This window comes from Corapipo altera, unplaced genomic scaffold (assembly GCF_003945725.1).
Source record: "Corapipo altera isolate COAL_440 unplaced genomic scaffold, ASM394572v1 64, whole genome shotgun sequence".
NCBI classification, from domain to species: Eukaryota; Metazoa; Chordata; class Aves; order Passeriformes; family Pipridae; genus Corapipo; species Corapipo altera.
In genome coordinates, this window is record NW_020884893.1 from 11183510 (window position 1) to 11253092 (window position 69583).

General features: G+C 51.4%; 3 protein-coding genes across 7 annotated transcripts in view; 2 read left to right on the forward strand and 1 right to left on the reverse strand.

The window, feature by feature from the left end:
• Positions 1-12086: 12086 nt before the first annotated feature.
• PKIG (cAMP-dependent protein kinase inhibitor gamma) lies at positions 12087-27686 on the forward strand. Of its 2 annotated transcripts, none has more exons than XM_027646026.1 (4): positions 12087-12316; positions 17707-17774; positions 26372-26547; positions 26730-27686. In XM_027646026.1, the coding sequence occupies exons 3-4, from the start codon at positions 26397-26399 to the stop codon at positions 26807-26809; spliced, it is 231 nt and encodes a 76-aa protein (XP_027501827.1). In that variant the 5' UTR covers positions 12087-12316; positions 17707-17774; positions 26372-26396; the 3' UTR covers positions 26810-27686. The 2 variants fall into 2 exon arrangements, with proteins under 2 accessions (XP_027501827.1, XP_027501828.1); XM_027646027.1 differs by having other exon boundaries at positions 12087-12313.
• A 1747-nt stretch (positions 27687-29433) lies between these two features.
• On the reverse strand, positions 29434-48242 carry ADA (adenosine deaminase). Of its 2 annotated transcripts, XM_027646023.1 has the most exons (11): positions 48164-48242; positions 41454-41515; positions 38186-38308; positions 37914-38057; positions 37008-37123; positions 34676-34800; positions 33016-33087; positions 32648-32749; positions 31874-31941; positions 31357-31486; positions 29434-31156 (listed from the first exon to the last, which is right to left on the reverse strand). In XM_027646023.1, the coding sequence occupies exons 1-11, from the start codon at positions 48197-48199 to the stop codon at positions 31055-31057; spliced, it is 1080 nt and encodes a 359-aa protein (XP_027501824.1). In that variant the 5' UTR covers positions 48200-48242; the 3' UTR covers positions 29434-31054. The 2 variants fall into 2 exon arrangements, with proteins under 2 accessions (XP_027501824.1, XP_027501825.1); XM_027646024.1 differs by lacking the exons at positions 41454-41515; positions 48164-48242 and adding an exon at positions 40010-40575.
• Positions 48243-67708: 19466 nt separating this feature from the next.
• Positions 67709-69583, forward strand: part of CCN5 (cellular communication network factor 5) — a 5460-nt gene continuing 3585 nt past the window's right edge. For all 3 annotated transcript variants that reach the window (XR_003528154.1, XM_027646035.1, XM_027646036.1), the window contains exon 1: positions 67709-67877. Coding sequence is in view for 2 of the 3 variants with exons in the window: in XM_027646035.1 (XP_027501836.1) it covers positions 67818-67877 (60 nt within the window). In the remaining variant the exon portion in view is untranslated. The remainder of the gene's footprint in view (positions 67878-69583) is intronic.

Consider the following 69583-nt stretch of genomic DNA (forward strand, 5'->3'; position numbering starts at 1 on the left):
CCATGCAGAGGCCAAGGTGAGCTGTCTGCTGCCATTCCCTGGGGACACACAGGGGAGCAGAGCCAACAGTGTGGCTCTTCTCTGCTGGCTTCACACTCACAACCCCCTGCAATTTGAGACCAAGAAAAACCAACCCAGTCCATGCTCTGGAGTCTTCAAATACCCAATCTGCTTTTCTCCGCAGTCCTTTGCTCACGATTTTCTAATTCTCTTCTTCCCTTGACTTCGTGCTCTGTGACTGCATTAGCACCTGCCTCTGCACTTCTTAGGCTCTCTATTTTCCTCTCATGTCATGGATACGTGAGTCATCCTATTTGTGATCTGCTGAGCTGAGTGAGAGTCACAGTAGAGTTGTGTGCTTCAAGGCCATTAGTAACGCGGCTAAAACTTGCATAATATATTCTTCTGTGTCTAAATCCCTGAGAGACTGAGTAACTGTTTTCTTTTTCACCCCAAGTGACTATGCAACTGGATGAGTCACTGCTGTTATGATAGAGGAATTGTAGTCTTGTGTCTTTCCAGTTTTGTTTGGCCAGAAATTTATTTTATAGGACACCTTACTTCAATCTCCTCTAAGTCTTTATATGTCACCAGAGACCTTTTCACTGACTTCAGTTCACTTAAGATCATGTGCTCTGGTCTGGAAACTGCATTAGTTTAGGTTATTGGTGAAACAGATGGAGAGAAATGTTCACCTTTATTCAACACCCTGGAATGATATTACTGAGCTCTTTCATTATTTATGGAAGCACTAGCGAAACTTAAACGTACTGAAAAGTGTTTAAATAACAGTAAATAAAAGCTTATTAAAAAACCAACAACAAAACATAAACAGAGATAAATTGCAGGGAATATTTTGTACAAAAGATCTGCAGTGACATCTGTGAATGAACCATGGGAAGAACTAGCAACAGATGGCTGGTGAAAAGGAGGAGGGAGTGAACCTTTCGTGATAGGTGAACGTGGTGGCCCTGCAAGAAGCATGGGCTGCTCAGCCAGGGCTCTCTGGGGAGCAGGATCTGCCCTGGAGGGGTCTGGCACTGTTGGAGCAGCCTTAGTCCTGCACCAGCGTGAGCTGGTAATAACTGTTCCAGGAGGAGCCTTGGAGCCAGAGGCATTGCTGGAGCTGGCACCTTCCCCCATCCTGGCAGGGCAGAGCCCCTGCTCAGCCTGGCACAACTGAGCTCAGCTCAGGTCTGGTGCTGGAGCACCTCAGGCTCTCCAGGGCATCAAGGACTCTGCTTTTAAGTAGCCACTTCAAGAGAGGGCAGCCCCAAAGCAGGCCAGTCTTCCACTCGAGCATTGTCCAAGCACACTTAAAATGTTGCTGAGTTTATTGTTTCAGATGGTGTCGTGCCTTTTCCTTGCCTGATATATTATTTTTTTATCAAATCAGGATTTATTTCCCCTGTCTCTGTGACCCCATCTCTCCCCTGAGAGCCTGCACTGAAATCCAGCTGGCCAGCCTTCGTGTATCAGGGATGGCTGCAGCACAACAGCTTCGAGTGAAAGAACAGTGGGAGGAAAAGTCAGGAATTTGTGGATTTAATCCTGCCTTGAGCAGTGACGAGTTGTGTGGCTTTAGGTGAGCCACAGGACTACGTGAGTCAATAAGTAATGTGAGAAAATGAGCATATCCCAGGGTCATGGCAGACTCTGTTCATTCATCTTTCAATGCAGCTTAAAATCTGATGAGTGCCTGATCCATTTTTTTTTTCTTGAACTAAAAAGAGCAATACAGAGTCATACTGGGCATGATAATTTCTTTTAGCTGGAGATTTTTTTCCCCCTCCTTTTCCATTGTCCCCCACACTGGTGCTGCTGCTTTCCAAGATGCTCTGAAGCTAGTGAAACAGTCCTTTCTCATAAATCTTTTAAATCATGTAAATCCTCCCAGTGTTCCAGCTGACATTTCAGATGTTGCATTTTTGCATTTGTGCCAGCAAGCTCTTAGCATGTTGCAGTTGCTTATGTTGTTGAATTTTTTTAAAGAAGGCAAAACAGTTCCTTCCTCTTGTGTCTCCAGCAGAGACTGTTCCTCCTTGAGAAAGGAGTTCACATGATCATATGGATGCGTCAGATAAATCCCTTCCCACGTTTGATATTTGCTAAGTTGAATGATTGTTATTCCAAAGCCAATAGCTGGGATGGTTGTGTGATTTAACATCTCTGGAGCAATTTTTTCTTCTGTTCACAAGCTTTAAAGAAATAAAGTCTAAAAATGAAATCCTTCAGCTCAGAGTCAGTAACCAAACACTCTCAGCCACGTTATCTTCACAAATATTTCTCCCTGTTTGTTTGTTTAAAGCCGGCCAAGAGTTCCAGAAATACTTTTAAGATAACAAAAATGGGCATCCAGCTCCAAAAGGAACTCTGTATTTAGAAACTCTGAAATACTACTGGGGGGTGACTGTGCTGTTAACTCTTTTCTGATTGCTCTGAACCTCCATGGCATTGGAGAATGAGTCATGACATTCTTCTTTATCTAAATGTTTTTCCCATCCTGGATGATTGAGAAGAAAAAGTACCCTGGGGAAGTCTAATAATACAATACCATCCTAGTCACATCTCTGGGTTGAACAGGGCTGTTGCCTGAGGGAGTGCAAATCAAGCAGTTTGCAGAAGGCAGAGCAGGGCAGGAGCTGACAAGGCTCAGTGTTCACGGTGTCCACGTGCACTGGGGGCAGAAACAGCCACGAGCTGAATCCTGGAAGGGAAGGAAGGGGAAGAACTGAGGGCTGAGTGTTGGTTTATCAGGGGATCTCACAACCAGCTTCCTGCCATGGAACACACTTGAGAACAGTTGAACCTTTACTAGAAATGCACACAGTCATTTTAAAATGCACGTTAAGTGTGTCGTGTTACTGCAGAACTGAGCGTGTCCAGAGGAAACAAAAGCAGGTCACTGGGCTAAGCCTGACGTACTCAGGTGTTTCAGTGGCAGAAGCAGAGTCATTTCCCCCGAGTATAAATAACAGTTCAGTCCTGAATTTGCTGGCTTTTTGAGGTAATGGCAGAAGTTTCTTCAGACTTTCTACAGGGTAGCTTACAATTTTTAGTTGAAAGGTGTGTTGGTATAACTGCGTGTTAGTTAGTGTAACTGTATAAAGTATATTTGTATACATATATGCATAATGTATACACACACAGTATTTGTTTTGAGGAGCTTGTACAGAACCCGTCGCCTTGACAGGCCCACAGTGCAGCAGTTCTTGTGGATATTTTCTTTTCAAAGCTGTTTGTTCCAAACATGTATTTAGTATCCTTACAGTCCTCAGACAATTTCATGCAAGATCCATCAAAGCAAAGCCTCTGTGTGTGTCAGAAAATTCCACCACACTAACAGTGGTTTCTGGGCTGAGAAATAGTCCCTGCAGGAACCCACTCTCCCTCTAGGCAGTGAAGGTGGACCCATGGGGTGGATTACTCTCTGATACCTGATCTGCCACCATTCCCTTGGTCCTGGCCTCTATTTACTGTCACGGGAGCTTTGATGTCTTATTTTTAGATGAGCTTTTTGTGGTTTTAAATTTAAAGTCTGACTGTAGACAGGTATTCATTTCAGTGAAAAAAATAATGTGTGCAAAACTTGACACATGCTGGTCAGCAAGGAATGTGCTGGGCAGGGGTAATCTCGACTCAATTACCTGCCTAGAGGGGTTGAAATGTAGTTATTGTTTTATGGTTAGGCCCCAGCTGATGGTAAGATGTTGCTTAACTGAAGAGCCATTATTTACTGCTAATAAAACTGATACCATGACACATTCCTTATGGTGTAGATGTGCTATCATATCTTGGCAACCGTAGCAGAAGAAATTATTCTGCCTGGCTTGCAGTCTTTTCTTTATTGTAAAAGGAAAAATAATGAGGCTGTAATTACCCAGTTTGGAACTAAATGAACCCAACTGAAAGTGCTGAATGATTCGAGATGACTCCTAACTGCTTCCCTAACGTGGCTTGTTTGGATACCAGCACTGACAGTGTCAGCTCCTGCCTCTTGCTGGGCTGGACCCACAGCCAGCAGGCACAGCTCAGTTCTTTGGACTGTGATGGTGTCCCAGTTTGAAATGCCATCGATCAAATAGTGGTAAAATGCCATAAACCTTGCCAAAATGACCTGTTTACACGAGGAATTCAGCATGCAGCAAATTAGGATGAAATTCATAGCACATAAAGCCCTTTATATTGATTCTTGGGGTAAGGAACCCCATAACAAAGTAGTTTACTCCAAAATACTAATTACTGTGCGGGTGGGATCACACACTTCTTCCTCCAACATCCAACATTTCAGCATCAAATCTATGAGGTTTCTCTAATTTTGCATCTTAACTTTATCTAATAAACAAGTAGGTTCAATGAGTCTTCTTTTTTTTTTCTTTGTACAAACAAGGATGGGAAAAGCAGGTCTGGTACGCCATTAATTCTAGTTCTCAGACTCACACAATTTCTTGTTAACCAGTAACACAACAGCTAGCAGACTAACTTCCCAAATTGGTGTAGATACTGAAAAGCTGACGACCTTCTGCCTTCAGAACAGAAGTGGTGTGTTTGGTGGACCTCTTAGAGAGATGAGGATGAACTTCCCCTGCAATGAACAGGCATAAAGGAATCCTTCCAGGTGCCCAGCTGGCTACATTCTCGTTCAACTCATCCTTGAAGACTGCTGAGATTTAATTGTATTATTAATGATATGTTATAGTCCCTGGATAAATAATAACTGAAAGGACCTCTTAGTCACAATAAAGAGGATTCTCCCTCCCGGTTGCTCAGTTGGAGCCCTGGTTTGTGCAGGAAAGCAGGCAGTGCTGCTGCAGAGCACACACCTCCTGTCCGACCTGCGAGATCTCCTGCTGGTTGCCATAGTGATGGAGAGCTGAGGCCATTTTGGGGAGCAATTCTGCACTGCCAATGCCTGTTGGGTACCACATCCCCTTGCTCAGCCCCTCAGCCAGGTCCCAGCAACTACACCAGCATGAGGAGGGCAGCTGGCAGTGCCTGACTGTGGAGTGGGACATGTCTGGGACCCAGCGCGCTGTAGGTGTGTTGAACACACCTGTGCAGCACATTGAATGAGCTTCAAATAGAAAAATACATCTGTCCATATAAAAATAATGGCACAACTGTCCCACCAGTGGCTGGCTGCACATCCAGCAGGTCACATCACTGCAGTCATCCCTGTGTGCAGGGAGGAGTTGTTGGGCAGCACAGCAATTCGGGCAAAGGGTATTTTGGGTGGCGAGTGGCATTTACTGCTCACTCAGTATTAGAGGGCAAGGAACCCAGACCCAAATGCAGACTTTTAGATAAAATAGGACTGAAACTTTCTGGCCCAGGACAGGCTGGATGGTGGCTTTTATTAAAGGGTTTTCTGCAAGACCTGCTTGTAAGTCATCTAACTCGGGATTGCACGGAGCTAAGGTTTTAATGGACAGCTCAAGGAAGCTGATGTCTATTTAAATGCCATTGCTAAGTTATTCTAGTGATGGATAATCTGGATAAAGATACTTGATGCTTTATCAGGCAGTTTCACAAAGCTAAAAACAGTTGCTTGAGATATAAAAGGAAATTATTTAATCCACCAAAGTAAGTGGCAACTGCGATCTGTATGAAAACTTTAAACACTGTGTCTAAAAAGCTGTGATTCTGCATAAAGGTGAAAATTTTACTCCTGTCCAAGAAACCTCAGCCCAGCTTTGGGAGAAGCAAGAATCTGAAACAGAAACAGTGAACTAAGGGAGTAAAATCCTTTCAAAACTGGAAATGCTAGAATAACCACGAGAGAATATCCATGATGCAAAAAGCAGTAAATAAAATACTTATCCAGAGCAGCAGGGAGTGAGATTGACCATTATTAGGTGAGGAAGATCTACTGGCACAGCCCTACAAGAGCATCAGGCCATCCATCTGCAGTAACAGTGCAGACAAGGTTAATGTTCTGGGCTGGGTGAAAATCTGTCTCTGTAACAGCCATTTAGCCTTCTGTTCTTCCACCAGCCACCTGCCAAGAGGAGCTGATAGTACCTCTTCTCCTTTAATTTTGTCTGTCTTGGCTATTTAAAGGACTAAGCTTTCTGAAGCTGGGATTACACCTTAGTGTCTACTGCCACAGTAGGGCTGGAGCACGGGGTGTCAGTCTGAGACACTGGTGTGACACCACCACTTGAGTACTGATGGCTTTGCCTCCTGGCAGATCCCATGCCCCACGGCATCCCACATTCCTCCCAGGAGCCAGCACCCTACTCTGCCCACAGCTGGTAAGGAACAGCAGGGCTCTGTCAGCCCCTGTGTCCACCCTGGGGTGGCAGAGCCCTCCTCTGGGCCACCCAATATGCAGGGTGACCCTGTCACCTTTGCTTACACCCTCCTGTGTCAGCCACTGCACACCTGGGCAACACCTCAGACCCAGGGCATGTTCCCAGTATGGTGCTGGGAGCAGAGGGCTGCGTACAGTGCCCAGGGAAATGCTCCCAGGTCACCAGGCAAACCCTGTTTTTATTTCATGTACACTGTCAGCACAAACAGAATATTTTGTTCCCTGACCAGAACACAGAGCTCTTCCCATGGAGCACCCTGAACTCTGCTGCTCTCAGACCAAATCACAGGAATGATGCATCCCCCCCAGTCTCCACGGCCTCAGGAAGAGCTACAATAGATAAATGGCACCATGTCTAAGAGCAACATAGAAACAGCCTTGCTGGGCTCCTCCTCAATGTTGCAGTGGTCAGCTGCTTCAGGAGAAGGCATCTAATTACATGTGCTCCCTTCATGAACCCACATGGAAAACAAGGAAACATGCCAGGAGGTTAGGCTGAATTTTTTCCTGACTATAGGTAGAGAGTGAGTGTATATGGTGAAGCCTGAAGACTGCAGTCCTTTGGTTCACAACAGAGGATTAATAAGCTGAGTTTGATCACTCAGCATTCCAGAGCAGGAGTCCCATGTTCAGACTCCATGGAATAAAATCACGTGAAAGCCCATTTAGCTGAGAGCACAAGTTAGAATCAAAATATTTACATGGCTGCTGCACATTGGCAACGGGAATCCTTGTCTGGTTGCCAAACACTGGTGAACAATCAGAACTGTTTGCTGGGTGGCTCTGGCACTGACAAGGATGACTGTTTTCTTCTCAGTTGTCAGCATACCCCTTTGCTCTCCAAAAGGCAGAAGCACAACTGCCAACCCAGCCTGCTACTTGTTCTCTTCCAGCTATACTCTCTAGCAGAATCAGAGGGACAAAGGGAAGAAGTACCTGTTTGTGGACCTCAGGGCATCTCCTTCTTCCCTGCCAGCAGCACCTGAGCAGTCAGCCATGATCAGCTTAAGCAATACCTCTCCTGCTGCACCTTCTCATCCCGACAATCATTTGTATATCTGTATATCTGACCCTTCCTAGCAAGCAGAATGAACCTATTTAATGAATACTTGCATATTCTTCCCCCCTCTGAACACACCTATAAGCCAACAGAGATGTAATTCACGCTGCATCCCAGACAAGAAAGCTTTTACCAGCAGGATGATTTTCTGGTGAAGCATGTGCTGGATGCATGACCGTTGTGAGCTTACACTGGAGAAGCTTCTGGAGTCCTTTAGACAAACAGATCCCTGACCAAGCAGGATTTACACGTGTTTTGTCGTCTTTGTGCCGCAAGCAGCTGCCGTGCTCGCTCCTGTCAGCAGCAGGTAAAGTTCTTCTTATACAGAGTGTGTGAGGGAGCTTGGAATGGGCTGTGGGACCCCTGGGGTAAATCATGGCATAGGGCAGTGCTGTCACTGCCTGGTGACTCTGGCTTGACATCAGAGCTGAGTTTGAGACCTGCTTGTATTCGTGGCAGCTGCAGAGATAACTGTCAAGTGACTTGTTTTGCAAGAGCCTTTGGACAGAAGGAATTTAGCAGAAATGAAGGATCAGAGGGTAGGGTGCATGTCCACGATGGGCTTCCAGCAAAGGCTTTGAAGTGGGCTTTGGGGACTATTAAAGAAAAAGTTAATTTATTTCCCAAACTGAATACGTTCCCTAGGGAAAAAACAAAAGTTTGGGCTGAGAATGCAACCTGTCTAGTTGGGACAAACCTTTTGGAGGTGTTTGGCCCAGAGAGAGAGGAGATAAGGTCTGTGGGGAGAAGCGGCCGGGAAGGGGGAAGGGATGAGTGAAATTGCCCAGAAGCAAAGCAGAGCCACCCTCTTTGCAATGAAAAGCTTTATCATCTCTGCACAGATTAGTGGAGCTAAAAATAGCTGCAGCTCAAAGTAAACAGTTTTTTGAGTGTGCTCTGCCCTGCTGGAATGCCAGCCCCACATTGAGACACCATGCCAGCAGCCACGACCATGTCCCTGCTGCCCCAGTGCCCAGAGGGGCTCCCCACAGCCAGGCTGGACTCCTCGACCCTTCCTGCTAATAGGGGTGACCCCAGAGGGTCACTAACGAGTTTGGCCTCATTATAAGCTTTTTTTGTGCGTTTCACTTGTTGAACCTTTCTGGATGAGCAACTTCCATAAAAACAAAATGGGTCTGAAGGCTGGGTAATTCATTCACACGTCCTGACACCCACTCTTTAAATCAACAGCAAACTGTGTCCTTCCCTTGACAGCAAAAAGAGTGGCTTGTCACTAAAGCTGCTTTTACCTGTCTGTTTCCTTTCTCACGAATCTCCGAGTGAAGCTGTTATTTCATGGCTGAAGACATCCACACTTGCCTTAGGGAGCCCAGCACATCACCGAAATATGTCCTATGTTTTTTTTTTAATCAAAAGTTGTTTATTTAAAGCATTTCTTTTATGGGAGGAAGTCAGATTTTTTTTCCAGTGCGTATCTTGTGCCATTCCACGTTTCCTTGCAATCTTGATGACATCAAGTGACACAGAGACCTCAATGCCTGGGAAATGCAGCGGGAAGCTGCTCTTACGTGAGGAGGCTGCACGCTGCATCAGTGCTGCTCTAACCCTGGCAGCAGGGGCTGCTGAGGGAAGCGACGCTCAGGCTGCAAAAACACTCGGGTCAGAGGCAGGTCAGATCCTTCTGAAGTGACAGCTTGGGCTCCAGAGCTTCCCAGAGGGTCCTTTGTGCTGGTGGATTTCTTGCCAGAGCAGGCAGCATGCAGTCCAGCACGGCAGAGCTGCTCCAGGGCTGGGTTTCTTTACATTAGCACCCTCGGGGATACTCTCACCTCATTTTGACACTTGCCCTACGAGGTTGCTCTGTCTTTATCCCTCCTCCAGCTAAAGGTTGGCAGTCACCCCACAGGACAGCTCCTTGCTCTTCCCTGAGCCGTGCTCTCCCACCCCATGCTGCACCAGAGCAGTGAAGGTGGCACCCACAGCATGGGCTGCTGGGTGCTGTAGGACCATCCCTTCCCTGAGGAATTGTTCTCTGCATCCCACTTGGTGCTGCAGGACTAAAAAGTTCACAATGTACTGCAGGCCAACTGCATGGTCACCAGCAGCAGAGCCAACCTCGGGTTGTCCAGAGCAGCAATGGCATCACCACCAGTCCTATACTACACAGGATAGCACAGTATGAGGCAGATGGATGCAACAGGCAGCAAAAACCTCATCAAAGAGGTAAAGTAGAAGCCACTAATGGCTGATTGTGGCTGCAGCTGAGTCAGTCAGCTCAAGGCTGTGACACCATCCATCACACAGAGCGTGCCATGCCCGGCAGCTCTAACATCTGCTCCTGACAGTGAGATAGGAGCCACATCTATCCACAGCCCACACCTCCGGGTGAATGTCTTTTGGTGGACAAAGCAATAGGACAAGAGATGGTGAACATGAGAACCAGTTAGAAATTTGGGTGTATTTCTGGAGTAAAATGCTGAGTTCCGTTTAAGAACGGGAAGAGTGAACACATTGAAAGCCACATATTTTTATCCTAATGCCTTAAAATTTCAAGCAAACTCAGGATTCTCCCCACTCACACCCCTTGTGGAAAAAAAAAAAATTAAATATACAACCTGTAGAAAATCCTAAGCTGCATTTTTCTACTTAAGAAGAGTTTTGATGGGAAGTGTTTGACCAGCTCTTGTAGGGGATGGTATTCAATGAGAAAGTCACTGTAAGGACACATGAGTATGTGCAGAAAAGGATGGACTCTTTGGTGGATGCTTTGAGGGGCTTGTTTCCAGAACCACACACAGGATTGGGAGGTTTGAGCAACACAAGACTATTACTTTAGGAGTACATATTCTGAGCTCTTGGCTTTCCAAAGGGCTTGGTTGCTGCCACTGTTCTATGCTGCCTGTGCTGCAAGGGTGCTGGCCACAGGCTGCCAAGGAAAAGCCTGGGTAGCCGGTGTAGAGTTTGTATCCTTACCAGACTTGGCCTCCAAACCCTGCAGTCCAAGCTGTAAAACCTTCTGGACTGCTTTCAAATGTAAGCTGGAGTAAAGGGAAAACTGCAGCCTTGGCCAGGCCAGCACAGCAGCCTCCTGAGGCTGTGCAGTCCCTTGGCACAGAGCAGCAGAGCCCTCCTCCCTTCCTGGCATCTCATGAAGACGGGCGGGGCATTGTGGTGAATCCCTTACTGCTACTTTCGAGCGAGTAGCACAACATGTGACTCAAAACCACTGGAGAGAGATGAGTTCTGCCAGGTGATACATCTCAGGAAATCAAATGGGCTTTCTGGGACTGGTTTTGAACTAAAACTGATTCGAACCAGGAGGTTACACGAGGTCAGTTTGGGGATGCTCTGAGCACGGGTATGTTTTGCTCTGTTGAGCTCCATTCCCCTTCCTCCGTGCATCAGTATTGTCATCAGGGTGTTTCCTGCACTGCTTGTTGCTGCTGTTGGTGTTTTTATCTCTTCCTGTGAGCAATGGAAGGGCTGTGGGTATTTTCCAGCGTGGTTTTGGGCATGCACAAACAGACTCTGGCTGGAGGTGGTGATGGCAGCAGAGGTGGAGAAGGTCCAGCTGCACAGCTGGTGCTGGGGCGAGAGGAAAGGCTGGTGCTCCTCACCTGGCATTGTGTGGCTCTGTCATGGCAGAGCTGCAGGATGGCAGAGCTGCCTCTTCTGTGCCTGTCTGGTGCTCAGAGAGACGGCAGGTTGGGAAAGCCAAGTGCTCCTGGCTCACACTGCTCACTTTGCATACAACCCAAAACAAAAGCTCGCCCAGCTCGAGTGGGGACGAGAACCATTCCTTGGCAAACCCCCTTTGTGATCCCCAGTTGAGTTGTGTCACTTCTCCCCCTCACAAGGACACTGAGTGTCCTTACAGCAGGGATGGAGCACATCTTTCACTCTCTCAGCAAAGCAATTAGCACTAATGAGCTGTTCCAGTCTGGCAGGGCTGGGCAGGAGCGCTGGCCCAGGGAACGACTGCAGCCACCTTGATTGCTTGGCTTCTGTCACTCCATGGGGGCTCCAAGGCTGATGTGACACAGGGAGGTGATGCCAACCAGAGGGATGTTCCTGGCTCCCCATGGTGCCAAGAACAGCCAAAATTTCCTCTTCTTCTGAAGTGGCCCCAAGCTCTTTGAGAGCTCACAGGCTGTGCTTCACACAGCAGGGTGGATACAAAGGTACCTGCTCAATATGTGGTACTACCTTGCTCATAACCCCTTCCCCTCTTAAATCCAGGTGCTGTCACCAGCTCTGGACTTCACACCCAAATAAGGCTGGCACCCAGGGGCACATGAGCTGAAGCAGTCTTGGATTTTACCCCGTGGGAGCCAGTGGAGCAAAAAGCCTTCCAAAACCACACAAAGCTGTATTTTTCATGGGAGGCATTTACCCGCTGCTACACTTGCTAGGATAGCTCAGGCTGCACAGGGTGTGATGGCATCTTCGGCCAGGCCCTGCTGGAGAGGATAAACGGCGGGATCCATCTGGGACATGCATCCAAACAATGTGCCGGAGAGACCCGGGGGCAACAGCAGGCAGGCACGAGGGAGCGCCCGGCAGCAAAAGCCACAGCGCTGAGCACCGAAGGGAGGATGCTCGGGCACACGCAGCTGCCGGGGGATGGGGTTACAAGCCGAAGCTAAACAAAGATCCCTGTGAAAAGGAAACGGATCCCTCCCGCCGACTGTAAGGTAGGAGCCGAGCGGGAGCTGCTTGACATCATCGGGCAGAGCATTGGATTACAGCGGGCAGGGACTGACTCGAGGAGAGCAGAACACGCCCCTTGGCCCCACAAGTGCAACTTCATTTAGCAGCTCCCAGCAGAAGGAAACCGCGAGTCTGAAACCGGTCGCGGCTCCCCCGGGGCCGGCTTGGCTGCTCTCCAGGGCAGGGACGGCAGGAGGGTGTTATCCAGCCGGGAGCCCTTCCCGGGCGGCGGGAGCGCGGAGCTCGGGATCCGAGGAGCAGCGGGAGCGGCTGTAAGTGGGGCTGGGCGAGGGGCTGGCGAGGTGGGTGGCCGGGACACCTGCCCGGGGTGCAGCGAGGGGGCCGCGCTCCTGCCACGGCCGCGCCGCGGAGCGGGGCTTTGTGGAGGGAGGGAACGCTTAACTTTTTACCCAGCCAGCTGCGAACACCGAGGGGTTTGCTGCCCGGCAAACCGTGGGCTAAAAAAAACCCAGCTGCATCCCGGGTTTTTTTCCTCTGCTGTCGGGAGAAGCCGCGTGCAGGCTGATGGCAGGAGGCGGCTGCTGCTTCGCCTGGAAAATAACGCGGATCGGCGCGAAGGGGTAGCGGGGAGAGCAGGCTCGGTGGTTGGAAATCACAAAGGACCAGTGGATCAGTGACGCCCGTGGGGATTTCTGGCCTCATTTCTAACATGCGTCCGTTTATTCTGAGCGATTCGCCGGAGGGAATCCCTTAGAGCGTCGGGGTGGCTCTGCGCTCGCACGGGCAGGGATGCCGGGCGGTGGGACAGGCTGTGGGACGGGCACCCGGCGTGCCGTCTGTGCGGGGCCGTGGTGGGAATCCATCCTTCGGGCTGTCAGGAGCCGTAGGAGCTGCCCGGGGCTCCCCTCCGAGCTGCGGGCACGGGCGACAGCTTTGCAGAAGCGGGCTCGGAGACTCCCTGGCATCCAGCTTTCCAAGCAAATGTTTTAAAAGGCGAAGACTCGGGATAAAAAAAGAAGTGCTGTGTGGTGGTATTCTCAGGAGGCTTTGCAAATTCCTCCACCTCGGAGCTGTGTGCGTTTCTCTCCTCTCTCTGGATTCCCCTAAGCAGCTGGTAGCGAGCCGCGGTGGGGGGGCTTTCACATGCATGTAATGCCTTGGCCCCAAAAGCGTCTTTGGGAAATTTCCCTTTGCTTGGAAGGGGTAAATGGTTCTGCAGAACAAGAGCCAAGTATAGCTGTGAACCCAGAGGCAATGCCCTGGGTGGATGGGCTGGTGACTCAAAGCAGGACACGCTGGGGTCAGTGAGCAAGAGGCAGCTGCAGCAGTGAGAGGGTGAGGGGAGACTTAGGAAGTGGGGATGGCTTGGCCAAGTGGCAGAGCCCCTCGGATGGTGGCAGCCCCTCAAGCTCTGGGCTGCTTTCTCGGCGTGCCTGGCTTGGTTACTGGGGGACAGTGCTTGGCTTTGGAGACTCGTGGCTGGAAAGAGCCACCATGCTAATGTGTGGGCACCCAGCTGAGAAATTGTCACTTCCCAGCTCTCGTGAGGGATGGTGTTGGGGAAAAAAGGATGTATGAAGAGATCCTCTGTGGCTGGGTTCATTTACAGTGCAGATATAGGTCAAATGGCCATTTACAGCGTGGATATACCAATAGTGCTTAATATACCTCAGGCACAGAACAGAGCATTGAGTCCTCCAGGCAGTTCCACATGCCATCAGTTTTGGGGACACTTTCCAGATAGTGCAAACTCATATGCCTCAGAGAACTGGAGACCATTAACTACAGTGCTTGGGCTTCCAGCATGGGCAGCTTGGTCATGAAGAGATGAAACCCAGGAATGTTCATAGCTGTGCATCTTCTGTACCCAGGTGGACAGTTCTGAGGACGTGTACAGGCACAGGGTGAGCTAGAACACAGAGTTTTGCTTTCTTCCTTTATCTTCTTGTTCCGAAGTAAATCTACTTTCGAGCCCACTCAGAGGAATACCCGCAGGCACACAACCCTGCCACCCAAAATAACTATGGAAAACATTTTCTAAGTTGCTGACATTTCCTGATCTCCCACATTTCAGAGCCAGTTCCTGCAGCATACTGCTGTGCATTAATGCCTCCAGCCTGTCTGGGCACCCAAACACCAGCATCATTACTATTCTGCAGATCACAGATGATTTTCCTGGGCTCACACAGGTCTGGGGCAGAATCGGGAGTGAATCTACAAGTCCATAAAGAACAGCAGAAGCTTCAGCCCAGCTTTTTGTTTGCCTCTCTGTGTCAACCTGTTCTGGTCTCTCCCATCTTCACATTCCATTTGTTTCTCCACACTCCTAGGGGTTTCCTTAATGTCACCAAAGCTCTTTGCATGGGCTGATCCAGAAAACAAATTTTCCGTCACAGCACCTGTTTTGGAGAGGGGAGAAAAGCCCAGTGTTTCTAGTTGTCTTTAGCTCATGACTAGAAAAAGCCAAGTCATAAGGGATGTTGCTCCCCAGGCTTGCCAGCACCAGCCCGTGAGAAGGGAGGGTTCAGGTGTTCCATGGGCTTTGTCCCAAGTTCCTCTTGATGGCAGTTAAGGAGGTGGAGACACCACTCCAGGTCTTGGCTGGTACCTGTAGCACGAGCAGGAAGAGCAGTTGGACTATGAACTGCCTGGGCCCCATTTCAAAAGTCTCACTGCCCTCGAGCCTGGAGGTTTATGTACTTTACTCCACTCATTTCTGGTTTCCACAGTGAGTTCCCAAGCACTCTCCAGTGCAGCCAGGGTGTTCTTTGCACAGCTCCTGCACAGCAGCTCTCATGCAGGCACGTTGCTGGTCACAAGCTGCTGCCTCGGGAAGTCCCCGGCGGGCACCGAAATGCCATTTCTGTTGATACTTGCAGTGATGTAAGAATCCAAACATATCCCCACCAGAGCGTCATCAACTTTACTGGAATTACTGTTTCCACAAAGTGTAATTAATCTGTGGTGCTCATTGCCATGAGATATCAGTGGAGCAAAGAGCTCTGAAGGCATTTTAATGGGTACCAGGTAGTTATCTGGGTAACAAAACAATCCTGGGTGTGATTAAGAGGATATTGCATTTTAAGGATTATAACACCTCCTGGTTCAGAGTCATTACTGACTTATGAAAAACATTCCATTACAATTAGAGGTTTTCTTGTACCAAGGATGCCAGCTGCTGCTGCAGACAGGACACTAAACAAGGCAGTCTGGCTGCTCTGGGAGGACCAGGCTCCTGTTCTGATCAGCCATGTATGCAGCCTGTTGTTTACCCAGCAACCAAGAGACACGAGAATAACCTTCTCTCCTCTGCCATCACCTTACTTGAAACCAGAAAGGATTTCCTCTGTGGATCAAAGCAGCACCGTAACAGCTGTTGTGTGGAATAATGCTGAATTCAGCCAAAAAACATTCTGGGGCATGGTTTGGGTTTTGGTTTTTTTTTTGGAACACACATTCATTTTGAAGCAATGCTGAGAGGACCAAGGTTGTTTCATGTGTTTGTTCCTTTTGGATAACAGCTGGTCAACATGGAGAAAATCTAAACCTCAAACGTGCATCATCTGCATTGGATAGAACAAGAGGAAATGGCCTCAAGTTGCTCTAGGGGAGGTTTAGGTCAGATATTAGGAAAAATTTCTTAACTGGCAGGGTTGTCAAACACTTTACCAGTCTGCTCAGGAAAGTGGTGGAGTCAGTATCCCTGGAGATGTTAAAGAGACATGTGGATGTGGCACTTGCAGACATGGCAGGGTTAGATTGGTGGTTGGACTTCATGACCTTAAAGATCTTTTCCACTCTAAATTATTCTATAATTCTGTACTGGTGCCCTTGTAATTCATTCCTGATGGGTATGGATATAACTATCCAATGAACATTTCCACTGGGGTCCCAAAATAATCCTGTGTACCTTGATGGGCTATAGGACTAGATTAGGAAATGTGGTGCTCCTTAACAAGTCACTTCAGCCCATCCTTAGTTACACTGCATGGATTAACACACCTCACCACCATTAAATCTCCAAACTCCCCGTGTGGGATGTTTCCTGGCCTTTCCAGCTCTGCCCATTGCCCAGGGAGCAGCAGGAGCAGGTGAGCCAGAAGAGGACAAGCCTTTGTGGATGGAGCAAGGGGCTCAAAAAACTTGCAGACTCCAGATGCCCAAGTAGGGGCTGTGGGCAAAATCCAAAATCAGCTTTTTTTTTGAGAGAGAAAATGGGGAGTTCCCACCGTGTCCCATCTGGAACAAAGCTGCTCAGTGGTAACTTGTACTTCAGAGCATCGTTGCTCCAGTTTGCTTTAAGCTTCCCTTGGCAGAGGGCCAGGTATATTGAGATATTTTGCAACACTCCTGAATTGCTGGAGGTTTAACTGTTTGGGCTGTGTAACACACGAACCAGAGCGGGGCAGGAAGGCAAAGGAGGAAAATAAAGACTTGTGGGTTTCCAAAGCTGGCTTTCTTCCTTTTCCTGCTTTTGTTTGCCTGCTTGGTGCCCCAAAAGGGCGATACATATTCCCAGAGTTGTGGGAATGCTGTTTCTTTTCCGGTCCAGTGTTTCCAGTAAGCACTTTGCTATAAATGAGGTAAACACCAACAAAAGTGTATTGTTAAATCCCTGTGTCTTTGTTTAGCTGCTGTCATGATCATAATTAGCATTTTCCACTTCTGTAAGCCTGTCATCTGCAGATCTGAAAGTGCTTTAAGTTATTTGAAGCATCTAACAGGGGGAGGGAGTATTAATAACTCCATATAACAGATGGGCAAACTGACACACAGAAGCAGCAAGTGCCCTGTCCTTGAAGCAGGACCAGAGCCAGCAAGTAGTCAGCTCCAACTACAAAGTTTTGAAAGTGGGTCAGAAAAACAAAGAAAAAGGCTGTGGATCTGTCCCAGTTTGGAAAAGGATGAGAAATAGTTCCAGTCACAGTGGTGCTCAACCCGGATGGCCCAGACAGATGAATTGCTAGATGAGCTACTGCTTATATGGTTAAATGGTTCATCTCTTGATTCCTGTTCTGCTAATATTTGTCCCTGGGACAAAGGGAAAAAACCAGTCCATAATGTTCCAAAAACCTCAGAAGGCTGAAACAGCTGCTAAAATAAGCAAGTGTCTTGTTGGCTGGGCTCTGCAGGTCAAGGGATTGCAAGGCACCCACAGATGTTGAGGCCACAGAGGAAATGTCTTTGAGCAGTGCTTGGGGACAGCAGGAGGAGGCTCAGCTGTGCACAAACAGCAGAGACACAAGGAGCTGGACACAGACCCAGTGAGGCACCAGAACTATCAGATCAAACTTCCCCTTTCACCTTGGAGAAGCCAGTATGGAAGTTTCACTTCTTTAAATGGCAGCAGAGCTGCAAACCAATATCCACTTATACCCTGAGGCAGCTGCTGGGTCACCACTGTGCAGGTCAGGAGACATGAGTTGCCTCAGTTCTCCCCAGCACCTGTGGGAGGGCAGCGGAAGGGGAAGCAAAACCAAAGAGCCCTTCTCTGTGCAGCCCCAGCTGGTCTTTCCTTACACGTCAACCCCTTGGTTGGCATCTCCCTGCTCGCCAAGCCAGGCTCCACCTGAGCCTACCAACCCCCACCACCCCTCTGCCATCCTGGTCACAGACAGTGGAAAGAGCAGCTGAGCTTTGTGCTTCCCAGAATAAGAAGAGATAATGTTGTCTTAATTTTTTTTTTTCTTTTCTTCCCCAGAAGCTGTTGTCCTGCTCTGCATGAAGCTTGTTTGAAGTCATGTCCAGAAGGAAAGTCAACTGAATCAGGTAGGCATTCACACTCTGGACTGATAAAGTTTCTATTCACAGGGAGATATTATAAACAAAAATGGGTTTTTTCCTTCCTGTATCATAGAGTCACTTGACCTCCCTCTATATTCTGAATTACTAGATGCTAGAAGGCTGCTAAGAGGAAAGAAACATCAACAATTCTGCTGTAATGACTTCCCTGCTGTATTATTTACGCTTCACAGCCGTGTCCTTGTACCAAGCCGTGTTCCAGCACTGACTCCAAGGCAGGCCCCAGTGCCAATCCTGTGCACAGCCTCTCCCTGCCAGCAGTGGGGACATGGTGAGCAAACGCTGCTCCCAGGCTGCCCCCGCATGCCGTGCAGGGGAATGTTGTTTTCCTGTAAGTAACCATGTAAGGGAGTTTTGCCTTGCATTGTAGAGTCAGTCCAGCGAGATCCAGGGAATCCCCAAAGCTTAACCTTTTGTGGCTCCTGCGTAAACAGCAGATCCTTTCTGTGGTTTGACTTCTGTACCCCTCCGTGCTCAGATCATGTCACTGCCTTCTTTGCTCCTGCACTGAGCTGCCAGGGCTGTATTGTTTGAGATCTGCACTACAGGATCTCAGGACTCTTTGGTGCAGAGACACCCCGTGTCCTCCACCAAGGCTGCATTTCAGTGGACCATAAAACAGTTGACAATTCATTTCATTAGGAGATTTCCCTTTCCTGAGACTGTAAGTGGCAATGATCACTGAGCATCCCCAGTGTAATGTTACAGGCACATTTCGAGCACCACTGCAGCTCATATCCCTGGGGACTTGCACAGAGAGATCTACCCTGCCTGCAGGAAGGATCAGAAGCTGCTGTCACCTGACACAGCTCTACAGAAATTCTCCATCCATCACAGAAATCTTCCGTGAAGATTTCTACAGAGCTTTCCCTGCCCTGGTAGGAGTCCCAGCAAGATAGAACAGCCAAAGGGGCTCCTGATTCCAGAGGTTTGCAGGAGCCATGGAGTCACCTGAAAGGGCTTAGCTCAGCCACCCCAAACTGCCAGCCTGTTCTGAACTCTGACACTTCCCTTTCCTGCTGCATGTCAAGTACCAACAGCACCATCCCAGCCAGCCAACCCTTCTCACAGCCCCCAAAGACAGATCCTCCCCCGCCCTCACCTTGCCAGGCAAGCACTGCCCCTACCCTGGCATGGGGGGGTCTGCTAGTAGCTTTGTTCCCTGCAGGGGAGCAGACAGACAGGCAGCCAGCTCCAGGGAGCAGAGCTAAGCCTGGTTTTGCTAATCAGCCTCATTCTACACTGACACTCTTTAAGAGGTGCCCCAGTTATTTTTAGGCACCACTGGGAGCTGCCAGGGCTCTCTCACCTCAGGAGGCTTCACAGGTTTTCACTCAGCCTTTTACACTGCACTGAGTCAGGAGGACTCTTTGGATGCTGGATGCAAATTCCTGTGGGACTGTGCAAGTCTCAGCCAAGGCAGGTGGCTCTCAGCTTCACACTCCCTGTGCTAAGCAGAGCCCCCTCAACCAAAACCTGCGCAGTTACAGCCCTCACAACACCTCTGCCAAGCTGTGCTCCCCTTCCCAGCCACGCCAGCACTGCTTTCACACAGCAGCAGAGCTCAACTCCTCAGATCACAAAGAAGAACTGGACTAAATAGCTCTTTTTCCTGCTAGGCATAAAAATAAGGATTCATCCTTGCTTACCTCTGTCCTGTAGAGAGGTCTTCCTCAACCCAGAAGCAGAGCTACAGCATCAAGGCTTGCTATGGCTTCACCTTCCTCTTATATGTGACAAGGGCAGCTGTGCTAGAAAATAGCCCCAGCTGCATCTTCTCTGTGCTTATTTGACTTCTCCTTGCCCAGGGAAGCCTGCAAAGTGTTGGGGGGGGATGTGCTGAGGTTGAACATCCCTGGGCCAGGAATTCAAGTGGTTTTAGAAGGTGATGTTGACTCAGAGGTCAGTGCCCTGGGGACTTTTCTTCCTGAACGATCTGGAGGAAGGCAGGAAACCCAAGTCTGAAGGGGATCCCCATTGCAAAGGAATTCACCCCGTGGCCCAGGCATGATAAGGTGTCTGAACATCACAAGCAAGGAGAATACATGGAACACGGAACACAGCCTGCCACAGCAGCTGTGGGGCTTCTGCAGCTGGAGGGTTTAAAGTCCCTGATCTGTGGGTTGTCTGCTTTGCAAGTTCAGGCATTAGCAGATCTTCCACACAGTCACTGTTTTTGCTCGTGTAAAAATATGTTCACATCTAAAAGCAGCAAAAAAAAAATCTGAGAAAATAAAAGTAATGGAGAAGGGACTCATAGCTTTGAAAGGGCCCCTGCAGGGGACAGAGGGACCTGTCAGTGCTCATGGCAGTTCTGGGTAAACATGAGGGATCTGATTCTCTGCTCATTGCTCTGCAGAAGTCAGAGCAGTGTGTGAGCCTGGCTTGAGGGGGTGAAAAACAGGCAGAAAAAAAGTTGCCAGTCTGCCACGTTCTGAGGTTTACCAGGGCTGAATGTGCCTCATCCCCTCTGCCACTCATCCCTCAGAGGGACACGTGTCCTTTGGAGGTGGGGAAGAAACAGAGTGCTCCCTGATTTGTGAACATCTTGAAGCTGGGGGATGTGGAAAACAAGCTCGACCTGGGAACAAAACAAAAATACAACTGCTGTCACGGCAACTGTCTCCAGATGCACAAAGAGACCAATTATTTTCATTAATCAACTTATTGAGAAGCTGCAGAAGAGGCTTAAGCTGCAGCAAGGCTTGGTGCTTAGGGGAAGGGAGGAGCAGAGGGCTCCATCAGACCCCGGTTGCCAAGGCAAACCGTGATTCTTCCCATGGTGGAGGATTTTTGGAGCAGATGCTCAGCATTCATGTCCCATGGGGACTGGCAGAGGGGTGCTGCCTGCTCCAGGCTGGCAGCACTGTGTGGCCAGAGCTGGGCACTCGGCTGTCCCTGTAGCAGAGGGATGAGCGGATGGAGGACGGGCGGCTCTGTCCTGACATCACCCACACATCCATCCTGGCGGCTGAGCAATGCCCTCCCGCCTCCCCCAGCCTTCCCCTCTCCCCTGGGGACCATGGCAGCGCACACAGGGACTCACCCTACCCCTATGCCAAGGGTCAGCTGTGATTTTGAAATCTGTCTGGAGTGTTTCTTACATCAGCAGGAAGCCGGGCAGTGGCTGTGAGGGTGTGGGGCAGCAGGAGGTGCCTTGGGACAGTGGGGACACTGCACTGGGGGGGCTGGGGACGTGTCTTTCGGAGGTGGGGCGGGAGAGAGTTTGGAGAGCTTGGTAGAGCTAAATGCAAGGTTTGTGAAGTCACAGAGGAGTTAGTCTAAGCCTAATCTTAAACCTGGGGCTAAGCAATTAGTTATCAGTTCTACAGTGATCTTTATACTGTAAAACCAAAAGCAAAAGAAGGGATCTGTTTGTGGACATTGAGCCTCAGCTGTATCCCCTCTCCTCCTATAGGAATTACAATTTTCCACCAAGTCTTAGGGAATGCTAGAAGCTCTGTTCCTGCAAAACCATTGCAGTGGCTGGAGCAGCTGGGATATCTGCCCTGGCTGAATTTATTGTACTTAGTGTAAGAGCCAGAGGGTACAGAGTTATTACAAGAAATACCACAGCAAAAGCCTTCCAAAATACCAGTGTGCCATGCCCAGTTTGACATCTCTTCATCACTAAAGTGTGGTGAGGCTTTTCCACACTGTTCTTTACTGGGAAGAAGCTGCTCAGCACATGAGGTGGACACACCCTTCCATCGTAGGACATGAGGCTGCTGCCTTGCTCCTGCCTGTTTCTCACCCAGCCAGGAAACTTGGGGCTCAGCAGTTTGGAGCACATCAATTGTGGCCAGTAAGACCCACTCCCACCACATTTTGGAGAACACAGACCCAGCAGATGTGTCTGGTACACACCCTGTCACCAGCCTTACCAACACTTGATGCTTGTGCAGCCACTGCCAGACTGGGCTCCCAAAAGCAGCATCTTCATCCTAAGCTGCATCTTCAGCTCAGCTTCTGGCCATGAATCTAAGCTCTAGTGAGGGGTCAGGAGACATAATGAGGCCTTTAGCACGATCACAGGTCTAAAAATACCCCAATAACACCATTACAGAGCCCTTCTTTGATGTACAGCCCCTCACGCATGTTCCCAGACAAGATCCCAGTGGAAAATCTGCTGAAATTCCAGCTGGAGCTTGTCAGACAGTTGGTGGAAACCCCCTGACCTCAAGTGCTGGCTTCAGCCCTGCGTGATATTTTTTTCTCCTCGCTGGATCCAACTCTCCCAGCAGGAAACCTCACAGCAAACCCACAGGGAGCACAGAAATCCCGGTGCTCCCGTCTCTGTGCTCTACCAGGCCCCCCTCTTCAGTAAACCATCTCACTCTGTAAATATTTTAAAAGCCCAGCAGGGCTGTTGAGTATGTTTTGCTGTTGTTATGGATCCGGCCCCAGCAGGGGAGGTCTAATAATAGTCCCTGTACCCTGGAATGGAAGGGCAAGGGGCACTGCACAATGCACCACTCCATGCCTTGGTCCCTGCAGGTTGGCAAGGAAGGGCAGAGAAGTGGGATGTGATGCATGAGTAGATGGGGTCACATCCCCAGTCCCCAGCAGAAATTTGGAATTTCACCCTGGAACCATAGGTTTAATTTGGCTTCATGGCCAGGAGAGTGTTGTGTCCCCTGGTGTGACACTGTGCGGGTGGGAGAGCGTGTCCTGTGGGATGAGGGAGCCAACTCCAACCAAAACCTCCAGCTCTGTGTCCCAACTGCAGTGGACAGCGAGGGGCCACAGCTGGGCTGCAGCACCCAGAGCTGGGGCTGTGCTGGGCTCCTGCCAGCAGAGAGGAGGCACAGAGCAGCCCATCCTGCAGATAGCCACCATCCAGAAACAGCCCTTTCCAGCCATAAAAAGTTTAACCCAGACAAGGGAGAGATGCCATGTTGTGTGAAGGGTCTCCTTGAAAGTGGAGTCAGTGCTGAGTGTGACTGCAGCATCCATCCAATCCCGGGGATCAGCCCTGGCCACTGGCTCGGGTCACAGGGCTTGTGTTGGCCCTGCAGACACAGGGCCCTGTGCTCAGGGTAACCTGCCAGGAGTTTCCAGGTCATTTCTCTGCCACTCTTACGTTATTTGCAGTAACTGTTTGCTGTAGTCCTGGGATCTGTGCTGCGAAGCAGGCAAGAGGGATTTAAATGCAGGCTTGTCAGTGGGACTGAATAGGACATGGAACTGACCCAAAAGAAATGTCCCAGTTTGTTCTACCAAAAGGCAGAAGAAACATTTAACCCTTCAATTTCTCAGCATCCACATCCTAAATGGATGTCCCAGAACGAGTAGAGCTGGTTTAGTAGCAGCCCCCAGAGCAGAGCCAGCTGCTCTGTCAGCTGCTGGGAGACTTCCCTGGAAAATGCTGGTGAGCCCAGTTGCAGTCTGACAGCAAAACTGCCCTGGAAGTTAAGTCCATGCCAACGAAGCCAAGACTGTTAGAGCTCCACATTTTTTAGTCCTCACAAGACACTACAAAAAACTTAAGACGAGGCCAAACGGCAGGTTTGGCAGAACCAGGTTGCTTTGGGTGGATGGGAGCAGAGGTGGCTCTTGGGACACCCTTAATGTCAGTGGCAGCTTGTGAGGGGCTTCCTCACTTGTGACCAGCTGCTCTGGGACAGGCAGCAGCATGTCCCAGTGGCAGAGGGGACACAGCCTCCCTCCAAGCAGCACAGGAAAGCTTTTGAGGAATATACAGTGGGCAGCAGGTCCCAGCTTCCCTGCCCCATCCCTGTGGGCTGGCACGCTGTGCTGAGGGCACAGGGACTGTTTCTGTTACCATCAGCAGCAGGGAGGAAAGGGAGGGCAGGAAAGTGCCCTTGGGGACAGGCTGAATCACCTCTTTGAAGTGCCCTGGAAACCTTTGTGCACTGTATGTGTGTGCCATGGGATTATTCCCACAATGCCTGGCAAGAGCAGGCCCATCATCCCATCAGCCCACAGGAGTATGAAAAACCAAAGGTAGGTGATGCACCCCCCTTTGGACCCCCTGCCACCCCTAAGTGACTGTCCATGGTATCACAGTTTCAGGTTGAATTACCTGGGCAAGAGGGAAGGTGGTTCCTTTGTTGTCCCTGGCGGATGCTACAAGCTCTTACTGAGTAAAACCCGGTGGAACTGTTTTGCACATGCCTGGAAATGTGGAAGTGCTTGTTGAAAAATCAGGTTTTTCTATCAAAAATCGACTGCTTCCATCACCCTCTCAGTCCAACAGCTTCCTGGAGAAAAAGGCTGCAGTCTCTCTGCTAGTGTGGAGGGCTCTGCCTGCAAGGCTTTTGAGAGCCGCCCACCTTGAAAATCCCAAAGGAATTGCACAATTTGGAAAGCTTTGTTCGTAAATCCGCCCGTCTCCAGCTCCTTGCATGGAGAGCCGAAGGCAGGAACCCTCCCAGCCATGGAAATAAATAAATCACACGCGCCATCTCCCGGCCGCCCGGACCTGCACTCTTGGTGCCTTCTATTTTTAGTCAGGATCCCATCCTGTTCCCATGTGATGGGGCACTTTGTGGCTTGGCACAGCACTACCACTACTGTTGGCAGCTACATCAAGGAACACTGGGAAAATGCTGCATCCCAGGGGCTGGCTCCTGTCCCCACTTTGGGCACTCCATCCTAGAAACCAGGTGGTCCAGCCCTCAGTACAAGGGCAGGAGGACTCTGGAGCATCTCAGCTCTGGACTGGCCTCATGGATCACTCCTGGAGAAGTGGCCTTGTGTGGATCACTCCTGGAGAAGCCTCCCAAGTCCGTGTGACATCTCTGGCAGCTGCAGAAGGTCAGCAGCCTCTGAGCTCTGATGAGCTGTAAGGACTTGTCTGGGAATGATGGATGCTCAGCCTGTCCTGGGGAAAAGGCTCGTTGAGCTCATCCAGCCTGTTGCATCCAAAGCGTGTGCCTTGTCCCAGGGACAGAAGGAGGGGAGGTGAGGAAAAACAGCTGGGATATCTTGCTGGGACAAAGGATGCAGCTTTTCCCAGTGCTCATTTAATAGGGGCTAGATGGATGCCAAGCCCTTGGAGGAGATGGATGTTCGCAAGAATTTGCTGGATTTGGGGAAGCAGGATCTCCTGGGAGGTCTGGGTAGGCTGAGCCCCACATCCCACCAGTGAGCCGGTGCCAGCACTCCCTGATCTGACATCAGCACCGAGAGAGGAGTCCCTGGGGCTACCAAGACATACTGGTTTTCTGCAGGTTTGTGGCTACTGCACCCTGCTCAGCTCAGGAATGGGGGGAATTTAACCTCTTTCATCCCATCTGCTGCATCTCCTTCCTAGTGCCGTAACATTGGGTATTAGGCAGAGGAATGCAATTCCTGTCCAGTCTGGTGGTCTGCCAGCAGAATTCCCTGGTAGGAAAATCAATATTAAGCAGGATTTGTACAGGAAGCTGAGCAAACTTCTCTGGGTCATTAACCCCGAGGCACAAAAGGGAGTGAATGTGCATTAAACGTGCATGACTTTGTTTTCACTGCACATGTTTCTAATCCAGACCTGCTCCCAGCACTGACACCATCAGTGGAGCTAGAGGCGTATTTTACAGTGAGCAGAATCACAGATAAGACAACAATCTCTAACTTCCACACAGAAAAACAAACTAAGTGCCAAACGGAGTCTACAGGAGCAGGAACCGAGAGCTATGGGTTTCCCGTGACGAGGCAGCGCGTGCTCGCCAGCTCTGTGCCCAGGAGACAGGACACCCCGAGCTGCTGCAGCCCCTGCACTCCGTGTGCTGTGCAAACGCTGGCAAGGGAAACCCTGGGCTGAAGGGAAAAACCAGCAATTTAAGGATTCATCAGGCTGAGCTCGGAGCTGGCTCACAGCGGAGCTCGCGTGTGACAAGTGGCCGCTCCGAGCCTTTCTTTGTGCTGTGCCCTTGGCACGGGCACAAATCTGGAGTGAAGGGATCCAAGTGTCTCACAGAAGGGCTGTTTTTCACGTGTTAAAGTGCTTATCTCACAGCAGTCCAGGCCAACACTTCTTCAGTGACATCCCACAACCAGCGGAGGCCAGTACTGCTCCAAAGCCTCATACCTATAAAATACTCCTGTGTTCCTCCAGCTGTTCCCAGGGGTTCCGTCATTTCCCATTACAAATTCAGGTTGGGTCAGCACCCCTTCCCCCCTGCAGTGAGCCAAACTTGGCTTCTGTTCAAAGCTCCTGTAGCATTTTGAGGAGGAAGGAGGTCTCTCTCTGTAATGCTTTTTTTGAAGGGAAAAGCTGCTGCAGGCGACCTTGTGCGCCTAAAGGAGAAGGTTGGAAACTCCAAAGGAGAGAAAAACGCCTTGTCTGCCTCGGTTTGCAGTGGGAAGGTAGAACAAGGGCCAGTAAGGCAGCTGGGATGGATCCTTGGCACACTGGGCCACCCAGCACGGTGGGTCTCCCCACACGAGGGGGTTGATATCTGAGATCTCGGTGGCTGCTGAGAGAGGAACCAGAGCAGAGTTACAGGGGCTGTTTTTTCGTGCTGTAATTTAACCCCACGGAGCAGCCTCACCTGGAGGGAGCCGTGACTCGAGCCTTGCCGAGCATCCTCGTCCTCACAGCTGTGTTTTCTCCACAGTGTTTTGCAGGCGAATAGAGATGCAATGGAGGTAGAGTCCAGCACCTACACCGACTTCATCTCCTGCGACCGGGCGGGCCGGAGGAACGCTGTCCACGACATCCAGCGAGATGCCACCACCATCAGCATGCGCAAGCTGACCGAGGAGCTCGGCGACCTCGCCGTGCAGGGAGCAGGTGAGCTGCCACAGACACCGGCGAGCCCAGCTCCTGGCACAGGCTGGGAAGTGCTTGGCCACAGCAGGGGAGCAGTGGGTCTGCAGGTGGCAATGAGAATGAAGTCAGCTGTAGGAGTTACTGGTGGCTTGTGTCCTCAGCAGGGTGTAACTTTGCTTTCTTCCCAATCCTCCCTTTCGCAGAAAGCCAAAGAGATGCCTCCTCTTCTGACAACGACCCTGGAGCAAGACCAAAGGGGCAAGAAAGCAGCCCCTCCCCATGAGAGCGAACAGGGGGTGGGATGGGCAGGAGGAAGGCCTTGCTGTGAACATCAGACAAGAATTTGCAATTGAATCTGCGGACAAAAGCCAACCTGGAACAGCAAGTTGTCCGTCAGATGCCTCTGCTGCAACCATGTTTCTGTAGAGAGCCACAAGATGCTGTGCAAGGACTGGCACCTCCAAAAGACTTCTGCCCCCATCCCTAATGATTTAGAGCAACACTGCCGTGGTTGTAGTGACATGAGCCATTCTCAAGATGCCTTAGCTGCGATTTTCCCTTAGGGGGAAAACAGTTTCAGTAATAATAGACACATCAGACTCTCCTGTCCAAGGTACCTTCCTCCTTTGCAAATTTAGACTATTATTTATTCTGTTTCCATAGATTAGAAGTTCAGTTAATTGGTTTTTCTAAGCCTCACCTTCCATCTGCATCTTAGATCTGACCTGGCCTCTGGACTGTCCACGTGGCCCCTCGTCAGGGTGGGCAGTGGGGAGGGGACCTGACCAGTCCCACTGCCCTCATGTCCACACCACTCACCTGTGCTGCTGCTGCTTAGCATCAGGAAAGGACCAAAGCACAGCTCTGTGGGGATGAGCCCCACCTGGAGACCCAGCAGCACCAGCCACAGGCACCTTTTCGTTTGGGTGTCAGCATTTTAAGATGTTGTTAAGGGGAGGGGAGAAACAATTCGCTGGTTTGACTGTTGAAATTCAGGCTTAACTTTGCAAGCTGTTAGCTGAGATGATCTCTGGTAGGATCTCACACCATTCTCTCTTTTAGGAGACATGTTTTGTGTTAAAGATGGTTTGATAAAACTCTATAAGCTGTTGGAATAAATAACACAACCTTCAAGTACTGAAGGTGTTTTTTTCTGCCTCGATGTTTCTTCTTCCTCTGTTTTGCCTTGATCTGTGGGATGGATTTACCAGCTTCCCCTAACAGGGAGACACAGAGCTGTGCTACAAGAGAGTCCCCTCAGTTTGGGTCTATGAAACCCCCACGGTTTGCAGCCCCCAGGGGGAGGCAGATACAGTTGGGCACAGAACATTCTAGAAACAGGTTTCCCAGGTTTCCCACCAGGCAGTGCTTTTCCCATGGGCATTTCATCCACCTGTGGAGCAGTGCTCCCCTCCACGTTACTGCCCCAGAAGTCAAGCTCAAGGCTGGCTTGGGACTTGGCACACTGGCCCAGACACCAGCAGAACTGGTGCCAGTAGGAAGAGGCATCTTCCCTCTGCAGCACAGAACTAGGGGGACATTGCTGGCATTTCACCCAGCCCAGGCTGATCTCGATGGAGCAGCCTGGCTGGGACCAACAGCCCAACAGGCACAAGGCAGAGCTGCCCAGGGAAACACTGAGCTGGTGACACAAGGACAAGCATCACCCTGACAGCCCAGGGAAGAACTGAATGTTATGAGTTTGAGGTTTATCAGGGAAAACAAGGCCATAAATAAGGAGAGAAGCAGATGCCAGACAGAGGAAGAATTGTCTGTGGGCCTCTGAGAAGCAGTGGCTGTGGGGCCAGCACAGAGATGTCCATGGCTCCAGCCCCTACAGGAAACAAGGATTTGGCAACCAAGTGGTGGCTGCAGCCGCTGCTTTGGCACAGGGCTCCCTGCAGAGCCCAGCCAGGACAGCAGCCAAGAGCCTGCTCCCATTTCCCATGCCCAGGGGCAAACCAGCAGGTAGCTCCTGGGCTTGGCTGACTCCATAGTTGTGTCTTTAAGCCCCATTTCCAGCTCTCCTCACCAAGGAGCAGAGCAGTATTTTTGGCTCACGCTGGCACACACACACAGGCGGCGTGGAGGGACCGTGCACCACACAAGACCTCCAGCAGTCAAATGGGAGCTAATCTTAGCTCTCCTCAGTCAGAAAATATCTGTTCCAGAATTATATTTAGGCAGAGGAGTAGGGACCTGTGGGCCAACTACTCTCAGGGGACAGGAGACAGGCATCGGGTTCCCCTTGCAAGTGGCAGCCAGGTCAGCTGCTGTCGCCGACTGTGCTGGAAGACCAAGGGCACTGCCTTAATCCAGCCACATCCCCACCTGCAAAGCTGCTGAGCACATGGATGCTCCAAGCCCTCCATTTCAGCTGAACACATGGCATGCCAGACCTCCTGAAACTCTAACCAAGCACTGAATGATCCATAGTCTTTTGGCAAACACTCCCCTTTGTCCCCCGATGGTGCAGCCCAGGCTGTCCCTTGTCTGGCTCTGAGCATCAGCCACCAGTGCAAAACCCAGGAGACAGGGGAAAAAACCTGTGAACTACTTCTGATACACACCAGAAAAAGTGAGAGCACTCAGTGATGGCGCTGCTGCTTCTGGCAGGGGTTGCACATCCCTTTGATTAGCAAAGGGAAAAGGACATGGGAGGTTGGAACAACCTGCATCCATAAATCCAACTTGGCTGGCTGGCAAGGGAGCAGGCTTCCTTCTGGCTGTCAAGGTGCTCCAACTTGGCAACAGGAGAAGGCAGGAATCAGGCTGCCAAAGCCCCCCTCACACCTACCAGTGGTGGACCCTTGTGGTCTAGCAGGGGTACCAGGGCACGTGTTGAAGAGCAGGGGCCACAGTTCCTAACAGTCACCCTTGAACAGAAAGGCAAAAGGATTTACCTTTAATATAAATCTGTTATTTTATTAAAGAGGATTAACAATCAACTGTCCAGAATCCAAACAAGAAACTCTTCTTCAGAAATAATTTTTGGAGAGAAATTACCCAAAAAAGGCCCGTTTCTTACCGCAGTCATGTTCCTAAAAGGGATGCTTTACTTTTTGCTTTATAAAAGTAAGAAAATCACTCTCTCTTATTCATCTATCTATGTATATATATGCACCACATACTTCAGAGATGAGTATTTTACTCAGAAGACCAATATGGAAGCCCAGAAAGAATGGAAATATTCCCAGCACACTGTTCCTGCTGGATGAGGCTGGACTGGTCCGTGGTCTGTCCGTGGTAATGGTGACCACGGCCCCTTGTCAAAGGCAACTTTTTGGTACAGTATCTTTGGAGTAAGCATCCTGGCAGACACCTGGGATGCTAAAGTACACCACACACTCACATCAGAAAATAATGGTCTCTTCTCTGGATACACAGCTGTTTTGCTTATTGAGTAAAAACACTATTATGCACCAAAATCACTTAGGAATTTTTGGTGAATTTTTCTGTATGAATTCTCCACCAAACCAAAGATCTGACTTGGAGCCAGTGTTGTAGTTGAGTGAGAGAAGCAATCAGGTGGGACCCAAGTCAACACTGAGCCCTAGTTAATTTACTTTTTCAGCCTTAGCAGTGCCTAATGATTATGTCAAATCAGGAAGGGGGCAGAACTCTTAAACCAGCCAATCGACCATGGCTTCTCCAAGCCCTAAATGAAGATAGAGGAAGATCAAACTGCAGTTCACAGGAATTCTCCAGGATGAGTACAAAACTGGGAAAAGTCCCAGAAGGCAGATTTTGGCCCAAAGTGGTAAAATTATGTTCCAACTTCCTATGCATGTGCAAGCATGGTCATGGCCAGCTGTGAGCACTGCTGTCACCTGCAGTGACATTGGGAGGCCTAATACAGCTCTTGTCCAAGAAAGGATGCAAAAAAAAAATGTATTTTGTTTGAAATGCCCTTCAGACCTGTGTGTAGGTAGGGGCACCAGCTTCCAGCTTGTTCTTGTTCCAGTCTTGTTAGTACAAGACTAACCCTGTGTAAACAGAGCTGTGACCAAACCCTCCTACCCACAGGGACAGGAATAAAGCCTCTGTGTCTGAAACACCTGCTCACTCCCTGCCAGCACTAACACACCTCTTCCCTGCAAGGGTGAAGATTAACCCAGGCCAGTCAGAGTTAAAGGTGGTTATTTCAGCACTGCAGACAAGGGCCAGGCAGGTCAGTGGGACAGGACAGGAAAAACAGGGAAAGACTGGGGGGAAAAAAAGCAGGGGAGGTTTTTCTGTTTGCATTTGCAGTACAGAAACACTGACAGATGGAGAAGAGAGTCAGGCCAGCAGGCAGATCCAGCCTGCTTGCACAGCAGCGGGATAGGAAGCTGGATATCCATCTGGGAGAGGGTTTCTGGGGTAGAGGTGGGTGAATGTGACAGTCTGATTCTGATGAGCATTGTAAGGGTTAACACAGGGCTGCCAGGAATAGAGACCGACCCTGGGCACCTCCTCCCCAGCTCCCACGGGCACAGAGGAGTCAGCACACGAAGGGCTCTGCTCCATGCTGGCTCACAGGGACGGGTCACGATGTGTTGGGGACCATCCCATAGGCTTCATGCAGCTTGCTGAGCAGCTCCTGCTTTTCCTTCTCAGGTAAGAAGCTGGACTGGGCCGAGTTGATGTTCTGGGGAAGAAGAGGGGGAACACAAGGGAGACATTAAAACACGTCAGACATGAAGAGCACCCTCTCAGCCTCCTGCTTACAAGGCCAGGGCAGCACTTTCTGATTTCCATTAAAAATTCTTCAGCTCATAAAGAAAAACCAGCAGGTTGTTCCGGGCTGCACCAGGACAGCATCAGAGCACCCAGCCAGGGCTGACTCACAACTCTCTTGAACTCCTCTTCAGTGAAGCCCATGAGTTCCTTGACTATGCCATAATCCTTGTCAATGGTGGAGTTAAAGATGAGGGGGTCATCCGTGTTTAGAGAATAGTTGGCACGATCCTTCTTAAATCTGTAAGGAAATGGGGTTGAAGTGGTGGGTAAAGCACTGGATGTGACGCTGTGCAGTTCTCAGGGGGAAACGCAGTAAAAGCAAAGACCTCAGGGCTGGAACTGCTGGAGACAGACATGGAGCATGGCTTCTGTCCCCACAGCTCTGCACTGACCTGCCAGTAGTGGCTGGGGTGCAGCACCTCATGCCCCACAGCTCAGAGCAGGAGGGACAGGACAGCCAACCCAAGGGACCCCTGCACCCCTCCAGCTGCACCAGCTCCCCCTGTGCCAAAGGACAAGGATGTGCCACATTGTCCTACATAATTAGATGGGCCTTAGCTTTGTAAAGCAGTAAAGCAACCCAAATCCTGGTTATTTAAGATTGCATATAATTGAGAAGTCTTACTGTATTACGGGGTGTTTGGTGAAGTCCGGAGAACATGCACCAGTGAGATAACTGGACCAAGGGCAGACCTGTTTGGAGGAGTTAAGCATGAAAAGCAGAATCAAGCACGCAGATCTGAACCCCAGCTGTGGACACAGATAGCTCAGCACACTGGTAGAGCCAGATACAGGCTTAGAGCTTTGTTCACAGCTGCCCCTCAGTGCTACTCTGATGGACCAGTGCACGTCCCAGGACACAGATGCAGAGAGCCCACAACCCACATGGCAGCAGCAGGAGCCAGTGGGATGTTTCCCATGGCCAGTCAGTCATGAGTGATGTGCCAACCACAGTTAGGAAACCACTGCCATTAAGTATATACACAAATATTCCAACTATTAGCTGGATATTACCATTCTGGGGAAAAGCCAAGGAAATCTGCACGTGCACAGTAACTCTCAGGCATTTCTACCCTCTAACCAGACTTGCTCTGGTACAGCAGCCTGATTTGTGAAAGGAGGAGCCTGCAGACTTGAGGTATATCAACCATTCTTTCTGCTACGAGCCTCCCACAAGCTGCTGTGTGCATTGCTGCTCCTTGCAACAGGTTCCAGCAAACAGACAGGTGTCCCCACCATTTCTGCTGGGGAGCTTTGGGCAGCTGAGTTCAGTGCAATGTTACCACACGTGTGGTCAGCACTCGGCTGTCAGGTCGTGTCCCTGGCTGTAGCACAGCCCAAACAAGGGCTGGTTTTCCACTCAGAGAGCAGCTGTCACGCCCCCACCACACATCCTTACCTCAAAATGCATCTTTGTTCTCAGCAGCTCCTTGTAGAGCTCAGGATCCTCTAGGACATGGTATCCATGGCCAACACGCTCGGCCTTCAGGACATAAACTGCCTAAAAAGAGCACAGGAGAACCACTGACAGCCTCTGAGCTCCAGCTTGGCTCCTGCCTGCCCTGAGACTCCTGTCCCACTGCAGGGACAGCCCCCACCACTGACCCTGCTCTGGGATGGCCCTTTCCAGCCCTTGCACCATGTCCCCAGCGTTTGCTGTGCTGTGGCTACAGAGAGGGCTGGCACAGCTCTCTCCCTGGTGCAGGGGATGCAGGGCCCTTCCCAGCCCTGCCCCTCGCCCTGCCCTGACTCGGGAACTCCTCGTACCTCCTTGACCATGGCAGCAGGGCCAGCCTCCCCAGCATGGACAGTGCGATGAATCCCACACCTCTCAGCTTCCTGCAAAACAAGGGAGAACGTGTTCCTGTCCCATCACCTGCTGTGAGGGCAGCAAACCCCTGGGGTGGCACAGCAAGAACAGGGCTCTGTGCCAAGAGCCCACAGGTCACAGGCTCTGCACTCCAAGGGCTGCAAGAGAAGAGCCACAAACAAAGACACTGAGAAACCCTGGTAACTTCTGCTGGAGCCCAGCCAGGCTCCTCAAGGGCTTTTCTGGGTGCCTCTTCTCCAGACAGCAGCAAGCTCCAAGCTTTCCTTCCTCCACCCACCTGTCCTTCTGCACAAACCTTGCAGCAGTTCCAGCCTGTGGAACTTCTACGTTTTTGGTCAGCTGCAGCCACGTGGGGAAATTTAGAAGCTCCCCCCAGGGCAGAGATGAAGAAATGCTCTGACACTGAGCACCTCCCTCCTGTAAGGGGCTGGGCTGGAGGCAGCCCAGCCGAGAGGACCCTGTGGGTGCAGCTTTCGGTGCAGCTCCATGACCAACCCGAAAAATCCTTTGCCAGGGTGGCCCAGCGGCCACCTGGGCTTTGGGAAGCCATGCAGTCTCGAGGGAAGCCTGGCCCCTGCCTTGCTGGAGAAGGGCCACCCAGCTGGCAGCAGCAGGCAGGCTGCAAGCCCCATCCCGCAGCAGCCGCTCCTCACAGACAGTCCTTCAGGGCTCTGCACTCAGGAGGGATTTTCAGTTGCTTAATACAGATGGGAGTGGGGTTTGCTTCAGCATCTCAGAGCCTGAGCGAACCCCTGGCACAGAGACAAGATGCACCCTTTGGATGGAGAAGGCTGGACCTGGGCACTGCTGGCACAGCAGGGAGGAGAAGACACATCAGCCCATCTGTTCACAGAACCCTGTGCCTGCATCTTGGTTTATAATCACTCTGTTTACTGCACAGCAGTGCAGGCAGGCTTTGTATCAGCTCCCACTGATGGGGTGAGGACCTCAGGAAGCCCCACGTGCTTTCAGACCTGAGCACTGCTTACAAACCACTGTCTTTTTTGCCAGTGGTGGTGCACAACCTCCTCCCCCTCTGATGAAGGGGACTAACAACCCCAGATTCCCACCAGCAAAGAGGAACAAGACTTTCCCTCAGAACCTTTGCGAAGGCTGAGGTCTAGTAAGAGTCTGGGATCAGGCTGCTGAAGCTATTACAGTGTTTGTATTTGAGATGATCAGATAAAAGCCCTTCAAATGTGCAGCTTCCTCTCAGCTCCTGGGTGATTCTGGCAGACTGGAAAGGCCAGTCTCTGCCACCCTTGGCCATGGTTCCACTGAGCCCCAGGGGCTGACAGCAGCGGGGTGGGGGATGATCTGGGCTCCAAGTCACTTGTGTCACGCTCAGTGCTACAGGGTAGCGTGCCAAGCCCCAGCTCTAAGGCCATGTTCAAGCAGTGATGCCTGCCATTAATCATTTAGGAAATATAAACAAACACTTCTGCTATTTATCTGAATGTTTTTAATAGCTGCAACGCATTTCTAAGTTGTCCCAGCCGTCTGCAGTTGGGAAAACGTGTTGCTTGTCCCTTCACACACATCCCCTCAATATGTATTTTCCTTGTAATTTCTTTTAAGAAGCTTAATTCCACAAACCTCATAAGCCTTCTTGTGCTCAGAGTCATTCTCCACCTTCAGGGTCTCATCCCCAGCCAGGTCAACAGCCACCACAGAGTCATTTCGATACTTCTTGCAGAGCTCCACCACCTCTGGAGACCAGCCTGGAAGAGACAGTACCAGCATTTAGGAGGAAGCATTTTAATGAACAAATCCTGGTACTATGACTAGAAGGCTAGAGCTGTTTTCTTTGGTCTTTCCTAAAATTTTTGATGCTCCAAAAAGAAACTCCTAGAAAAGTCCGTCGTCTTCAGGCCAATAAAAGCTGTCAACTGATGGGTCTGTCATCAAGGAAAGGGAAACCAAATGCATTCACCAGCTATAAAACTGCTCTTATCGTGTTCTTCTGTTCACTTTGAGCAAGGGGAAAAAAATAATTAAAAAATCCCCTCCAAACAGTGATTGACTGCTGCAGTTGGCTCAAGGTAAGATGAATTGCACTGCCCTGAGGCTGTAACATGGTGCTTTGGAGAACTCCCTCAACTCACTCCTGAGCTTTCACCCCATCCCAGGCTGGCCATCTGTTGGATGTGTCGTGTTAAGGAGGAGTTTGGGCTGAGAGGGATCTCTGGGGGGCCCTGTATAACAGTCAGCCATGCCCTGTTATAGGGCATCCTCGACTTTTCTGGGGCAAGATGATGGATTCTACTCCTGGTGGGAAGGAGCTGAACTTTTATCTATTTGACATCAGTGAGAGAGTAACAAGTGGCTGACAATTACTTCAGAACTCTCTCTGATCAGGACAGATAACCTCTGCTGAAGGACATGCATCTACCAGCTCACATAGCACTTAACCTTAGCAGAAAGGCCAAGAAACAGAGATAAACAGTAGTGTTAATAATTAACAGGCACCTGCTGTGTACATACAGTCCCCAAACCATAAGAACACATAAGATGATGTGTGCGATCTCATCTTCTTTTTGTTTTCATCAGTTCCCAACTCACTGGGTTAGAGTCACTATTTTATTAACAAGTTTAATACAAGCTAGTTCTGGCTGGCATCTCTGCCTTTCTCTCAACAGTTCATTGTGATTAATATCACAGGTGATATGCAGCATATCCTGAACGTAGCACTAAAGACTCTTTACCAAGCACATTCCTGGCTCTGGGTAACAGAGCTGGTGCCCTGGGATACAGGTATGAGAATTGCTCTGTTGCCTGCACAAGCAATCCCTCCTGCAGTGCAGCTGCACGTGCCCTGGGATGCTCCTGGCACCTCCTGCTGTTACCACTCGTGTGCTGGCACACTGCAGATCAGGGTGACTGTGCCTTTCAGCTTTCCAGTTTCTACAAAGAAAAATGTTTTCTCCCTAGAAACCAGAAATGACAGGGTCAAGTTTTCAAAGTCTTGTTTGCAGTTGGCTGTGCAGGCAGGAAAAAAAACCCGCTCTCCAATCTCCCGGTTCCCAAGAATGTAATTTTTCACATTTCTAGACACAAATTAACCACATACTCATTAGGAAATATCTTTCCACCATCTACCCTATTAAGCCTATATGAAACTGATGGGAGATATGACGATACTCAGAGAAAAGTCTTCACATAAAACAGCTGCTGTCACACAGCCTCTCTCTGACTGCATTCTTCCCTGGAGGAAGGTCCTCACAGAACTCAGCAGCACATTGAAATGCTGGAAATCAGGTTTCCTTCCTATTCTGGGTCACAGCACCTGTTACCGACCAAGTTCAGAGCTGCTGATTTTTTAAAAAACGTTTTATGTATTTGTCTTAAGTATATTTGACTTGTGTTTTCATCTTAAGCCAGCAGAGACTGACTGCTCCCAGTGGATTGATTCTCTGGCTGCCCCGTGATCCAGGCTAAGGAAGGAGCACGTGCTGCTGTAGCAGCAGGACCACGAGCAGGGAAGTGTGAGATCTCAGTCCTCCTTCCACGACCATTTGCTCTCAGACCCACCAGACAGCACAGCAGATGCAAGTGCTCCCTGTGCCAATGGCTTTGACTGGCTTAAGGGGTGCTCTGGCCTTTGGGCAAGGAGCAGAGATCACAGCTCCCCAGGGCAGGGAGCAGAGATCACAGCTCCCCAGGCAGGACAGACAAGCAAGATGTTTCACATACTGGTTACACCCACAGACCCCCCCTCTCCCATTCAGCAGACCTTTTCCCCCCAGTGAAGGGAGCAGAGGACCCCCACCAAGGAAGAACTCCTCCTCAGCACTGTCTGGTCCTGCATCAGACCCAGGGACCAGGGGCTTTCCCCACATTTGTGCAGGGACCCAAACCCAGGGGCCATCACCCCCCGCCACGCGCCAGGGAAGGGGAGCAGGGCAGCAGGGGAGCTGCAATACATTACTTGGCATATGGCGCATGCAGCATAGAATAGACCTGGCTTTGATGTGGAAATCCCTTTCTCCATCCTGTAGTCCCTGATTTACGAGCTGAACGACTTCATCTGGAGTGAGGTCTCCCCTGCAGGGAAGAAAAGCCATCAGCAAGAGGGCAGACACCAGCCAGGGAGGCAGGCAGGAGACAGGCTGCCCGGGGCTCCACTCGCCTCAACATCCAGAGGCACCCGGTGAGACCACCCAGAACTTATGAGCACCTTTTACACCCATGCCATGCCCACATTTACCATAAAAGCACGTGAAGATGACAGTAAGATTTAGAAATGCCTCAGGGAACCAGGGGCAAATCCTGCCCAGAGGAACCTCCTCTTTGCCAGAGCATCTCAATAGGGCACACAACTGCCTGCAGCCAGGCAGGGGCAAGCATGGGGCTCAGTGCCCACCACAGCACACTTTGGAGGGGCCACAGAGTCCAGCACTGATTTAATAAGAGGCACAGATTACAGAGGGGATGACATGCAAGGAAGGGATCGGATCACCAGCCCCCTCCAACACCACCCACCATCTCTGCCAGCTCAAATTCCCATTTTGCTGGCAGTCCACATGTGAAGGCTGCCTTGCCTCACACAAAGAACAGCTCCAGCCAGAAGGCTGAGCACAGCTGCCCTGCACATGCAGAATCCAGTGCCCAGAGCAAGGGACATTAAAACACAGCAGCACACAGAGGTATTTAAGATGAAAAACCCTACAGTGGGAAGGAGAGGTGGAAGCATGCTGGTGCTCACTGCATGGGGGGAGAAAGGAGCTTTGGTTACAGCAGGCTTTGGACACATAACTGCTGTCCAGAGTGGGCCATGCCTTCTCCATGCAAAACTGGCCACCCAGCAGCTCCCTGGCACAGCAGGATCACTCACTCAGCTTGTCCCCAGGGGATGGGATCCACGCCAGAGTTGGCCAGGAGGTGAGGGCTGTACCGGACCTCCACGTAGGCGATTCCTTCCTTTGCCTTTGTCTCCACGAACTCGTAGGCAATTCTCCTCACTGCCTCACGGTCACCCCTGCAGGGACAGCACTGCCACCCATCACTGGGACTGCTCGCCCTCAGGGCACACAGGGAACCTCCAGGGCTGAGCCAAGGGATGCTGCCAAGGGTTGAGGGCGGAGAAGCAAAAAGCAGGGTACTTACGCAATAGCGGGCATGTAGTAATTAAATTTCTCTAGAAATTGGGGGAGTGTCAGTGGTGTGTCATAGCTGATGTACTTCAGGAGCTCCTCAACAGTGTCGCCGGGGAGAGGGATCCCTCTTTTTCTGGAAATGAAGGCACGTGTTACTGACAGGGAAGGAAGGCATCACATTCCTGATCAGTCCATCTCACACAGCGATCACATCCCGAGCTGGCAGCATCAACCACTGCTCCTTCACAGAGAGACACAGCACATGCTGTCCTTCCAAAATCTCCTCGTGGATGCTGCCCTGGATCTCAGCGGGGAGGAAGGCAATCCAAAACACAGGCAAAGCACAAACAAACCAAAATGCAAGCCCAGACTGACCCTGCAGGAACACAGCCAGGGCACATTTTAAGCTTAAGAAGGAGTTCATCTAAAGGGGCTCTGGATTATTTCTTGGCACCTCTGAGTCCTAGGAATTGCCAAAATTCTTTAGAAAAGTCAATATCCACTTATGCAGGCTCAAAGGTTTGAAAAATCGAGGGGATGCTCCAAGGCCTGGGATCATGCAGGCAGAAGTGTCGTGGCTCAGGGGTTCAGTTCCTGTGAGTGAGCTGGTTCCTTAGTCCAGCATTGTGGTGGCATCTTCTCTGACAGGGACACCTTCCACGCAGGAGCAAATGGCAACAACTGCTCTCACCAAAGGGATAGTGATGCTAAAGCCCATTTAAGTACTTCCAAGAGAGGAGAGGCCATTTTTCCCTGGAGCAGCTGGAGTACTGTGGGGGGGAAGGTGTCCCCAGTGCAGTGGGGCAACAGCCAGGCTGCCAGCCAAGGGTGCTGAAGGCTCCCTGGGCAGGCTTTGCCACCCCCACACTCTGGTACCCTGCACGAGCCAACATAAATTTGGAATAATAACCAGACATTTGTTTTTAATCCTCTTTTCTGCCACAATGAATTACAGCTAATTGGTGGATCTCTGCTAATAGAGACAAAACACCACAGACAGCTTTATTGTCCCCATGCCAGCAACCATTCCAGGGAGCCATGCAGGGACACAGTCCAAAGGACCCTGCCCCTGGGCTCTGTAAACACTGCTCCATCCCCCTTGGCCAGGAAGGAAACCAGCCCCACGCTCAGCCCTCACATGCAATCTGCACAGATTAAGTTGCTGGCACTCAGCAGGGAACACTCATCATTGCCAGGGCATTGGTTTTCCTCCCTGCCTTGCCCTTTCCATGGCACTGACACATCAGTGTCTGCCCTAGGAACGGGCATGCACCTCCCTCCACCTGCCCAGGGAAAGTTTCCTACAGCAAAGCCACTTCCCTGGCATTTTCCTGTGCTTCCCAAAGGATTGCCTCTGCACAGGCAGCAGCAGCAGTGCTTTGGGATGATCCACCCTGGAGTCAGGCCTCTGGATGAGGAGGTCTGGTGGATCATGCCAGTGTGGCTCTGGGAGCTGCTGCTGCCTCATCCAACCCTGCTGGTAGTTGGGATCCTTCCTGAGGCAAAGCTGCTCCAGGGAATGTGCTCATGCCCACCAGCACCTCAGTGTCCTGCCCAGAGCCACCTCCAGCCATGGGCAGCACCACACACACTGTCCCACCTCAGACAGGGCAGCTTTCCTGGAGACACCCAGTCCCTGAGGGATCTGCCATGGCTCTAAACCCTCTGGCTGGGCAAGGGGGATGCAAACCCTGGCCCAGACGTGACAGAACTGGAGACAAAGTTTCTAAAAACAGCCCAGTTCAGCAGTGCACTGCCCAAGGGACCTTGTGCATCCCAGCAGCTCGGGGTTATATTATGCCACCACCTGGCAAATTTATTTCCAGCTATTTACCTTTAAAAATAGACCACAAGCAGCCTTCTGTGCCCAGGGTGAGGTTATTAAGGCAGTCAGTCCCCTACAGCCTCCTGCACTGCCCCACTGCTTTTTTTGTGTGTGAGTGCAAGTTTCAGAGCTCACGAATAGCACAGCCTTGCTCCACCCGAGGGCTGGCAGCTCTGGGGGATGCCAGGGCTGTTTAAAAATAAGAGGGAACTCAGCACACACTCAGGCAATGAAGGTTCCTGCCCTAAGCAAGGATCCTGGCACAGGATCCCCAGACAACCAGTGCCTCCTGGGCTTCAGGGGTCCCGCAGCCCTCCTCAGGGACTACACTGGCATTTTCCTTTTTCTAGCAGAGGGATCCAGCAGAGCCCCAGGGAGTCACCACCAACTCATCTGTCCATTTGGACCTGTATTCCAGCCCTGCAGCCCACCAGCAGGAACCCTGACTCAGCTCAGTGCCAACATCCTGCAGGGAATGGGATGGACAGCTCTGACCCACCCTCCTGGCTCTGACTACACTGCAAAAGGTATGGCCATGCCCTGCAGAAAAAGCTACTGTAGAAAGAATATTCCCCCTAGGACTGCACTGCCTTGGAGCCTGTTGGGCTCACAGGATGCCAGAACCACTTCCCATCCTCCTCAGAACTGGTTTCCTCCCCAAAGTACCAGAGTTGTGTCTGAGAGCTGTTCCCTGAAATCCTTAAGCTCACAACCTTCTTGATCTGAGGGTATCAGTGACAGCTGGAAGAAATCTTGTTTATTTTTCCTGCAAACATGGAGCCAGGTCCTCACACCAGTTAATCATTCACCCAGTGCTTCCCACACAGTCTACACTGAAGGGAGAAGATGCACATGGGCTCTGTCAAGGAAACAACCTCTCTCCAAGTCACTGCCAAGAGCTTCCCGGGGTCACCCACACCCTGACTGCTGACACCAGGCAGACAGCCTGGGGTTCAAAGGCAGCAGGGCAGGGTGGGTTTTTCCTCCCAAACCGTGGAACGGCACCACCACCACCAAGACAACGCTCCCACCTGCTGTCATTTCACTTGCTTTTGCAATTAGGAATATGGAAAAAGGAATCAGAATACAGCTGCTCTGCCGTGTCCTGGCCGCACTTCAAAGGCAGGCAGCTGTTTATGAGACACCTTTGGGGCTTTTCTCATGATGGCTCCTCTTGGCTTGCCTGGCTCACAAACCCATGACCACCTTGCTCATGCTCCTGCTACCTGTGCAGCCCCACTGCCCTTTGGGATGTTCCCAGTGTCACCACACTGTGCAGCCCCACTGCCCTTTGGGATGTGCTCAGCGTCACCACACTGTGCAGCCAGAGGACAGAGACAGCACCAGCCAGGTTTGCTGCCTGCAGGAGCTCTTCTGTCGCAGACCTGGACAAGCAGAAGGGTTGATGCTTTGGAACTGCAGCTCCCAGAGCTTTCCTCACCCCACAGCTCACCTGCCAAAGTACAAGATTGTCTCTGGTCTAATGGCTCCATCCAGGTGGACATGAAGCTCAACCTGCAATAAGAAGAATAGGTCAGGTATTCTTAGAGCTGCAGCAAAAGTTCAAAGATAAGTAGCTGGCACTCACATGGGTATAAATGCAGCCAATACAGGGACAAAACCATTACAAGGAAGCACAGGAACATTTTTAAAATATAATCACTATAAAGTTTATTTTTCAACATCTAAGTACTAAGTATTTTCTTATAGCTGCTGCAGCTCCCACATTGAATGAGTCTTTAGAAAATTATTCTGTTTCCAGTAATTTTCAGGAACTGCCCTATCCTTATTTAGCTTGCATGGTTCAGAGTTTGGGAAAAGTGAAAAAAGCAAACCCCAGACACCTTTGCTTTCCAGCTTACTCCTCCTTGAAGTCACAAGCAGCCAAAGACCAATTAATTTGGTAAGAGTCATTACAAAAACTTTGACTTCACTTCCAAGAATCAGCTCCTGATGGGTTGTTAATTACTTGGTATTATCAGAGCTTACAGGATCTCTAATCCTACACAAGAGGTTGGTCCCATGGTACAAGGTGCTGTAAAAAATAATAACAAGTTGTCCCATAGAGCTACCAAGCTGGTTTCAAAATAAAACACTTAAATTTTTACTCATTAAAAATGGGACAGTAACTCAGGTCTTTTCACTCTGAAACCCTGTTTCCCAATTACTGCTGAAACACTGGATTTTGGAGAAAGAGCCCCAGAAAAACAAAAGTAAGTTTTTTCCATTAGCCAGCTGGGGCTTTTGGAGGAACATGACAGATGTAATTTGGAAGTCAAACTGGGAAGGAAAATATTAGCTGTAAAATGTTTCAGCTAGATATTCATCTTTCCAGCATTGTTTTCTTTTTTTAAGTAACGGCATAGCCTACAAAATGTATGTTTAATTTTATTTTTTTAATCAAACTGTAGAGCAGCGACTTGACACCCAAAGTTGTTAGTTGTAACATCGTGCACATTCTACTGCGTACATGTTTGCTGCAGGGTAAGAATTGAGTAGGATTCAGAAGAGGACTGGATATTTGCATGGATAATTAAGCCACCCAGGGTTACTAATTAAAACTCACAAACCCTATGGCATCAGGGTGTGTATCAAACAGTAACTACGGGGAGCTGGGAGGAAAAACGAGTAAGTGGTCCCTGCCAGCAGGGCAAGGCAAGACTGTCCACCTCCCTGGGATCCTTTTGGATCCTTGGGAGTGTCCAAGAGCAGGTGACATGAGCTCCTGGCACAGGGCTGGCAGTGCCCATGCATTGATGCCCACAAGCTCGCTCCCATGCCCACCCTGCCCTGCAGCCCTGCCATGCAGGTAGAGACCCCCAACCCACTGCCAGGGCTGTCACCCACCACTGCTGCTGCACAGGGCCCTCACTGCTGGGCAGGGCCAGGGCTGGGGGCCAGCCCACCCCCACAGGACATGCCCCTCAACATGCACTGGTGCCAGGCCCAGGACAGCTCGAGCTGCTGATCCTGCACTGCTGCAATCAGCTGGCCCAGGGGGTCACAAACATGCCCACAGACACCACTGTTAGCAGGCTGTAAAAAGAGATCCCTGTCACTTCTCCTACCCTTAAGATACGATCTGAATCTACAGGGAAGAAGACTGAAAAAGGGAAAAACCTGCTTTTTCCCCCATCTCGAGTTACACAATCCTGCTTATGAGGACTAAATGTCCTGCAGAGCAGCAGATAAAATAACACACCACGGACTGATCTGCATTGCCAGATGTGGACGCCTGGCATGCTTTCCAGTCTTGAGCTCCAACTCCTATTTCAAAACCAGGCAAGCTCCACTCCTTGAGATATCCAACAGCCCTTGTGACAGCCCTTTCTGATGGATAAAACTTACAGGCTTGAAACTTGCTCACATTGGATTTAAAAACCAAGCAACCTGAACCTGTTGAGGTCTTCTCACTCCAAACACTTCTCAAGTGTTTCCTGCAGGAGCATCCCAGTGTGACATTCCTGTCAACAAGAATGCAGATTCTGTGGTGTCCTCTCCAACACCAGCAACAGGCTCTTCCTCCTCTGCCAGCATTTCTTTGGGTCTGGAGGGACCTAAACTAAGGCAGCTCAATGCTGTTCAACCCGAAATGTTTTGGGTTTCCCCAAGATCAGTGCTTCAGGGCATCGTTTTCTGCAGCTGAGAAGCAATCTATGCTATTTAGATGGCCAATGGACACTCAAGAGAAGATGGAAAGGTGTGCCTAAAAGGCTCTAGATAAGGATGCAATCAGCAGAGGCACAACCCAGCTGCTCATCTCCCCTGGGCGCCCTGCTGGCAAACCCCCAGGCTTCCAGGTCCGAGGGAGGCTGCTCGCTGCAGATTACATTTCAGCTCTCTTCCTGACTGTTTGTTTTGGGTAAACAAAGCACAAGACTTTTCCAGACACAAGTGGGTGACATGACCTTGCCTGAAGCCAAGGAAAGCGCCCAGAGAGAGATGAAAGAGTTTTCTCTGAACTGTGGCTCCAGGAGATGATGCCTGAGCAAGCAGAAATAATGATGGATGCAGGAGCCCAGTGCCTTTTCCAGGGCTCTGCTCCTTGGCACACAGAGCTCCACGGGCACGTGGTCTCTCACCCCAAACCCTCTGGTTTATCTGGAGCAGAAGCTTGTGCACACAAATTAAATGGGGATCTCAACACTGGTCCAGGACCAGTGCTGCACCAGCACTGCAGAGGAGCCTCCAACCATTCCAGGACCGCTGATCATAAAATCAGAGAAAGGTTTGGGTTGGAAAGGAACTTAAAAGATCATTTAGCTCCAACCCCCCTGCCATGGGCAGGGTTGCCACCCACTCGACCAGGTCGATGCCTTCCCTTCTCACAGGATGTGGCAACACTTGTTCTGATGAAGAACAAGAAAGCAGCAGAGCTCTCCAACGCTTTCCTGGGGCAGGAGCTTTGCTCATCCCCCAGTTGCAGCCAGGACCCTCAGGACCAACTCTGTGCAGCCACACCTGTGCCCTTCTGCACCTCCACTGAGCTCCTGCCAGCCCATCAAAAACCCAGAGTGCAACTCAATAAAACCTTTAGTTTCACTAAAGAGTTGTTGAAAGCCAGAGGGGTGAGTTCAAAAGATGTAACTGGCTGTAAATTGTGCGTCCTCAGCACAGACAGCCCCCAGCAAGGCCCATCAGAGCAAACCCAGCGCTTTCCATTTTTATGCAAAAAAAGTTCCAGCTCAACCAGGGCACGTGACTCACTGGTGCAGATATCAGCAAGTTGGTTCAGATTTTAAAAAGGAGAAGTTTTAAGGGCTCTGGCGTGACTTCTCTGGCAATATTGTAATGTTTTCTTTGAGACTTAATAAGCTTCAAAATAAATTCAAACACAAAATTAGGTACTCAAACAAGTATGTTCCATTCCAGGATCAAGTCTGATTATTTTCAATTTAGTGAAATTAGGAGGAAAAAGTTAGCTAAACATTCAAAGTATTTTCAGCCACAGTAAACCCAACACAATTTCTCTATTAGAGTTTGCTCAGCAGACCATGGCAGAGCAGTTAACTGCTCAGTTTGCCTATTATTATATGTCATTAAAAGAGCTATCCAAGCTAAGGCACTTGAAGGATTTTCTGTATGAGGTAGTTCTAGGGTCTTTCTTAAAATACATACAATGACCAAAGTCAGTCCTATCACCACAGTAAAATTAACATCAACTGCAGCTGGTACAGTGGCATCATTTTAAAACCCTAAACAGTGATTTTGCCCAGGATTTAAATTCATTCTATTAGTCTCAATAGCTGAAAAACAGGGCAATTATAGCTGTAATTTGTCAATTATTAGATAAGTGTGGCAGGCAAATGTTAATGGAGAGCAAAGCTGAACAAGAGATAAGACAAATGCCAATCACTGCAAAAAAGAATGAACTGTGTTTCCCAAATACTGGTTTTATGGAAGTGTGCTGTCAGGAGCAAAGTTATCCTCATCCTAAGCTCACCATAAACACTTGTTTGGGAGCAAGAGGTGCGAGTGGCTCAAGAGGGATGTGAAGTGGAAGGGGCACAGTATTGTCCTCAAACATGGCAACACCCACAAATGCATCTGGGAGATGAATCTGCCACATGCTTTAAGGCTTGAATCTTTGAAAGAGAAACATGGGAGACTTGCAAGACCCACAGGACACACTGCTGGGCTGCAAAGCACATCCATGCTTTCCAGACACGGTGTGTCTTGCAGGAACACCTGCCCCGTGTGACTCAACGCCCATGTTCCAAACCAGAATCCAGCAGCAGAGCCTGACCCCAGAAACTCCTGTTCCCACAACACAGCTCAAAGCACATGGGAGCTGCAGGAGAAGAGAGCCATGGGTCCTGAAGCCCTCGAGCTGGGGCTGGCCTGCAGGGAGAGGAGCCAGCAGCGAGTGAGGAGAGGGTCTCTGCTCTGGTTGTGCAGCAGAACGGGGAGAGCCTGATGGTTTGTGTCAAAGGAACGTCAGCCTGTTCTGCTCTTTTATGGTCTATGATAAGCAGGGTTCAAAGTTGTCCCCCAGCAGCCCTGGAAACTCCCTGTTCGTCCACCTCAGTCACTGGGAGTAAAAGAGCTCCTGAAAAACACAGAGGCAGCCCTGGCCCCAGGTTCAGCCGGCGCTCGAAGCCGCTCCAGTCACCAGAAACATCTCTAAAACACAAAACTGATCGTTCCCAATGGCAGAGGGTCCAGGGGAATGAATAGGGCTCATTAACTGACTTCAGGCCCATTTTTTTCCCCCAAGCCTGACTTAGCAGGTTCACAGGACTGAAAGGGACTGCCTGACTCAGGAAAACCAGTCTTGTAACTGCCGGCAGCCGGGCAACAGAAGCCTGATCTTAGCAGTCAGACCCTGCAGATTTTCCTAGGATTTTTCTCTTTGGCATTCCACTCTCCCATGCACTGGAAAAGTAGGAAGAATCACAAGTGAAAGAAGAACTTAAGTTGCTTCTCTCGTCCAAAAGTTTAAAACCACTGGGGTGAACCAACAACCTTTGTTCTCAGTGGACCAGATGAAAGGCCACCATGTCCCAAAACTGAAGCAGCCTTAAAAAGGCTTTAACCATTAGCAGCTGTCAGCACTCCCTGGATTTTGGTATCAAGGTTTGTCTGCTACTGCATGAATCAACTTCCCTGAGACGGAAGATTTTGATGGAGCGAAACATGAATCAGACCTGTGCACACAGACCTTTCCAACTATGCAAGACTTTCCTGGTGCAAACTCAAACTGAGAGACAAATGGTTTGGGAGTGGTAGGGGATGCAAACAGCAGCAGAAAAATCCAACTCTGTTGGGTTTTCAGAGACAATCTTCTTTGGGAAAGCCACACAGTGTTGCCACCACTCAGGTTCTCCCAGGGCAGGACCACCACAAGCCTCACATCACTATTCTTGGTCTCCTCTGCCCTGACCCCCCACTTCCCACCAAGAGCCCAACGTGGCAGCCAGGCAGAGGAGACCTGCTCCCTGCACAGCAGCTTACTGGGACCACAGCCTGGGAGCAGAACCATCCTGCAGTGACCTACCATCAGATACAGGACTATTGCTAACCACAGCTGTTTCATCTTCCTCCTCAACTGTTTTCTAATCTGAATAACAAACATTACCACAGGATCCTACTTGAGATGCACCTATACAAGGCATGGCAAGAGCGACAGACTGGAGCACCCTCTGACAGCAGCCACCAAGGTCGTGTCACAGGCACCTGAGGAAAAACTGAACTAAATGTTTGAGAGACAAAAAAACCCAACAAAACAAAACAAAACACGAACTGAACTAAATGTTTAAGAGACAAAAAAAACCCCAAACAAACAAAACACAAAACTCCCAAAACAAAACCACCCACAAAACAACAAAATGAAAAAGCCAAGAGAAAACATTTAGTTTAGTAGACCATGGCAGGGGTTGGGGGGGGGGGGGCACTTGGTGTGTTCAGCTGGAGAAGAAGAGACTGATAGGAGACCTCAATGCAGTTGCAACTTCCTCGGGAGGGGAAAAGGAGGCCCTGAACTCTGCTCTGGGGGGAGCAGGGACAGGACCCCAGGGAATGGCCTGGAGCTGTGTCAGGGCAGGGTCAGGTTGGATCTCAGGAAAAGGTTCTTCCCCCAGAGGGTGGTTGGGCACTAAACCTGGCTCCCCGGGACAGTGGGCACAGCCCCAAGGCTGCCAGAGCTCAGGCAGCATTTGGATGATCCTCTGGGGCACAGGGTGTGACTCCTGGGGATGGTCCTGTGCAGGGCCAGCAGTCGGACTCAACAACCCTTTTGGGTCCCTTCCATCTCGGCACGTTCTGCGACTCTTCAGGGCTTATCCCTCCCTCCCTCCCAGCCCCAGCCCACCTGCACATCCCGAGCACCGGCGGCGCCGGGATGGAGCCCTGGACACCCGGGGATGTGCGGGGGGACCCCACGGCAGCGCCGGGTGACACCGCCGGGCAAATCCCCGCCCATCAGCCGCCGCGTCCCGGTCGTGCCCTAATTCCCACGCGGCTGCAGCACCCCCGGGGCACAGCAACTCAGCCCCCCCGGGACACAGCACCTCTGCCCACGGGGCACGAACGTGCCCCGTGGGCAGAGGTGCTGTGCCCCCGGGGGGGGTGGGTGCTGAGCCACCGCGCCCTGGAGCATTCACCCCGCTCCCAACCCCGCTGCTCCCGGTGCATGCCCATTCCCGAGCCCTGCCTACAGCTCACCTTGGGTCCCCCGAAGACTCCCGGTGCCCGCTCCATGATCCCGTCTCTCCCGCTCCCGCTGCCGTTCTGCGCCCGCCGCCGCCCCCGCCCCGCCGGCCGCGCTCGCCCGGCCCCCGCCGGCCCCGCCCCGCAAAGCCCGGGGCAGGCACGGGGCGATGGCATCGGACCCTTAAAGATCATCCCCTTCCACACACACACCCCCCCCCCTGCCCTGGTGGAAGGGAACACCTAAGCTTCCCGTCCAGCCTGGGCTCCACCAGCTCCCGTCCAGCTTCCCAGGGGTGTGGGGGCATCTTTTGGGCAGCCCCTCGCCGCGCTCGCAGGGGAGAATTCATAGAGTCGTAGAATCACAGCATCAGCCAGCTTGGAAAAGATCTCCGAGGTCATCGAGTCCAACCCTTGATCCAACACTGCCGTGCCACATCCAGTCTCATCTCAAAAACCTCCAGGGAGGGGGTGAATCCGCCACCTCCCTGGACAGCCCGTTCCAATGTCTGATTGCTCTCTCCGTAAAAAATTTTTCTTCCTAATATCCGACCTAAACCTCTCCTGGCGGAGCTTCAGACCGTAATTTCTCTCTAATGTTTAATCAAAACCCACCCTTCCTGAAGTCCCACTGATGTTTCCTTCAGGAGCTCAGAGCCCTGAGCGGAGCTGCCCCTCCAACAACAACACTGACAGAAATCAGAACAGGGTAGAACGACAGCTCAGTGTGTAGAACCGGAATGCAATCTCCAGCTTTGATTGCAGCCTTAACCCAATTCAACAATATTTGTTTTAACCTTTCCTGCTCTCAGACCTGCTGCTGTGTGACTCAGTTGTTTTGTCCCATGGCTCTCAGTCCATCCTACACCTGCTTTCAGTTCCTGCAAACTCACACTCAGCTTTTCATTTCTTATTTTTAGTAACCTGGCCAAGTTTTACACTGCTCCTCTGCCTCCTGCCTTCCTCTCCCATAGGTGATGCACACGGCAGCCCAGTCACTGAGGACAGTGAGCCAGAAAGCCACAGAATTACAGAATGGTTGGGAAGGAACCTCTGGAGATCTGCTAAAGCAGGTTCACCGAGAGCAGGTTACATGGAGTTGTGTCCAGGTTGGTTTTGAATATCTCCAGAGAAAGGGAGTTCCAGAGAAGTCCTGCCTGCTCCTCCCTGCTGAGCAGGGCTTCTCTGATACTGGAGAGCAGAGCTTTCAGTCACTCCAGTCCTGAAGTCCCCATCTAGATAAAAGCAAGTCCATCAGGTGGAACAAATTTCTAGACTGAGCCTCGAGGAACATCCCTTGGGCCCTTCTGCAGCCCTGGGTGAGATGAGGCCGAAGCTCCCTGGAAGGTGCTGAGCAGGCAGGTGATATTTCCAAAATCTCTGCAGAGACAAGGAGCACAGTTCTGTTCTGTATGACTGGAGTCCACCTGCCCAGGTGAGGCCATCCCCAGACCACAGGCCAGGTCTGAAGAGAGTCCTAGAGATGAAAATCACTGTATCAATGAAAAATACTATTATTACTTGCTCTGGTGCGTAAGCAGAGAAAGCACTTGGGGTTGTAGGCATGAACACTACCACAAATGGCTGCAAAATAAAGTTCCCTCTTCTCCTTCCCCAGCTGTGTTTACTCCAGAGGGACATTGTTTGTGGAAGCTGGCAGCAGGGGATTAGCTATGCTGGAGCCCTGCTTTTGGGGATGGGGAAGGCTGGGGGCTCCTCAAGCCCTGTGCTGTCACACTGCTACCCCAGCCAGGTGACATCAAACAGCCCAGGGGAGCAAACAGCCCTGAAAGCAGGGGCTGCAACCTGTGCTGGCACTGCTTAGTGAATGTAGGACATGCTACAGGCTCACTGCTGCAGCGGGGAATGTCACCAGCCTCCCTTGTCACCAGCCTTTGCCATGAGAGCAGTGATGGAATTTCTGCCCCAAAGCCAAGTAGGCATTGAGAAAACAGTAGTTTTTCAGCTTAAATCCCAAGGTCATTTGGGTATGTGCACTGCAGCAGAGCCCGTGGGAAAAGCCCAGGGCTTGGCTGGGGAGGAAAGTTCATCAACTTGTTCTCTTTTATTAAGTACCAGCTTTTAGGGATGCCCTGACTGCATCCATATGGGACAGACAAAGCCCATCAACCACAGCTAAGTGGCAAAAATATTCTTTAGAAAATAGTGACTGGCAGGGAAAGTAAGTGTTAGCTGCCAAGCACTGCTCAGGACCTCCAGGAGCCTGTGGGATGGAGCAGCAGGAATAAGCAACAGGTATTCTCTGCACTAAAATTTGTGATTTCCAAAAGGGGAAAACATTCCAAGCTACTTTGAAAGTGCTGAATTTGGTTAAAAGCCTCCTGGGTGTGCACAGAGGGTCTGGGCAGAAACAAAATAGTCCAGTGTGCAAATTAGCAACTGTTTGTGGAACTGCTTCTGGGCGAGGTGAGCTCTGGCTCACATGGACCATTTCACTTCCACATCATAGGCTTTCTTTAGCAGCCACCTGAAAAATATCTATTTTGCCTGGATAATGATTCACAGCATCACATATTTGAGGTCTGACTTCTGGTTCAAAGCATCCACAACAGGGATGACCCCAGTGTGAACAGACAGTGCTTTCTAATAGTCTTTTGTGGGCACAGCCCTGCTCAATGTGTCATGTACACTGGGAGGACAGAGGTCAATTAGAGCATTTATTTGAGATTAGAGGAAATTACAGGGTAAAAAAAAAATAGCATGTGGGTAATTATCTGCTGGGAGGAGCGTTGATAGCAAAGGTCAGAAAGAGGCAAATGGGGCTGAACTGGCCCCATGGACTGGGAATGGTGCAGTAAGGGGTTTTTTGATGTTTTTTTTTCCTGCTTAGCAAATACATGTGTGCTGCAGACTCAGCTCTTTCCAGGAGTGTCAGCACAGTGCATTCATTGCACACAAGTGTGTTGCAGAGCCTTAGAAATACGGATTGGGCTGATTTTAATTGACCTGACCCTGATCCACTTTATCCATCTTTACCACTGGCTTAATCGGGTGGTTGCGATAGCTGCTGTGCTCTTGGTATTAAATCAATGTTTCCCTTTGAGAACACCACATCTCTCTGCAGCCAGGAGGCTCAAGAAGAACAAGTCTGTTATTTAATGGTGACTTCCTACCTGGGAAACCAAAAGGGCACAAACAGGGACCTGTCTGGCCAAGCACAAGGCAGCACATGGGGATGCTCTGGGACCATAATGGGGAAAAGCAACTGCTCATCTGCACAGCCTGCCATGGCCCTGGTCTCTGATTGTTTATCTTTTGTATTTTTGGGAAAATTCCAGGCAGCAAAGTAGGGGTAAAACTGATCTTGGAAGCTATTCTGATGCTTATTTCCCAGGAGCTATATTTAAACCCATTCCCTTTCTCTTGCCCCCACAAGTTAATACCAGCTGTGTGTCAGGGTTGCTGACACCTGCAAACAGCTTTCCAAAAATACTAAAAAGTGTGCTTATTTTGGGCTTAGATCTTAAAAAACACCCTTTTCTATTTTGGTTGGGGTGGGTTTTTTTGTTGTTTTGTTTTGTTTTACCAGATACCAAAGAGTGTCACATGACAGCCCACTCTAAGTGGCTAAAGGAGGAAAAAGTGTTTAGATTAATTAATTTTACCAGTAAGATAGTATAAATGCCACTGACATGTATAAATGTGACATACTGCTAAACTGGTCAATTTTGCAGGAGGAGACATTCTCAGCCCAAACATCCATTGCTTCTGCAAAATTTTTGTTTTTGAGACAAAGCCCTAACTTAACTCAGCAATTCTCATTTAACTTCTGCAGCTTCTCTGCAGGGCAGGGAAAACCTCTGCCCTGGGGCGAGCCACCACTGGAGCCACTGGTGGGAACTCAGCTGTGACCCATTTGGTCCCTGCTGGGGATCACGGGATCCTGTGGTCAATGGGAAGGGCAAAAACCCTGCTGAGGATCCACCCCGCTCCCCAAAGGGACTTCATTTCCCTTCTGCTCTCAAAGAAGCTGGAAACAGACCCAACAATGGCCTCCAAAAGCTGAAGCAGGTCCTGCATCACATCCCAGTCCCAGACAGACTTTCTCCCAGCTCTCCACCAGCAGGGAGCAGGTGACAGGCTTTTCCCAAGGACATTTGTGTGACTGCAGGGCCAAAAGCATCAGGACAAACATAGAGGGCCACCAAGAAGCTCCTTGGAGGGCTGATGATTACCTGGGTACACCCAAGGGATGTCACTGGGCAGACCCCTCTGGGGGGCTCCTGCCTGGCACTGCTTGTGAGGAAGCCACAACCTTCACACCACTAAAACAACACCAGCCTGAAACCAGAAAGAACCTCCGCAGCAGAACCCCCCTGAGACATACCCCAGGGCACAGATGAGGCTACCCTGTAAACAGGTTGCATTTTCCCATTTTGGGGCATTTTTGAGCGGCACAGAAATGCAGCCCCAGCTGATGACATGCCCAGCATGAGCACATCCCAGGATGCAGCCACTGGAAAAGCCACGTGGGCTGCTGCAAGCCTGCCGTGCTGATCCCCTAACCCGATTAGGGCTGTAACACGGAGGGCCAATTTTCACCCTGCATCAGGCCACACTTATGCATTTCAACCTATTCTGAACATCTCCTGGACCAAGAAGGCTGTCTGATATGAGCTGTAGGGAAATTGGGCTGCTCCAGAGCCCACAGGGCATCAGTATAGCACATCTTTGAAAGTGATAGAGAAACACAGTGTCACTGCTTTGGGCTGTGGGAAAGAGGAGAGGTCTGGATCTGGCAGCATTTCAGACTAGGAAATACCTCCAAGACCCACTCTGGAAGCTGTGGGATATCTAAGGATAAAGGCAGACCCTCTCTCACTCAGCTCTTTGGGTCACAGGATGGACCCAGTGCCCCCAGGCGACAGGAGCACACAGTCCCTGCAGCACAGGGCAGCGGGAGCACCACCCTGCCCTCCACCCCACCTGCCTTGTCAGCTTGTTTCACTGTTAAAATCCAGTGCTGAAGTTCAAAACCAAGGGTGGTATCACCACAAATGGAAGGAGGATTCACCTTGCCTTGCTCAGCTCCTCCTGGGCCCTTGGACTCTGACTGCCCTTTGATTTCTCTTGTGGGTAAAGAGAAGGAGACAACTCCATCCTGTGGAAAGATGTGGCCCTGTCAAGAGGAGTTGAGAGAAATCTGAATCAGCCATGGCAGCTAAGACAGAAACCTCGCCAGGATGTGACTTCTGCCTGGGACAGGCCAACATCATTATGTGCCAAGATCGACCTGAGGAGACCAGGAGATAAGGGTGGGTGGGTGGGTTCAAGCCTGTGTCCCTGGCCAAGTGCACCCACCACCTTCAGCACAACTGATGATGCCTCAGGCAATGGGGAAAGGCTTTGTTGCATTGGGATGATAAGAGGTCCCCCTTCCTGCCTGGCTCAGTGCCCAGACCTCCATCAGACATGACAGGGGACCCTCCTGGTCCCTGCACACTGGTGGACTCCAGCCCAAGTACACACCAGTCCCTCCCTGCCCTGAGCCCGATTTTCACAAAGGGAAATCCAGAGATGAGAGCAGCAGGTGAGCCAGGCATGCTCCAGCATGTCCCAGTGGGTCCCTGTGCGTGCTGGGGCAGGTCCCAGGCAGGTCCCTTATTGATGTCCATCAATGAGGAGGTGGGAACACATTCCTCTCATGTCATTCCTTAAATAAACACATCCCTGTTCCAGGCTGGGTGTAACAGGGCAGTTGACTCAGCAGTGCAGCTCTGCCACCCTGTTTGTCCAGGTTGCTGCCCTCCTTGTAAACACCACACACCAACAGAGACCATTTGCACCTAGATTCACCCCAGCTTGGCACAACATGCCCCTCCTAGGGTTTTTTGGCACCATCTCAAAAGGCACAGCTCAGCTGCAGATCAAAACCTTCGCAGGAACAGCACTGCTGTGTCCACACTGTGGCTGGAACGTGACCCCAGTGCCCCGCTCTGACCCTCCTGCCCTCTCCCACAGAGGTGGAATAGCCCTTCTGAGTCTGGCCCTGAGCACCCTGAGTCCACAGCACAGCCCATTGCACTGGGACCTGCTGGGGAGGAGCGGAGGGAAGCATGCCAGGCCCCATCCAGAACACAGATCCCCCACACCCCTTCCTGCAGCACTTCTCTCGAGGGAATTCCACGTGGAGCAGGATGCCCTCTCTGCTCCAGTGAGGGGTCACCAAGCAGGGCAACACAGATGCAGCTCCCAGGCTGAGCACAAGCCCAGCTGGGCCAGTTAACACCTCTCTATTCAAGTCCACTTTTTGAACGAGGACCGAGAGACACATGGCTGACACCTCTGATTGCATCTGTGCAAGGCAGGGCCCAGGGAGCCAGGGCTTGTGCAGTTTTACACGTATGCAGAGCTTCTCAGCCCAAACCCAAGGTGCCTCCCCAGCCCTTCCCCCCATTATCCAGAGCTGTGTTGGGAGCAGGTCTTCATCCTCACAGACAACTCACAGCCACATCCAGCAAAGAAGCTGGGTCAGGTGTCACCCCATTTCCATGGCCAAGTACTGCCTCAAAGCTGCAGTCACTGGGCAGAGTAACAAGGATCCCAAAGGAAACCTCTGACCAGGGTGCTGTCTGCAAGGTGGCAGCTGTGACCAGCAGGAACAAGCTTCTCCAACCCAAGGGGACTCTGCATGCCCAGACTTCAGCAGCACATGTTGCACTGTGGGGAGCTGAGCTGTTCTCCAGCCCCCAGCATAAGCAGGTAATTAGATTATCAGCACACGACCAGACACTGCGACCTGGACCACTAAAGGACAGAGAGGAGCTGAGGACAGCCTTTCTCAGAAGGGCTGTGGTGCCACAGCTCAGCACCTTGCATCCCATCTTCTCTGCAATGGCAAAAAGGAAAAAAAAAAAGGAAAAGGCTTTTGCCAAATCTGACCTTCTTAGAGATAATTCAGATGGGGCTGAGCAGCAGGAAATAGAAATAATCAGCATAACATTGCCCCCCTCAGACTCTTTTTAATATCACAGCCTCAGCCCATGCTGCTGTCTCTGCAGGAAAATCCAAATCTCCCCAGCCCACAACACAGCTCCCCTGCCCAGGGGAATTTGGGAGCTTCCCAATGTGACTTCTCACCTCCCCACAGGGTGCTCAGGCAACACCTTCTGTAGCCTGGTTTGTTGGATTGTGGGTTCCCCCCAGCCCAGGGATCCACAGGATCAGCTTTACACTTCTTCAGGGGTTTTAGCTGAGCTCTCAGCCCTTCATCACACAGTCATTTTGGATGGGACTGGGGGAAGAGGAATGGGAGCAGGGCTGGTCAGCCCCCCTGTTGGGCCCCTCAGCACTGGGGGAAGGAGGGCATTCCATCCTCCAAACCCACACCAGGGATTGAACTCTGGTCGTTCCACTGGTACAGGCTCTGAGCAAACCATCCTGCTCAGGTTGAGGCACAGCAGTGCCAGAGCTGAAGGGGGTCCCTGGTCCCCTCAGCAGGAGTAGTGGGCAAGGGTTAAACATTGTTGTCCCATACCTTCATCTGCACCCCAGTCCAGGCCAGGCCAGGCCTTCGTATCTGTGCCCAAACACAGGTGTTGGGCCAGAAAAGGCAGCAGCCAGGGCCAACCATGAGCGCAGATCATAAGGCGAGTCATGGTGATAAGGCAGGCCCCAGGTCAAGCCAGGAAGTCAGTCTGACCACCAGGGCTGAGATCAGGGCCAGGAGCACCAGCAGGTCCATAGCAATGGGGCAGGGCTGACACCAAGCCAGGAAGACAAGCAGCAGGTGAAGTTCAGGACCAAAAGACCCACAGCCAGGCACCACTGTGCCTGTACTGGAGCCAGCACTCCCCCAGCACAGCAAGAGCCCATGGCCTGGATCTGAGCTTAAGTACAGCTTCTGGGCCCATGGGTGTGGGGCAGGTGAGGCTGGTCAGGGCCATTAAGGGTCATTAGTGTTCTCAGGGCTCTGACACTTGCAGTGTCACATCCTGCAAAGCAAATCTGGGGGATTGTCCCCACCCTTCTCCCACTCTGGTCATGTGGAGCCCTTAAATCTGGCAGACAGCAGGGTTGGTCCATCCCTGATACTGCTCCACCCTTCCTGTAGGTGGCTTTGATAGAGGACTTATTTTCATGTTCTGATTTAGGATCTGGAGAGCAGAGCAGTAACTGGTCCCAGCTCAAGGTTGCTGTCTCAAGATGTCCAGATCACACACCTTGAGATGCCAGTGAGGGTCTGGCATCATCTGATCTCATCTGATCAGTGAAGCTGATCCCAAACTGAGGGTCACAATACTCACACATATTGTTCTGGTCCCAGGACATGTTCACTCCTCAAACAGGGCTCACAGAGCACCAGCAGAAGTATCAACACTTGGGGATATTGCAGGTAGACAGAGAAAGGGAGGTGAAGGGGAGAAGAAGAGGGAGAAGGAGAATTGCCAGGTGCTCCCACCCATCTCTCCAGTGCTGGTTCCTGGCAGAGCTGGTGCTACTGGGGCATTCCCAGGGGGCTGCCTGGCTGCTGTCCCAGCAAAGGTGGCCATAAGCCCCAGGGCAAATTGGTCATGACCACTGCTCCAGCAAAAAATGTTTGAAGAGAAACTGATCTTCACTGTGTCAAGCTGGAAATCTCTGGAGCATCTGGAGATGCTTTAATTTATCTAATCCAGGGCCCTGACCCAATTAATATTCTATAGGATCTCCTGGAGCTCTTGTTTTGTTCAGTTCTTGGCTTCAAGGGCTGCAGAAGAAATTGAAAACAGATTATTGGGAATGAAACAGCTTCAGTTTTTAGGCAGCTGTGTCTAGTGAGGTTGGCTTCGTCTCCAGCCATTCCCCAGGCGTAATGCAAGGCTGGCTCTAAAGAGTTTTGCCCCAGTGGCAGCAGAAAGGCTTTGCTTAAAAGCAAAAGGTGACTGTCCAGGAGCATCCTGGAGCAGAGACAGAACCGGTGGGTCCCGCTCACAACCGCGGCTCCGTGTCGGGATAACCCCGGGCAGGATTATGCCCCGTGCCCAGGGAAGGGGCACGGGGGGGCCGAAGGGGGTCCGGGGGAGGGGTGCGGGCAGGGCAGCGGGGGAGCCCGGGGCAAGGCGTGAAGCCCCGCAACGCCCGGCGAACCCGAGCACAGCGGCCACGAGAGGGAGGCAGAGCCCGTGCGCTGCCGGGAATGCGGGATGGGGAATGCGGGATGGGGAATGCGGGATGGGGAATGCGGGATAGGGAATGCGGGATCGGACCTGCGGGGCCGCGGCATCGCCACCGCCCGCCCCGCCCGCGGCTCCAGCCCCTCGGTCCCCCGGCGATGCTGGACGATGGGTCCCGGTTCAGCAGGGCAGCACAAGCCCCGCGGGAAAACCAACTACTGCGGGTGGTCCCCTAAGGAGGTTCATTGTCCTCCGCCCCGAGGATCTTCAGTGCATCTGCTCAGCATGGCCAGGTGAAAAGGGTGAGCACCTAAACACACAAGTTATGGCTAAACTCCTTTCCAAGGGCTGTTTTCTCCTCCTCGGACATCAGTGCTTTGTCTCATTCCGTGTTCACATCAAAGACATGGGTTGTGGATGGGATGCCTTGCAAGCCAGCAGCAGGACCTGCACTACCAGCACGCTCCATGTGGCCAGGACAGTGCCAGCAGCACTCCCAGCCAGCACTTGGCTGCCCTGTGGCTTTCCAAGACAGACCAAGAGCCCAGGGCTGCCCGCCCACCCCCTTCACCAGCTCGAGAAAGGAACTGGGGGGGGGGCAGAGGAATGCAAACCAGGCCAGAGGACTCATTCATCCTCCCGCTCCCGGCTCCGGTGCATTCCAGGCAGTCTCACTACAAGGCAGCATTCTGTGCGCTGCAATCCATCCCTGCGCTCGCCCGCCTCTCATCCTCTGCCAGGGCTCGCTCTCCCGAGGCACCTCGAGCTGGGTCTGTAATAAATCAGGCAGCAGCTTCCATCCAAGACACGCACACCCTGGGTTGTTCTGCTGAAAAATGAGCACCGAGCTCCTCATGTGAACACCTGCAGCGGGCAGGCGGCTGTGCTGACCCGGGGTGCGGCACCACTGCCCCGGTTAAAGGCACCGTGCTGTTCAGACAGTCTCTCCCTGGCCACTTGGCTGTTCTCCAGCATTTTTCTTTTCCCCATGCAGGGCTGGGATCTGGCTCCCACACCTCATCCCTCAGGCTCTGGGAGCCCTGCTCTGGCTCCTTGCTGCCAAAGTGAGTTTGGATCCATCAGCCTCGGAATTCAGGGATGGCCACTGCCCTGTAATGAGCTGGTGGGAGATTGGCAGTAAAATCCTCCCAGTGCATCAAAGGAGGCTGGGAGGGAGATCTGGGAATGGGCATATGGAGTGTGAGCTGGAAGGATGTGCCAAAGGCATCTGGAGAAGCATCTCCAGCAGGATAGGTGGGAACAGGGGGATTTTTCCCAGGGCTTCTACTGGCAGATCCAACAGAGCACAGAACTGTCAGCCATGGGAGGAAGAGCAGCAGCACTGCTCAGAGCACACTCATTGCACTGATCCACTTGGGAAAGGCAGGAGACTGACCCGAGCCAGGACATGGGGTGGAGGAGGGTGGCCACCCTCCCAGCCAGAGTGGCCAGTTCCACAGCAGGGGGGTCAGTGTGTGGTCCCACCACAGCCCCCGGGGACAGTGGCTGGGGATGGGGAGTGCACAACCTCAAGCTCCCCACACTACACAGAAGAGCATGGCCCCGCCTGGGGAAACTGAAGCCGAGGCCAAACCCATCTGGCTTTGCTTTGCACACTGCTGGGATCTTTCTTGGGTTTATTTTCATGCAGATCCCCAGAATGCAGAGACAGGCAGGAAAGTGAGAGCTGAAAGCAAACAGGAAAAAGGCAGGTTCTCTTGACTTCTATTTTTAACACTGCAAGCAACATTAGTGTCATTATATTTAGAAAAAAAAAATATTCAGAGCGTTTCCTGCCTCCCCTTTCAATACCTTCAGCTATTTCCTTTCAGATGTTTCCAGGGGCCAGGGCTCGAAGGCAGGAGAAGCAAGGCTGGGCTCTCACCCTGCAGACAAGTCCTGGGAGAGGAAAGTTGGCTCGAAGCAGGTGCCCATGGCCCTGCGTGGTGACAGGGAGGACAACCAGGCTGTGGAGGATGTGGCCAGGTCCAAGCAGAAGCTTCATGACACCACAGGACCTTCAAGCTGCCTCTCCATGACTTGTAGCACCTTTGGTGCCATCAAAGGAGGCACAAGGTGAGTGCAATGCAGGGGAAGGCACAGCAGCACCGTCAGGTCAGGTTTAGGGAGAGAGGCTGCAGCAGCCAAGGCTGGAGGCACAGCTCTGCTCTGCTGCAGGGACCCTGGGCTGAGCAGAGCCAGCCTGCTGGACCAGGCACTGCTCTGCAGCAGAAGTTGCTCCAAGGCTTTCATGCCCAGCACCACCTATGCCAGGGATCACACATGGGACTGGGCAACTGTGGCACATAGAGGGTGGCTGGTGTCTCCCGGACTCAGAGCACTTGTCCCTTCTCCACTGGCACGTGCCATCCCAGCTCGGCAGATCTTCCCTTTGTCTCTGCCAGCCCTCGGCTCGTTGCCTCGTGCTCAAGGACTGCGGTTTGTGAAGTGTTTGCGTTTAATTCCCACACAGATGATCCAGAGCATGATTTCTGGGTGGCAGGCCAGCAGTAGTGGCCTTGCCTGCACAGGCAGCAGACCACAGCTCAGCAGGACCACGGGATGCAGAGGAAAGCAGGGTTTGAGTGCGGTCAGCTTCTGGCAGTGGAGAGTGCAGCCAAATGCCAGGGAAAGGGCTCTCCTAACCCCAACCACGCTGTGCTAGATGTGGTTTCCAGAAAAATCACAGCCCAGGATTTCTCCACGTGGCCTGGGAAGCTCCCTGCCCCAGGAAGGAGATGGAGTTAATGTTGGAAAAGCAGCAGGGACAGCATGCACAGCAGCCAAATCATCACAGCACCTCCAAACATCTCCCGCAGCCTAGGCCGGCAGGGCAGGCAGAGGAGCAGCCCGGCTGCCACAATGTGCTCCTTGAAGGAGTCATTCCTGCTGGTGTGGTGAGAGCCAGGGAGGTGCCAATCTCTGTGCCAGAAACAGAACTGGACCGGTTATGCAAGTGGCAAAGGCAAACCACAGTGGCAGGGATCAGCTCACAATGAGCAGATGCTAATCCAGAGCCTGACACATCCCAGTGAGTCACGAGTCACAGACAGGCTTTTCTTGCCTTTTTTTTTCCTCTTTTCAAGAAAATCATCAATAATATAGTCAGAAAAGGAAAAACTTCCAGAACAGTCTCCCTTTCCACGGCTGGGAGGGCTGTAGGTGCAGGGACCTCACACAGGCAGGGCTTGTGTGGCTGAAAGCCAGCAGAGTCCCATTCAATAAGAATCAGTGAGTTTTCCTGCAATTGTTAATCAAGTGTGTTGTGGGAGTGATGTAGCAATAGCATCATCAGGCAGTGGCTGTAACTTGCAGCCTCCCTGCCAGATAAAGCTGGAACTGTCACCACTGCAGCTGGAACTGTCACCACTGAAGCTGGAACTGTCACCACTGAAGCTGCAGACATCGGTTTGTTTGATGGGCAGCAGCAGCTCAGAGCCTGCAGAGCAGCTCAAGTGGGAAGGTGAAGCCCTCAGCATCCCATCTCCTCCTGCCAGGGCACAGGTAGCTCCCAGCCCAGGGGCTCTCTTCACCTTCTTTTCCTATTTCTACCTCTCTGTCATTATGGTTTCTGGGGATGTGTCCTGAGAAAAAGCCTGGGTGGTGGGAGGCATTCACAGTGGGATTCTCCAGTGTCCCCAGGGAAGAGCAGGACAAAAATGAGACTAACAGCCCTTCTCCTACCCTTTCTTCACCATGCCAGGGAAACCACCCATGGGTGACCCCCATGCCCCAGGACACCTTCCCCCACACCTATACTTGCTTTTTCAGGAGGAAAATTCTTACCATCTCCAACCTGGCCTTGATCTCCAGGGATCACTCCAGCTTCCTCCTCCTGATCTGCTTCTGTTGGTGCAGTTTCCCAAGACACAGCCACGCCCTTGGAAAAGGAGCATTTTTCCTGTGCAAATTGACACCACACTTGACACAGCTCGGGCTCAGACAGCATAAAGTCTGAGGACACTGTCCCCTCCAACTCCGTCCCTGTGGTCCTGCCACTGCCCCCTCAGTGCCCACGCAGAGCCCCTGCCTGGGCTGTGCTGGGTGCCAGCCCCCTGAAACCTCCCCACCCTTGTGGGGGCCAGCATAAGCCTGTAAAGGGCCAGTCCTGTCTCTTGCTTTGTAGCCAGAGCACAGAAGCCCAGCCAAGCAGGCCGGTTGCTTTTAATTAGATTCAGACCTGCACGAGGCAGCCCCCTCCCTGTTCCTTCAGGGGGGATTCTCATTTTGGGGCTCACCAGTTTGCTGCTAGCAAGTCACTGCTCTCCTACCTCCCATGGCACCAGGTCACCCTGTCCCTGGGCAGCCCGACAGCTGGGGAAGAGCGTGCCCAGCCAAACACCTTTTACAAATCATTCTGCATAGTTCGCATTCTCGGCCGGTTTATGAGCATTTTAGCTCCTCATATTGATCAGGGCTGGAGCCGAAGTAATTACGTTCATCAGAAATAATTTCCCCTGATTTTGAGTCATATTTGAGCTGGTGCCCATCTCCTCCACTCACCCCTGGACACAGGCAGCTCTCTGCTCCCTGGTACATACTTTCCAGGCGACATCGTTGCTTTCATAACCATGGTGAGACTGAGAGGCTTGTTTTTCTCAACTGGATCCTACACACACACACACACTAAAGGTTTCAATGGTGTCTTTATTGACTTGACTGGGGCTGTGGACAAGAGGAGGTGGTTTATGTGAAGTTCATGCTCAGCAAATGTCTCCAGATGCCTCTGGCATCAGGAGGGGGCATGGGGAAGGGGTGGGGGCCTGGCACCCCTCTGCACATGGAAGCATCACTGGTCTCAGCCTTTCCAGTCTTGCTCAGGAGATGGAGAGCAAGCCCAACCCTTGCTTTATTCCCTGGGGTGGAGGTAGGAAATGAGACTCACCTGCAAAGCCTTTGGCATGAGCCCTGGGGAGAAGCAGCAGGTCCCCTTGCCAGCTGGTTTTGGGTGGTGACCAGACATTTGGGTTTTTGAAGTGCTGGGTGTGAATAGGTGAACTGGCAGCCATTCAGTCCTCCCCAGCCCAGCCTCCTAATGTGCCCAATGGTTACACTGAAAGGCCCTTCCCTGCACAAGCCAGGCTCCTTCCAGCCAAGGATGCCAAGCAGTGCCCAGCATGCCTTTGGGAAGGTCCCAGCCACACCCAGGGCTTTGCAGAACATGCCTGGTTGATGTGCCAGCTAAGGAGGGCTGTCTTTGCCCCAGGGCACTGTCCCCTCCCCAGCACTGTCCTGTCCCAACACTGGTCGTTACCCTCCCTTCCTTCCACACAGTCCCAGCATCCTGGATCCACCAGTATCCTGAGCTGCTCCTGCTGATGCTGAGCCAAGAGCAGCCCTGGGGATGTGAAGGGCTGTGATGTTTGGGAACAGACACAACCTGTGTCACCCAAACCTCTTTCAGCACCACACACTTCCCAGGCACAACACCAGCTGCCTCATGGATGCAGCACTTGCATCCTCCAAAGTCTTACCAGAGTCACAGAGAACAGGGCTGGAAGGAAACACAGACATCACCAAACATCCCCCCTTCTAAAGCAGAGCTGGCACAGTGACAAGGTGAGTTTGGAGAGACCTAAAACCATCACTGGCTGTACCTCAGTGTGTGCCTCAATTTGCAGCTTCTTCGGTGCTGCAAAGGACATGGCAGCTTCTTGAGAACACACAGCACCCTTGAGCAAGACAAGAAGGGAAAACATTGTCTATTTTAGCCTGAAACCACAAGAAAAACAGAGATAGTCAAAAAGAATGAGCCATTTGATCAGGAAACATGAGTTAGCTGTGCAGGTCCATGAAAAATACCAAGGGTCTTTCACTAACCACACAAGGTCAGGATGTGGGGATTATATCTTGTCTGAAAGATAAAACTTCTAGTGAGATTTTTTAGAGGGAGTTTATGTTTGATGATGTTTGATACCAAAAATAAACTCCCAGAGGATCCTAATGTTTGATACGTGATGATTTCTGACACTGTTTTCCAAATAATAATGGAAAACCTCATCTGGCTGAAGTTTCCATGCTTTGTTTTACAAAAGTCTTATTCTTTGAGTTATCTGAATGTTTAATTTAGGGGAACAGTTATGAATTGCTCTTGTCTGGACTGCAGGGGAAAAAAAAAAATCCCACAGAAGTACTGCCCAGGGTTTGATGGGTTTAATATGCCTCTTAAGTAAAAGTGTTGTCCTTTCACAACAGCTGGTGCAAGGCTGGGCTGTGCTGATGAGAAGCCCCTCAGTCTGAAGGATGAGCTCTCTCTGTAGTTTTGGCCAAGTTGAGCCTTTCCTTTGTTGTGATGCTCCATTTGCTCCTCATGTAATCGCTCAGCTCCTGCCTCTTGGCAACGTCAGACTTCGAGACCAGAACCAGCCCCAAGTCCCATTTGTCAATGTTTCTTTCTAATGAAACCTACTTAAAAACGCCTGGGAAATGGTGCAGAATTAAGTGTGCCCAGCACCAGGCACCATTCCCCTTTGGCCAGGGCAATGCCCAGCTCCTGCCTCGCTGCCCTGGCCACCGTGGCTGGGAGCTCAGAGGGGTCAGCTGGTCCCAGATGAAGCCGAGGTTTCTGGTGCAGTTGCCTGGCCATCAGAAACTGGACAGCAGCCCTGAATTCTTTTCTTGCAAGTCACTTGGACAGGCACCAGATGGTAAATACTTTCAGTCTTTCCATCCCAGCTCCGGGGTGGGAGCAGTGACCTCAAGGTAAAAGACTGCCTGGCCTGTCCCTTGTCCCTCAGGGTGGCTGGTCCTTCCAGCCTGGCCCTGCTGTCCAGTTAAGGTGTGAGAACCAGAGGGAATAAAAATGCCCAGACAAAGCTGGAAATAGCCATCACCACCTCTCTCGGCTCTTGCTGTTTGAAACTGGAGCCAGATTCATTCTGGGTAGGAAACAACCTTCCCATCCTGCCAAAAGCAGAGATATTTCAAAATTTCCCAAAGCCATGGTGTTTCCAGAAGTCTCATGAAAAACATCCAGCAGCCACCCTAAAGTGTCCAACAGCCGAGGGAGACCTGGGGCACCTCCTTTTCAGCTCAGGGCTCTTGGCTTTGCCAAGCTGGATGTCTGTCCAGCTTTGCCACTGGTGATGTCCATGCTCCACAGACAGCCCTGCTCCTCTGCAGCGGGGATTTGAGAAAGGAGTACCCAGAAGCAAAGGAAATGTCCTCCCCACCAAGGTGTGGAGCTGGGTTCACCCCAGACCCATGATTTCACTGTTGATGTGAGGGCAAACAGACCCAGCCAGGACCCAGGAGAGCCCCAGTGCTCCCTGCCAGAGACGGACACCCAGACAGAGTCGGAGTTCAGACAGCTCTAGGGAGGGGGTTCCACACACGAAGTAAAGAAGAGGAGCCTCGAGCAAAGGAAAGGGATGGAACAAGAATATGGTCTGGGATACCCATCCCAGATGGATGCAGTTTCAGCTCAGCAAGGTGTGCAAAACGAGAGCTTTGCCATGTTATTCATGATGGCACATTAAATGGCAAACACGTGAAAAAACTCAGCTCTCTAAAATGTAAATTCACTGGGGCAGTTCCTTCATTTGTATAGAAACAGCAGAGCTTGCCAGTGGCTAACTCCAAGGAGATGTATTCAGATCCCTGTATCAACTATTTTCTTGCACAACTGACCACAAAAAAAAAAAAATCACAATCCCCCAAAAAACCTGACAATAGTACCATGGAAACCATGGAGCAAAACATATGGACTTAATTACCAGCTCTGAAATCACACGTATGGTACAGAACACATATGGAGCATGTGCTCCAGAGGGTATTTATAACATGGACTGCTAATGTGCTGTTCTGGTGCAGCTTTGCAAATCAAAACCTGAGCAGGGGCCGCATTCCTGTGCCAGGCTCTGCCTGTAGCCCCTGCAGCACCAGCACAGACCTGGGTGGGCACGTGGGACACAGAGAGACCAGAGCAGGGACGCTCAAGCCCATGTCACCCATGGAAAAGCCTCTTTGGGAAGGCAGATCATGGTAGACTCTGTGGATGCCCCTCCAGCTGGCTCCACTGAGCACCTCCAAAACCCAGCAAGGTACCACCAAGGATTGCCAATGCCACTGGAAGTGTGGGCAGCTGGCCAGGCACAGGATGGTGGGTTTGGCCCCATCTGGCTGCTTGGTTCTGACTTGACTCAGGCTTGACTCGGGCTCTCTGTCACTGCCTGAGCTCTGACAGGTTCCTGGTGATGTCACACCATCGCAGAGATGTCACCTCGCTGCGTCTAAACCTCAGTGACATCAGGTGTGGGGGGGAAGCAATGTCCCCTCTCGTCCAGAGCTGAGGGAGAAGGTGGAGAAGGGATCCCCACCCCAAGGAGCCAAACCTGCACCCAGGATGCATCAGGTGTCAGGGCTGTAATTGCCAGTGGGTTCCCCTGGGCAGCCCCAAGCCTCAGCCTCCCCCAGGGGTGCCCTGCTGCCCCCTGAGACCTCACACAGGGCTCTGTTGGCTGCTCACAGAGTCACTCACTGTGGGCAACGAGAAGTTTTTATTTCTGTCACCAGCACTGTCACCTGATTTCTAACTGGGAAATGAACTCCTGCCCATTAATCAGGAGTCCCTAATAAACACAAGCCTGGAATAATTAACTGAGCTGCCTGTCCCCCTGCAGCAAGGCTGGCTCAGTGCTCTGGCTGCTCCTGGGCCACCCCGGGATGTCTGTCCGAGCCACAGCCAGCCCGAGGGCACTGGCCCTGGAGCAGAAAGCAGCAGCACGAGATGAGATCCAACCTTCAGTATCAAACCTGTGGGGCTGTGAGCACCTGTCAGTGGGGACTGACCCCTCTGCTAGTGAGTTCAGAGTGAAGTGCCATCCTCGTGCCTCCTCTGCCACAGGCAGGGCTGCCAGTGCAGGTCAGACCTCCGGGCATGGAGGTGATGCAGGGAACTGGGGCTCCAACCTGTGGAGGCTCCAGCGCTGGGATAAGTGACAGAAGCCTTTGGAATGAGGCTTGGCATTCCCACAGGCTGCCATGAGCTCGTTAACAGCCTGACTGCAGCTAACGAAGCAAAACCAAAGCAGAGAATTGAGGTGGTAATGGGAGAGCTCTGTCTGTGCTCCTCCCTGCCCAGCTCTGCCCTCCCTGCTCCATGCCCAGGGTTCCAGGGTCTGGCAAGTGCAGAGCTGAGGTCGGGACTGCTGCTCAGGTGACTGAGAACCTGTTTCACAAAAGCAACAGGAAGGGAAAAGAGGCTGGAGGGAGGGATGGGGTGTCGTTCCTAGTTGTGTGATTTCAGTGCTCTGCTTGTATGGCACCCAGCCCCTCCTGTGTGTTTGCCAACATGTAGTATCTGGTATTTAGCAGCAGAGCTCATCATGCCTGAATGACATGGAAAGTCTGTACACAGCCACCAGGATCCATCCCTTGAGCCAGGGCAGGAGCAGCATTCCCAGCCCCAGAACACATCCTGCAGAAAAGGGGCAGGGGTGCAGGAGAGGAGCCAGGGAGAGCTGCAGGGCATCCTGCACCCTTACACTCAGGCCTTTCCTCTGAGCTTTGAGCTCACAAAGTCCCCTCTTATATCTCATGATAAGATCTGGGGAATGGAAACATGGAGAAGGGGCTGTTTCCTGGAGGTCTTGAAATGCTTAAGTTTTTCTTTCCTAAGAGCCAGCCTTGTGGCCCCAGACACAGCAGCCAAGAGGAAAATTCACACAGGGCAGACTGAGAAAGCATTGGGAGACAATAACTGAGCACCTGCTTCTTTTCCCCAAACTTGGATTTTTAATTCTCACAACTGCTTAAGATGATCATAATACTTCAGGGGCTGAATTTGAATTTACAAGGCTTGAATTCAGCAGAGCCAGACTGCAGCTTTCCCTGCATCACATACCCAGGACAATGCAACACAATGTACATCCAACCCTCCCACCCAGCAGCCTTCCTAGGTGGCTGCAGCCCCACTCAGGACAGGGATGATGTGGCAGCACATCACAACCACCACAGCAAATCCCTTTCCAGCTCTTTTGGTCATCTCACCCCTCTCCCACAGCCTGCCATGCACTGGGTTCAGCACAAAATATAGGGGTGGGTGCCCTGCTCCTGCGTGGCCATGGCATTGTCTGAGGGCAGCAGCAGGGACAGCCCTGTCAATCCCTCCAAATCCCAGGAGGAAGATTCTGGCTCTGCTTGGGCAGACCTTGATCAGTATTAGGATGAGGCATGAATCTTCCCTCCCAGGCAAGGAGCTGGATCACCCCACCAGCCTGGTTCCCCAGCCCCTCTCCCCTGCTCTCCAGGGACAGCGCAGTGTCCCTTCCCTTTGCTCACTGTCTCGGTGGAAGCACATTCTCACCTTGAGGAGAGTGGAAATGGCAGCTGGAATGTGGGCTGGAAAGAAAAAGAAAGGGAAAAAAAAAAAAAGGAAATCTTGAGGCTTGTCCAAACCTATTCATGTTTATATTGGAGCCTGTGAGTGACATCAGAGCAGGGAGAGTATAAACACCAGCAGGACCTACTCCGGGCTTTAAAACCTGCGAACACGCTGCTGCCTCCAAACTGCCTGGGGGGTGATGTGCTGAAGTGGCAGAAGGGAGAGCAGCATGAGGCTCCAGCTGGAGAAGCAGCTTCTCTTCCTCTCCCTCCTCTGCATCCTCTCCAAGGTAAGGGAGACGGGGCACTGGGGTAGCTTTAGCCTTACCCGTGGAGCACCCGGGTCTTGCAGGGAGGACTGGGGTGTCACCACGAGCCCGCTGGCTAACGCTGGCCAGGCTGTGTGGATGCAGTTACAGGGGGGGCACAGCTCTGCTTGGGAGAGATAGTCGAGATTAAGCAGCAGGGTGTGAACGTTCATGGGCCTAAGGCTCTGCCGTGTGAGTCCCTGGAGCACACAGGAATGACAGCAATGTGCTGTTTGCTCGCTGTCCCTGCCACTCTCTGGGCTGTGCTATGTTCAGGCAGCGAGCAGCAGCTCGGCAGTAGTGGCTCCTGCAGGCTCCTCCATCCCCGCCCAGGCTCCCGAGGCAGTGGCCAAGCAGCCCTGGCATTACTCAGCTTTCCCTGCTTCTCAGGACGCTCATGCCAAGCCAATGCCTCTGACAGGATTTGGGTTGTTGTAGTGGGTTTATTATTTTTTCTTTCTCTTGGACTCTGTGTGAAAATATTTGCCTGTGCAGAGAACAGGAATGTTGAAAAGTTCAGGGCATCTCAGCTCCAAGTTAATCAGAGCTGCTGCATGAATCCCTACGCAGACCTTCTGCGAGCAGGGATGTCGTGGCAACATTGTGCCTATTTGATTCCTTTTCCAGAAAGTTCAGATCTCTGATAGGAGCCACATTGTCATCTAAAGACAAGTAAATTACAAGGAGCAGAGGGAAATGCATTAATGGCTTGGCTAATCTTTCTAAAACATCGATTTGTAATAGCAACCTCCTGAAAGATGAAAAATGCCTTTGGCTGTCTGGGTAAGCTGTGACAGAGAAATTATTCTGGCCCCAGGTGCTTGTGAGAATCACCAAAGGCCCTCGTGCTGCCAGCCCAAACCTGGCCACCACAGACAGTCCCTTGGTCCCTGCCACAAGTCTCTCTCTGGTTTCTGCCACATTAATAATGCTGCTCATTGACAGAACCAGAACAAGACGCAGCCCATTTTGGATATATTTAATCTCCACTTGCTGGCACTGACACTTCTACAGCCTCATAAAAAACATCTGAATGGCTGCAAATGGGAAACAGCACACCCGTACCTACCTCCTCTGTCTGACTGATCATGTCAGACCTGATGTCACTGGGAGAAGCTGAAAAAGAAAGGAAAATGGTCTCTAAAACCCACACGTTGTGGCTGAACCCATCGCTCTCTCAGCAGGCTCAGCACACACACCCGGACCAGGGCAGGGGTGAATGGTTTGGTTGCATGTTTGCTGCACTGCATGTGCTGGCCCTGCATCCAGCAGCACGTGCATGGTGCCGAGCAGCAGGGCTGCTGGGGGGCTTGGAGCTGCCAGGGGGCTCACACAGACTGCCAGGCAAGGAATTCACTTCCAAACCGCAGAGCCAGCTCTTCTGGCTTCAGGCTCAGTATGAAACAGCCCTGTTGGATATGACACGTTGGGAGCACAGGTGCTGCCTGCAAAAGCAAGGTGTGCCAGGGTGGTTGTGCAAGCAGGATGAGCTGACGGGATAAACACCCCCCTGCCCAGGTGAACTCCTGTGGGCACATCCCTGGCAGACAACTGGCTGAGCAGGCAAAGGACTGCAGTGCACAGTCCTGCCAAAGTGATTACTCAGTCTAGCCAGGAGGGAAAACATAGCTCCCAGTCCACAGAAACGTGCCTATCTCTGGGCTCCTCGCCCAGTGGGCCAGGCTGGG

What these genes read in the sequence shown, in the direction of transcription:
- PKIG (XM_027646026.1), top strand. Translation starts at nt 26,397, where the DNA reads ATGGAGGTAGAGTCCAGCACCTACACCGACTTCATCTCCTGCGACCGG. An exon ending in CCTCGCCGTGCAGGGAGCAG is followed by an intron (nt 26,548 to 26,729) that starts GTGAGCTGCCAC and finishes TCCCTTTCGCAG; the next exon opens with AAAGCCAAAGAGATGCCTCC.
- ADA (XM_027646023.1), bottom strand. Translation starts at nt 48,199, where the DNA reads ATGGAGCGGGCACCGGGAGTCTTCGGGGGACCCAAG. An exon ending in TACTACATGCCCGCTATTGC is followed by an intron (nt 38,058 to 38,185) that starts GTAAGTACCCTG and finishes CTGTCCCTGCAG; the next exon opens with GGGTGACCGTGAGGCAGTGA. An exon ending in AGCACAAGAAGGCTTATGAG is followed by an intron (nt 33,088 to 34,675) that starts GTTTGTGGAATT and finishes CTTGTTTTGCAG; the next exon opens with GAAGCTGAGAGGTGTGGGAT.